At 37.0% G+C, this 72,089-nt stretch overlaps 4 protein-coding genes across 5 annotated transcripts; 1 reads left to right on the top strand and 3 right to left on the bottom strand.

Moving 5' to 3' along the window:
- Positions 1-36,527: 36,527 nt before the first annotated feature.
- On the top strand, positions 36,528-39,943 carry LOC120070794. Its single transcript, XM_039022680.1, has 3 exons — positions 36,528-37,780; positions 38,340-38,397; positions 39,802-39,943. The coding sequence occupies exon 1, from the start codon at positions 36,742-36,744 to the stop codon at positions 37,669-37,671; it is 930 nt and encodes a 309-aa protein (XP_038878608.1). The 5' UTR covers positions 36,528-36,741; the 3' UTR covers positions 37,672-37,780; positions 38,340-38,397; positions 39,802-39,943.
- A 4,246-nt stretch (positions 39,944-44,189) lies between these two features.
- LOC120072196 (1-deoxy-D-xylulose 5-phosphate reductoisomerase, chloroplastic) lies at positions 44,190-48,705 on the bottom strand. Its single transcript, XM_039024602.1, has 12 exons — positions 48,410-48,705; positions 47,629-47,804; positions 47,345-47,431; positions 46,905-47,030; positions 46,754-46,816; positions 46,336-46,485; positions 46,083-46,150; positions 45,611-45,722; positions 45,407-45,511; positions 45,188-45,309; positions 44,887-45,033; positions 44,190-44,774 (listed from the first exon to the last, which is right to left on the bottom strand). The coding sequence occupies exons 1-12, from the start codon at positions 48,495-48,497 to the stop codon at positions 44,606-44,608; spliced, it is 1,413 nt and encodes a 470-aa protein (XP_038880530.1). The 5' UTR covers positions 48,498-48,705; the 3' UTR covers positions 44,190-44,605.
- A 7,589-nt stretch (positions 48,706-56,294) lies between these two features.
- On the bottom strand, positions 56,295-56,762 carry LOC120071955. The gene has a single exon (XM_039024389.1). It carries the CDS (start codon positions 56,760-56,762, stop codon positions 56,295-56,297), a length of 468 nt encoding a protein of 155 aa, XP_038880317.1.
- A 9,837-nt stretch (positions 56,763-66,599) lies between these two features.
- On the bottom strand, positions 66,600-71,277 carry LOC120071328 (peroxisomal membrane protein PEX14). Of its 2 annotated transcripts, XM_039023535.1 has the most exons (12): positions 70,996-71,276; positions 70,572-70,822; positions 70,401-70,440; positions 70,053-70,243; positions 69,657-69,843; positions 69,478-69,567; positions 69,012-69,079; positions 68,845-68,887; positions 68,689-68,747; positions 68,232-68,276; positions 67,740-67,808; positions 66,600-67,285 (listed from the first exon to the last, which is right to left on the bottom strand). In XM_039023535.1, exons 1-12 carry the CDS (start codon positions 71,051-71,053, stop codon positions 66,818-66,820), a joined length of 1,569 nt encoding a protein of 522 aa, XP_038879463.1. In that variant the 5' UTR covers positions 71,054-71,276; the 3' UTR covers positions 66,600-66,817. The 2 variants fall into 2 exon arrangements, with proteins under 2 accessions (XP_038879463.1, XP_038879464.1); XM_039023536.1 differs by lacking the exon at positions 67,740-67,808 and having other exon boundaries at positions 70,996-71,277.
- Positions 71,278-72,089: the final 812 nt, after the last annotated feature.

Below are 72,089 nucleotides of genomic sequence, written 5' to 3'. Positions count from 1 at the left end.
GAGATCATTCTGTGCTCCCTCATGGTGCCTTGGGAGCGTCCCTCTTCAGATGGGTTTTGTGTAGTTGGTCAAGATCAAAGTGAACTCTAGAAGTGGATAGGGTCGCTTTAGATTTTTCCTCAATCAAATTTTTTCCTTCGGATTGGCTGCTTAGGGCGGATCTCTAGGGCCTAAAATGGCGGGTAACACTTACGGGAGATTGTTAAGTAAGTTAATGATCTCTTGACCAAATCAATGATGGCTAGTCATTATAAGAGCAAGAGTTGTTCTGGTATTAATGACTGGTTGAGAATTTCTCAATTCGGAGGAGGGATAATTAACCTCCCTTCAGTGGCTTTTGTCCTAAACCTTTGAAGCGTCATTGCAAAACTAGATATCACACAAGGTTCATGTTAGTTTTGTTAAACCTTATTGATGTTGTATGTTTTTCAACGGGTATTTGCTTAAAACCTAACGTAGGTCAATGTGTTTTTTGTTTTCAACAACACATTTGTATTTTCGTTTAATACCTTTACTTTGAATGATTACATATAGTGGAAAGAGTCTTGTAAAACGTATTTCGTGGTAAACGACCTCGAATTTGTCATGGTTGAGGAGTGTTCTCAAGTCCGGACCCTTGATGCATCGCGAAGTGTTCATAATGCATATGAAGTGTGGATGAAGGCTAATTCGTTGGCTCGACTTCACATTTTGGCTAGCATACCTAATGTTTTGGCCAAAAGGGTTGAAAACATGGTCACTGCATGCAAGATCATGAACTCAACAAGATTTGTTTGAATGTCAGTTCTTACTTTTCGGGCACTAAGGGATGGATAACAAAACCAGTAGTGTCAGTTCCCAAGTTAAACTTCAGGAAGAGGAAGCAAATGTTGCTGACTCTATTGAAGTTCATAGAAGATAAGTGTTCTCTGAAATTGAACTTGGAGCTTATTTAGGTTCTGATACAGATTCCACTACTCTCCAAAAGAGGAGGATGTCTAAAGACAGTAAATCTGATTTATTGGTTTTAGAGACGTGTTAGGTAGAGAGTGAAATGTTCAGTACAGCTATTACTATAGGCAGGCTCCCAAGTTAACCACGTTAGTTCCTCTTACCAAGGATTCAGTTCCCGGCAAACGTAGCCACAAGGAGAGATGACTCTTCGAGTCAATATTGGTGAGGTTGTTTCAGCTGTTACTATAGGCAGGCTGCATTTATTTTTGTACAAGAAACGTTATCTGTTACTGATAATATTTTAGTAGTTCCTCGTATTAAAAGGAACTTAATCTCAGTTTCTTGTCTCATTGAACTAGGTTATACCGTCTCTTTTTCTAAGAATAAAGTGTTTATTTTCAAGAATGGAATGGAGATTGGTTTTGGTTCAATGGAAAGTAACTTATATGTACTAAGGCCGTTAGTCATAAAAGCCTTGTTTAATACTGAAATGTTCAGTACAACGATAACAGTTAAAAGACCAAAGGTTTCTCCTAAGGAAAACGCCCATCTTTGGCATTTAAGGTTAGGCCACATCAACCTCAATAGGATTAAGCAGTTGGTGAAAAGTGGACTTTTAAAGAGTTTAGAAGAAAACTCTTTGTCAGTGTGTGAATCATGCCTCGAAAGCAAGATGACCAAACGACCTTTTATTGGAAAAGGTTACATAGCCAAGGAAGCCATGGAGCTATACATTCTGACCTCTGTGGTCTGATGAGTGTTAGGGCTCGAGGTGGGCATAAATATTTCATCTCTTTCATAGATGATTATTCAAGGTACGGGTATCTCTACCTAATGCAACGTAAGTCTAAAGCCCTTGAAAAGTTCAAGCAGTATAAGACTGAAGTTGAAAACTTGTTAGGTAAGAAGATAAAAACACTACGATCTGATTATGGTGGAGAGTATATGGACCTCCAATTCCATAACTATAATAGAACATGGGATTACATCCCAACTCTCGACCCCAGGTACATCTCAACAAAATGGTGTATCAGAAAGGAGAAACAGAACCTTGTTGGACATGGTTAGGTCGATGATGAGTTGTGCTCATCTTCCAGACTCGTTTTGGTTTTGCAGTGGAGACTGCATGCTATATTCTGAATAATGTTCCCTCGAAAAGTGTTTCTGAAACACCTTTTGAGCTGTGGAGAGGTCGTAAAAGTAGTTTACGCCACTACAGGATTTGAGGGTGTTTGACACATGTGCTTGTGACTAACTCGAAGAAGTTGGAACCGCGTTCGAAAGTTTGCCTCTTTGTAGGCTACCCCAGGGAAACAAGGGGTGGATACTTCTATGATCCGAGTGAGAACAAAGTGTTTGTTTCCACACATGCTATCTTCTTGGAAGAAGACCACATTAGAAATCATAAGCCACAAAGTAATCTTGTTTTACGTGAGATTTCTAGTGATACTGAGACTATTGAAGGTTCGACAAGAATTGTTGAACAGGTCGACAGATCAATAAGGATTGTGAGGTCAGTCAATCTAGTCAACCAGCTCAAGAGTAAGACTGCCTTGACGTAGTAGGAGGGTTATCAACCCATCGGATCGCTACATAGGTTTGAATGAAGCCCAAAACGTCATTCTAATGATGGGGTCGAGAATCCATTGTCTTTTAAGAAAGTAATGGAGGATGTTGACAAAGATGAATGGATTAAAGCCATGAACCAGGAAATGGAGTCTATGTACTTCAATAACGTCTGGGAGCTTGTGGATTCGCCTGATGGGATAAGATCTATAGGGTGTAAGTGGATCTATAAGCGAAAGAGAGGTGTAGATGGAAAGGTGCAAACCTTTAAGGCTCGACTCGTGGCAAAGGGTTATACTCAGGTTGAGGGAGTTGACTATGAGGAAACTTTCTCACCTGTTGTCATGCTCAAGTCTATCAGGATACTCCTGTCCATAGCCACATTTTATGATCATGAGATATGGCAAATGGACGTCAAAATTACCTTTCTTAATAGTAATCTTGAAGAGACCATCTATATGGCTCACCAGAGGGGTTCGTAGTTCCAGATCAAGAGCAAAAAGTTGGCAAGCTTAATAGGTCCACTTATGGGCTAAAACAAGCGTCTAGATCATGGAACATTAGGTTTGATAGTGCAGTCAAATCGTTTGGCTTTGAACAAAACGTTGATGAGCCTTGTGTTTACAAGAAGATCATCAACAACTCAGTAGCTTTCTTGATATTGTATGTGGATGATATCCTATTCATTGGGAATGATTTAGGGTATCTGACTGACATTAAGAAGTGGCTACTGCCAAGTTCCAAATGAAAGATTTGGGTGAGGCACAATACATTCTAGGGATCCAGATCACTCGGGATCGTAAGAACAAGAGGTTAGCTTGTCTTAGGCATCGTACATCAATCAAATGTTGATCAGGTACAGGATGCAGGATTCCAAGAAGGGTTTGTTACCCTGTAGGCATGGAATCGTTTTATCTAAGGATCAATGTCCTAAGTCACCTCAAGAGGTTAAAGAAATGACACGGGTTTCCTATGCTTCAGCTGCAGAAGCTTAATGTATGCAATGTTGTGTACCATACCCGACATTTGCAATGCAGTAGGGATTGTCAATCGTTATCAGTCCAATCATGGATTTGATCACTGGACAATGGTCAAGACGATCCTCTAGTATCTTCGGAGAACGAAGGACTACATGCTCGTGTATGAAGATAAGGATCTGATCCTTACAGAATACACGAACTCTGACTTTCAGACCGATAGAGATTCTCGTAAATCGATATCGGGGTCAGTGTTCACTCTGAATAGAGGGGCTGTAGTATGGCGAAGCATCAAGCAAGGATGCATCGCGGACTCCACTATGGAAGTTGAATACATAGCCGCTTGTGAAGCAGCTAAGGAGGCTGTTTGGCTGAGGAAATTCCTTACAGATTTGGATGTTGTTCCAAATATGGATTTTCCTATCACTCTTTATTGTGATAGTAGTGGGGCTGTGGTAAATTCAAAAGAACCTTAGAGTCATCGTCAGGGCAAGCATATAAAGCGACAATACCACTTGATTAGGGAGATTGTGCATCGTGATGATGTGATAGTCATGAAGCATTGTGATGATGTGATAGTCATGAAGATCATGTCGGAGCACAATGTTGCTGATTCCTTTACAAAGGCTCTCACGGCTAAAGTGTTCGAGGGTCACCTGAAGAGTCTCGGTCTGTGGGACATGCGGCATCTTGTCTAGGGTAAGTAGGAGATGATACTGAGGTATGCCCTAGTTTATTGTATATTGTACATGTATTTTTCTTGTATTATACATTAGTCTCGCAAGGCATTAGGACAAGTGGGAGATTGTTGGGATTGGTGTCCTAATTCTCCCTGTGTCTTGTAGTTTGTAATATATACACATTGTTATGAATAAAGTAAGAGTCATTTTATCTGGCATTTACTCATATCCAATAAACAAAGATCCATGGTTATCATATGTAAACTTAAGCATATATATGAGATATACAAGTGGATCTTGACCATTCATGTGGAAACATGCGAACGAGGGTGTCCTATAAAAAGAGTTTATATAAGACCGGACCACGAGATGACTAGACTATGTATATAACGTTGTTGATACTGGAGACTTACATCTCACCTAAACGACCATAGGTGACATGACCTCAATCTTGAGTGTTTAGGGAACTCCTGCCTTTGAGGGCAGTCCTTTGATTAGTATGGGTGAGAGTGGCCAGATTGCCAACTCAACATGCCTACCTTTTTGGGGACTTATCTGATTTGGGAGTTGGGAGCTGAGAATTGATCAGTTACACAAGATGGAATTCGCTTCTTCCTCGAAGCAGGGGTAAGTAGATAGATTGCTCCCTTAAGGGCTGATTTCAGGGCTTGAACATAGTGGCCACAACTTTTCTTTGGAAGAGAGAACTCAGTCATAGTAGGACTATGACTTATGTTCATTAGAGGGATCAGTGGTACTTAACGAGTTAGATGTAACTATAGGGGCATAATGGTTATTAGCCGAGTTGTACCTACTGATGCGTTATTTTATGATGTGGAATTATGGATGAATTGCAATGATGAAAATGTATTGAGCACTCAAATTTTCTCAGCGGAATCCAAGTGTAAACCCCACTGAGTTTCCTGGTAAGTCCAGGGACGAACTCAGGGACTTGGGGGGACTTGGGAAAATAGGTTGCGGTGGTAATTTTTATGAAAACTTTGCGGTATCCGGTAACTCAAATAAGTTGTGGTTTTGTTGATTGTGGTAATGAAAAATAAATAAATGTGGCGGAGTTCGAAAAGAGTTGATAAACGAAAGATACGATGAATATGTGGTGAATGGGTTGAGAAAAGTTTCGGCTAACACTTCCTAGGATACGTTCATGCTATGCGATCTAACAACATGCATACAACAGTAAACCACCTCTCGGTTCGAATGCCACGACTTCTAAGGCTAGAACGCATGCGATATATGTGAGAAGTCTATAGGACCTACACATAAGCCTCTATTCTTATTTATGCGATGAAAAAATGACACACACACAAATAAGGCGACCACATAATATCATACTTATCTCTAGGCTGCATGCGATGCAGGTTGGCAAATAGAGCTTATCTCTAAGTCCCTATCTCTTGTTTTTGCAGTTCTAATCTTGCTCTCTCGAGTCTAGATTCTAACCTAACTCTCTCGAGTTTTAGGTTCTTTCTTTAGATTCTCTCTCGAGTAGCTCTAAATGGATATTTAGCACAACATAAAACAAGACAATCGCAAGCAATGAAAATCCTAGGTCATGTTAGCTTAGTTCTTCTCAACCCATTCGACTAGTTTAGCTACTCATGCGTACTAAGAGAGTGAACAGATGTAGAATAAGAACTTCCATTGTATAAATATAAAGATGAAGTACAAAACAACAATGAAAGAATAGAAATAAGAGCTCGGTAGCAATTTCTTGCTCCCCAGGCTTTTACACCATCTTTCTACTCGTGTTCAAAAGATGATCTCGCTCTGGCGAGAGTCGGCCTGCTCTCTACTTTTACGCCTCAGGGTTCTCTCTCGAGTTTCCCTGAGCGATCTCTGGCGTCTCTATTCTTCTCTTGCTCCGCCTTAAAATAAAAAGGAAAAGCTATGGAGAAAGACGAGCTGAGCTCTTAAATTGGTGAATAGGTGAACCCCTTTTCTAAAAGATGCCTTTGGTATTTATAGAGCTTCCGAGGTGAAAGGCGGCTTCTCTCTTATGATTGCACAGATGGGATGGCTTTAATTCCCTGACTGATGCGCCGAATATTCGTCACCGAAAAACTGAATGTACTTGTTATCATTAGCGGCTATCAACTTAATTCGGATTCGACCGTCATCAGCTTTTTGTCCCATCGCGATTAATTATGTCTTTCACCCAGATGCGCCCACCGAGTTGCGGCAATCCTTCTTGAGCAAATGTTTGCGAACACAATCACTGCAAAGCCTTGCAGTAATGCTACGCTCGACCAATGATTTTCTATTATCGCAATTTCTGCCTTGCGTCAACGCATATTCTGCATAAAAATACAAAAATCAACTGTTCCTATGCGATGAACGCATGCGACTGCAATGTAACACATTTTATCAACGCAAGTCAACATTGTTTAAGAACTTAGCACTATGATAACATGCATTTCTGCCCGTTATCACCTACGAGCGATCTGTGAAGGGTTATCACACTGTTGATTGGTTAAGATGGACACACAATATATCTGTAGTAAGGAGAGTTCAGCTATCGGTCTTTAGTGGAGTACCTTTAGTTAACGGATGGTGGATCCCGTGACTAAAGAGTTTAGTCAGTTATTCACATACCGTTGAAGCTTCGAGCTACAGGTCCATAAGGTCCCCTTGGTAGCTTAATGGATTCAAGTTGAGGATTAGTTCTTAGTGTTGATTTGAAATGTTCAAATTAACAAAAGGTAATTCGATTATATATGATATGATCGGTGTGATGTATGAGATACATCTAGTGGAGGACTAATGTAAATGAGATTTACATTAAGTGTCATGAAATAGAAAAAGAGCTATGGATTATATGTTTCATGAGATGAAATATTAAAACTATAGGTTATTAATATAGTATTGTAAATTGGTTATCATATATATTTATAATAATATTAAGTATTGGATAATTATTTCTTTTTCTCTAATAACCAATTGAATGGGAGGTTATTGGTAGTTTCATTGTAACCGTAAGATAAAAGGAAAAACGTTTTCCTAAATTTAGAAGTTGATGATTGAGAGTTTCTATTCTCAGAAATTACTCACGGTGGCTTTCAAGTAAATGAGATTTACGAAACGACAGCTGAAGAGAGACTAGATGATCGTAGAGTGTTTCTATACAATAGTCACTCAACTGGCCGATTAGCTAAACGATCTTGGAGCTTTTGGTAAATAATCGTGGAGCTTCTTCTAAACGATTGTGTATCGTTTATACAATAGACACTGTCATCTCCTACTTGCTCAATCGTTTACACGATTGTTCCTCTGGTCTCTTCTCTAACCAAGTCCACTCAGAGCCCACACTTCTGGATTCTCATACCGGGAATACCAAGGTAGCCTTTGTGGTGGTGTCGTACTCAACTAACTATTGTCGAGGTTTTTGGAGGCCGTTTGTGATGTTCGTGTGGTGGTTGCTGATTGTTCGTGATCAAGGGTGTTGAAGATGAGTCTTCAAAGGTATGTGTATTTTGTCCCTTGATCTTAGTAAAGCATGTTGTAATTTTCTGTTGTGCATAGCCTTTAAGTTTCCGTTTATTGACTGTAATTGTTGTTGTTCAAATATGATTGAAATTTGGAACGATCCTTCCGCTGCTCATGGAAATCCTTGTGTCTAATTTCCTTCCATTTTTATTACTGAAAATAGCAAAATAGTGGTGGAAAGTGATAGACTCTAGAAGAAACAGGTCAGAGGTGATGACCTGGGATGAGTTCAAGAGAATTTTTTAAGAAAAAAAACTATCATGCTTCCTTTCATGAGGCAAAGAGAAACGAGTTCTTGAGACTTGTTCAAGAAAAGATGAAAGTTGCTGAATATGAATAGCAGTATATTGAGTTATCCAGATAGGCTTATACAATTATAGTTGAGGAAAAGGATAGATGTAAACGATTTAAGAATGGACTGAGGAAGGAGATTTGAACATTTGTGACTGCTATAGCCAACTGGACGGATTTCTCTCAGCTAGTTGAATTAGCAATGAGAGCTTAAAAAAGCTTGGCAGAGGATACGCAAGACAGGGAGGTCTTCAGAGGTGAGAAGCGAAGACACCCTCCAAGAGGCTCAGGAAAGAGAGATTTTAAGCCTTATTTCAGTGAGCAAATGACTTCCTAGGGTAGTACGACAGAAAGCTAGCAGAAGAGAAGCAGACAAAGATATAGTTAGACAATTGGAGGATCTAGATCAGGGCATATAGTAGAGTCTATCGCCAGTTCAGTCAAAAAACCTCAGTGTGGAAACGTGGTAAGCGCCATTCAGGATAGTGTAACGAGGGGTAGAATTTTTGCTACTAGTGCGGACAGCTCGGTCATTATCGAAGAGAGTGTCTCTAGTTAGTTTCGGGGCACAGGTTGAGCAGAGAGTAGTATCCCAGACTGTGAATGAGCCTAAGGTAGATGCAGCAAAAAAGCACATCAGTGGTGCAAAATAGAAGAGCGTAGCAGGACAACCACATCAGCAGGGTAAGGTCTATGTTATGACCCAACAGTAGGCTGAAGATGCACCATATATTGTTATTGGTACAATACTTATTCAAGATAGGCCTGCTCATATATTATTTGATAAAAGGGCGACCCATTCATTTATTTCAAGCATGTTTGCATTGAATATTAATAGGGTGTTAGAAACTATGCCTGAAGAGTTAGTTATTTCCACCCCTATTGGTAATGTACTAATAGTAAATGATTATTAGAAAAACTATGTGATTTTAATAGAGGGACAGAGCATGGTGATTGATTTGATTCCCTTAGAATTGTTAGAGATTGATGCTATTCTGAGGATGTTTCTTGTTTAAATACCATGCATCTATTGATTGTCATAAGAAGGAAGTGACATTCAAATTACTAGGAAAAGTGGAAATAGTGTTTGTAGGAGAAAGGAAAATTTTTTCTGCTTGTATAATTTTAGCGGTAAAGCCCGAGAAGCTGTTGACTAAAGGATGCACAACGTAGTTGCCTCATGTTACAGTTTCACAGGGAAAAAGTTAAGACCAGAAAGTGTTCCTATTGTGCAAGAATTTATTAATGTGTTCCTGAAGAATTAGTAGGATTACCACCTGATAGAGAGGTGGAGTTTACTATATATCTGATTCCAGGAACGATGCCTATTTCTCAGGCACCTTACAGAACAACACCTGCTGCGTTGAAGAAATTGAAAACTCAATTGCGGGAATTAGTTGATAAGGGTTATATCAGGCCCAGTGTATCACCTTGGGGACCATCGGTCTTATTTGTAAAGAAGAAAGATGGCACACTTAGGTTATGCATTGACTAAAGTCAGTTGAACAAGGTAACTATACAGAATAAGTATCTGTTGCCTCATATTGATGATCTTTTTTATCAGTTGAAAGAAGCATCGATGTTCTCCAAGATCGATTTGTGATCAGGTTATCATCAGTTAAAGGTCAGGAAGTCAGATATCCCTAAGACGACCTTTAGAACTAGGTATAGGCATTATGAGTTTCTGGTTATGCCATTTGGCTTAACTAATTCCTCAATAGTGTTTATAGATCTAATGAACAGGATATTTCATCTATACTTAGATTAGTTTGTAATTGTCTTCATAAATGATATCTTGGTTTATTCAGATAGTAGGGAAAAACATGCAGAGCATCTGAGGATAGTATTGCAAACACTACATGAAAAGCAGTTATAAGCCAAGTTCAGTAAATGTGAATTTTTGCTCTACTAGGTAGTATTCTTAGGGCACGTGGTGCCAGTAGTAGAAGTTAGTGCTGATCCTTGGAAGATAGAAGCCATAGTTAGATGGGAACGGCTCACCTCAGTAACATAGGTATGTAGTTTCCTTGGTTTGGCATGATACTAGGTTTTTCAAAGATAGCTCTCTCATTGATCAATTTAACTAGAAAAGATGCAAAGTTTGAATGGATGGATAGTTGTGAACAGAGTTTTCGGGAGCTGAAGCAAAGATTGGTGCCTGCACCAATCTTTACCCATCCAGTTCCAGATAAGGAGTTCAAGATTTACTATAATACATCTAGACAGGGATTAGGATGTGTGTTGATGTAGGATAGAAAAGTAGTAGCATATGCATTCAGACAACTGAAGAAGCATGAGGGTAATTACCCTACACATGATTTAGAGCTAGCAACTATAGTGTTAGCATTGAAGATTTGGAGATATTACTTGTATGGTGAGAGATGTCATATCTTTACAGATCATAAAAGTTTGAAGTACATATTCAAGCAGAAAGAGCTGAAATTAAGGCAAAGAAGATGGATAGAGTTAATTAAAAATTATGATTGCACCATCGGCTACCACTCAGATAAAGCAAACGTGGTAGTCGATGCATTGAGCAGGAAGTCGAGTTACCCCAGGAATGTGCTTAGTTCTCTAAAGGGAAGGTTATTGCAGGAATTCAGGAATGCTAATGCAGCATTGTCAATAGGTCGCCTAGGTGAACTTTTGGCACATTTTCAGGTAAGGCCTACCTTGGTAGATGATATTATCAAAGCTCAGACAGGAGACCCTAGTCTCAAGAAGTTAGCTGAAGAGGTAAGTAAACAATAGAGAACAGATTATGTGTTAAGACAGGATGGAATCTTACTGAAGGAGTACAGGTTATGTGTTTCTAATGACGAGGCATTGAAAAATGTAGTTTTTGAGGAGGCTCACAGTTCAACGTATGCTATGCATCCAGGTAGTACCAAGATGTATAGAACTTTGAAGAAATCTTATTGATAGCGCTTAAAGGAGATTTCGAGGACGAAATTTCTCTAAGTGAAAGGTAAATTGTAAACCTCTAAGCATATTTTACTAATTAATTGTGTTTAAATTTCTATGATTATGAGTTAATGGTGTTTATGTAGTTGAATGTTATGTAAAATGTGCTATGATTGTATATAATGTTTAAAAGAGGAAAATTTCCTAAGTGTTAGGAATATGTGCTCTCGAGTTATAAAGGGTAGTTGACACTTAGGCAAGAGCATAAAGAAATGAGAAGATAGGCGTGTGGCAAAGTTGAGAAGTTCAAAAAATTTTCAAAGTGTGGAAATGGAGGCTCTCTGGTAAAATAAGTGGAAGTGGTACTTAAGAGAAATAAAAAAGCTTGAGGATGATTTTTTCATGTCATGTGTTCAAGGTTTCAAAGAGAAAAATGACTAAATGTGAGGCTTGCGTTGAGGGCCATGAAGAGGTTAGAAGAGCCTACCGAGGGAATGGTTATCCATGATGTGTTGGCTTCACCAAAGGTTAGTAAAAGTCAGGGCATGCAATAAGTATACAATCAAACTTGCCTAGGAGAACGCATGTGGAGCACCAAGGCAAGAGTTAGGCGAGTCGCAAGGCTCAAGGTATGCGCTAATCGAGGTACAGAGAGGTTAGGTTGATGTAGATGTGTAAAGGCATAAACGCTGGTTTGAGGGGTGTTGAGGTGTGCCTTAAAGGTTAACTAAGGCTTTGACGAGCAGCAAGTCTCAACGCAAGTGCCTAAGGCAAGGTGTAAGAGACAATGGCTGATAGGGAAATGGATGAGAGAGAATGGGGATTTAAGCAATGAACATACCCTTTGTGATGGTGTCCAACCTATGCGTTGGGTGAGGCTGAAGTACTTAGGATAATGACCCGGTTAGGGGGCCATGTGACGTGTTAAAGCCTTAAGCTGGAGTTAGTGGCCTAGGTGTCACTTTATTAAGCCCTCTGATCATGCATACACTAGTATAAATGGAATTTAGAAAAAGAGAGCTCAGTTACTCGTGTTAAAGAAGAAAATTTGTTGCCAACTTGGAGCTTGAATAGTGAAGAAGTTACTCCAGGGTTGTCGGAGGGAAATTCTTATGGAATTGAGCTGGAAGTTGAAGAATTCCTCAAGGGCTTGAAATTCTTAGGTTACTCAAATATGTTGTAAAGATTGAAGAATTTCAAGCCCATGGAAAGGAATCAGAGGCTAGAATTTTAAGGTAAGTTATTTAAGATGTCAGGGAATAAGTCCTTAGAAGGAAGTCTCATAAGATAAAGTCTGGAACTTAAGTTATTCGAATTGGAAAATTAAATTTGGAACTTTTGGTTGGATGAAAAAACAGGTAGCTGCCACCCAAGCACAAACAAGCAGCTAACTGGATGAGGCTAAGTGTGGGTGAGTGCACACATAAGAGAGGGTATGTGATAGAGTAAGCAGGCGTTGGCCGAAGTGTTCCACAAGTTTTCGAGAGGCTGCGTGTAAAAGAAGAGGCATGCTGAGGGTTGTGGCCACAAATACCCATCGCATAGGCGAGGTAAGTGCATCCTAATGCCATTGAGCACCTATGTGTGGATTGATACCCACTTAACTAATTACAAGGTAAAGTCTGGTTAAAGATGGTAATACACTGAGTACCTATGTGTTAGGGATGCACCGAGTAAAAGGATTAAGATGACGCGTTGAACTAGATTTGGACTTAGTATATATTAAAGTTGAATAGTGAAGTTAAACCCAAGAGGGAGCTAAAGACATTAGCCAAGGTTCTTATTGTTTTTACGGGGTAAATGCATATAGGGGAGACCTATGACCCTTTGAGGAAGTAACTCATAAACTGTGAGTGACTAGCTTTCAAACATTTACAAAGTTTTTCACTAATGAGTTTGCAACGCATAGTTAGTTTTAACTTGATTTTCTTAACACATGACTTAAGTACTGGAAATTGATGTTGAACACATGAGTATAGTTTAATGACAGACTTTAAATATAACTTCCATGCGTTCCAACTAAGCTTTACGCCATGTTTTAGTATGAGATTAAGCTTTTTAAGGAATTCTGCCATGTTTTAGTATGAGATTAAGCTTTTTAAGGAATTCCAATAACATGTTGAGCATACTTTTTTATGATAAAGATTCATGTAAAGTAAAATGTTTTATGCTTTGTATGTAAAACCTACTCTTAGACATTGGTACCAAAAGTATGGTAGGGTACCCAGTTATATGAAGGTCTTCGCTACCGAAGGTATGGTAAGCTAGATAGAATCCTAATCAATTCTACGTGCACGTAAGATCTATGTTATCGACATTGATGAGATCGAGCAAAAGGGCTCTCTCTCAACTAAGGTTATTAGGGATTGAGCAAAAGGAATCTCCCACATGTTTAGTTAGAGGAGTAGGGATTCTTTGCAGGAAATGATGATGAGTTTCATTTCAGGGTTTTTATGTGCCATGTTTTCATTTTTTTCAGCTTTAATCTTAAAACCCTGTAGATGTTCTTTTAAATGTTTTGTGGAAAGCATTGGTTATGTTGTTCTTGTATGAAAGCATATTTCTTAAAATAGTCACTCACTGGGTATTTTAAGCTCATTCTTTAAAATGTTTTCACTCCCCAGGTGGCGGTCAACGTCCCGAAGCCTAGAAGATTTGCCAGCCAATCACTACTTAGGATCTTCCAAGCATTTTGAAGTTTAGGTGGTCCACTTTGTTATGTTTAGACCTTAATTTTATTTGTGCCTATCATGGGAAAATGGGTAGAACTTGTGTCGAACTGTTGTTGTACTAAACTTAAGTTTCCATAATTTGTTAATGTATGTTGGTCTAGTAACTGTATAGTAATATATATATATATATATATATATATATAAGTATAGTGAAATGTTGATGAGATTGTGGTAGGATGTTAAGATTATGAATTGCTAATCAGGTTTAACAAGTACTAAAGAGATAGGTTCACAGGAACAAGTTGGACCATAATTGTCATAAGAGAGTTGACGATTGTTGTCTTCACATCTCTTCTCAGATTTATAGGATAATCTGGGAGGGGGTGTGACAGCATGAGTCTTACCTTTCCCTTTTCCCTTCTTTTTCATTTGAATACTTTTATTCTTTAAAGTGGAAGGTCCAGACTTAGTTCCTGAGAATGATCCCTTTTGGAACTTCTTTGAGGTAACAACATTCGTTTACTCTTCTTGTCCCTTAATCTTCATAAGAGACTGGTATGTCTAAAGCTCATCCAAGAGAGTAGTCAGATTATACTCAATCTTGTTTATCATCGCATTTGTACAAAACTATAGGAAACTCTTCGAAAGAGACTCCATGATGAAACTACCCTGACTTTTCTCATCAATGACAACACTGTTTACCTCTGCTACATTGAAATGGACCATCATATCCAGAACATGTTCTCTAACAGAGGTTTCTTCCTTCATGCGAGAGTTGTCAACATATTTGAGAGCATCACGCTTGACAGATGAGGACGGTTGTCCAAATATTGCCTGCAACGAGTCCATGATCTCCTTAACGGTGGCCATACTCTCGTGTTTCTTAGTCAAAACATTAGATATGCTCGCTAAGATATAGACTTGGGCATTACCGTTGTCCTAATCCATATGTCATAGGATTTCTGAAAATTTCAATTCGTTGATGAGTCGGGATCTGAAGGGCATTCCTCTGTTAAAACGAACCTAAGATCATTGATTATTAGTATCATGTTTAAATTTGATTTCCAACTTGCGTAGTTGTCTCTGTTTAATTTTTCGGAAGCAGGTAGTTGAACTAATGAGCTAGACATGCTGAAAAATAAACAGGTTCTATTAATGAATTTCTATTAAATCCAATCAGGTTTTAGCAAAATTAATAATGTACCCATATAATTTACTAACTTTGTAACGATACTTCAGTGAGTTAGAATAACCGATTTGGGGGGCAGTCAATTACTTCTTCACTGAACCAAGACATTCTTGACTAAACACTAATACCATAATAACTCTTATCCCTATAGCATTTGGTTCACTTGTTTGGTCAAGAACTTACTAACACTAAATTGTTGGGGTTGATGCCCTAAAGTCTCGTGTCCTATAGTTTGTAAACAGTATATACGGACACCTGTGATTGTTAATATATGATATTTACTTCACCTCTTGTTGTTTTGCTCATTTACTTGTTTTATTTGCTTTACCACAAACCAATAAACATAAAATTCCTGATTATCTGTATGTGACTCAAGCATGTATGTGGTGACATACAAGTGGATCATGTCTTGAGTGATAACCAAAATGGTCTCTAGTATATGGATATGAGAGGGAAACCTTATCCTGGTAATGCTACAGATGCGGCCCGCTTTGTGGAATGGTCACAAGTGTTGTGACTTGCCAAAGATAATCTGATCCTGATCATTCTGTTGGGGACATGCGAGCGGGGGCGTCCTATACAAAGAGTTTGTATAAGACCTGACTACGAAGTGTTAATGTCTTGTTATATAACACTGTTCATGACAGAGACTTCACTTCATTAGGATGACCATACGTAATGACCTCAATCCTTAGTGAGTTGGGAACTCCTGCCATTGAGGGCGGTCCTTTGATTTGTATGGGTGCCAGTGGCCAAGTCACCGATTCAAACCTACTATTTTGGGGATACGTCTGGTTTGGGAGCTGGGAGCTCAACTACACAAGATGGATTTCACTCCTTCCCCTAGGCAGGGGTAAGTAGATAGATGGCTCCTTTAAGGACTGATTCTGGGACTTGAACAATGTGACGCTACACACCTTCTCTTGGCCTAAGAGGTGTTCATACATAGTTGGACTATGTTGTATTGTTCATTAGAGGAATCAGTGGTACTTAAGGAGTGAGATGTAACTACAGGGGCAAAACCATAAATTGGCCCAGTTGTACTTACAAGCATCTGTGAAGGGTTATCGTACTCATGATTGGTTATATCCAATGGACACAAAAATATATATGTGGTAAGAAGAGTTCAGCTGTTGGTCTTTAGTGGAATCACTAACAGTTAACGGATGGTGAATCTCGTGGCTAAAGAGTTTAGTCAGCTATTCACGTAGCGTTGAAGCTTCGAGCCACAAGTCCATTAGGACACCTGGGTAGCTTGGATAAAGTCGTGAACCAGTGTTTGGGTTAATTTGAAATGTTCAAATTGACAAAAGGAAGTTCAATTATATATGATATAATTGGGCTGGTTAATTATATATGATATAATTGGCTAAATGTATGAGATACATTATTTTGGAGGAAATTAGATATAAATATGATTTATATCAAGTAGAGGAAAAATACTATAGTAGATATATGATATCAAACTATAAAATATAAATATAATATGATTATATTCATTAATTAAATTAATTGATTAATTATTTAATAATTAACCAATTAATTCACGTTTGAACGTGGGAACATGGGAACATGGGGCCGCGAAGGTTAGGGTAACCGGCGAGTTAAAGTTTAAAAATCATTTTCATTTTGAAGAATTAATTCAGTCATGCTTTTGATATCCCACGCCCAAAAGAAACCGTGAAAGAGCGATCGCGAGAGCCTATACGATAGAATCTCATTCGTCTAAATGATCGTCTAGTTTGCCCGTTCTCTAAACAATCCTATACCACTTTCCTAAACGATCGTCCAGTTTTTCCTAAATGATCGTGTAGTTCTACTATACGATAAGCGTCTCCGCTATACGATAGTAGAGTTCTTCTCGCACGCGCTTATCGTCTACACAAAGTATTTTCCTCCGTCCTCTACCAAACTCACCAGAGCCCACTCTTTGCGTTTTTGACACTAAGGATACCCGGGTTTTCCTTGTGGTGGTGTTGTTCCTATGGCCTTGTTCATGTATGTTCGTATCGTGTAGTAACAGTTTACAGACTCGTCGGGTGCTGGTAGATCGATGCGAGTTTTCCGCTGTTGTGAGTTCACACATACGAAGATAGTCTTCCTCTGGTATGAACCCCTTTTCTCTATGTTTTATCGTATTCTGAGCATGTTGTTGATGAGTTTAATATGCATAAAAATTAGTATGGAATGTATATCGTTTATATTCCAGTCACTGTGAAATCGGAGCGATCTAAACCCGCTCATGGAACTCTCGGTATGAGATCCTTCATTAATAATTCTTGTAAGTGTAACCCTCCATTTTTGGATCTCAGGATCAGTCCCAACATTCTATCGAATGGAAAGAAAATGTTGAGAATGGACCTAAGAGACCTTATTCATTTATGAAGCTTACGTTGTTCTGGTCCCCATGTTACGACCCTCCGAATGGGTAGTCGCTCTAGAACAACACGTAGGCAGAACATGGGAATCTCATGGTGCAACCTAATGGAAGAGATCGTAGGATGCGTTGATACACTTCCTTCTCCCACTTACTATAGACAACTTTCCCTATTCACCTTGCTATTGACCCATGCAAACACTTTCCAAATGGAGGCCATGCCCGGGGTGACACAAAGCCGAGCATGGATCTCATGGTGCGAACTCTTAGAAATGTGAGAGCTAAAAAGTAAAAATCATTTTTCTCCTACTGAAGTGTTCTAGACGGTTTGGGTATGCTTTTACTTAGGCATATTTCGGCTAGTTAAATATATCTAAATCTAGGTGTTTATCTGAGTATAACTTTTATATTGGATTTAACCTACAATGTCTAAGTGATAAACTCTTTAAAACCTCACATCATTCACGCATGCTCATAAATTCATATTAACCTAACTCAAGTATCAACTCAATCCCCAGGTAACAGATGTTCCGTAAACCGTCAACTTAAGTACCTCTAGCATTAGACAGGATCTTTCCGAGTGAGTTATCTTGTAACCTTAATTTTACAAGTTATTTACTTATTTTAACTATTAAAAAAGGTTCTAGTTGTTAACCTTGTGTGAGCATGCAATTTTCTGTGTTATACATTTTAACAGTCTAATTCATTTTATAATAATTATAACTTAGACAAAATCTATGACATAAACCAAACATTTCATAAATTAATATAACAACTTTTATTAATTCTCATGAAAACTTATACATACATACTATATATTAGAACACTTTATAACATATTTTCAATACATGAAAAATGTTTATCCTATGATGGGATTTTAAATCTATATGGCATACTTTATGCACAAACAAATTTAATTTAATTAAAACATACATTCATAATGCACAATTAATTAAGCACACTAAAGTGGACCAGTTTTGGCATCCTAGGCTATTAAACAACTAAATTATTACAATAATAACTGAAAAACTGGCTTGAACCACTCCCGAACACTTCGAATCGGCCCGAACCAAGTGAAAATAGCTTGAACTGGACGCCAAAGGCTTCAAATAGGACGAAATCGACTGGAATTGGGCTGAATCGGACCGAACTGATCTTGTTGGACCGTTCTTCCTGACACGTGCGTTTCTGAAAAAAAAATGAAAAGCAGCGTCGTAATGCTGTTGAGGATCGTTGCGACGCTCTGCTCAGGTCCCAGCTCCCTGTTTCAGCTTTGCTTCAAATTTCTTCAAATTACAACCTAATTTCAACTCTAACGACTCTAGGAAAAATACAAACCCTTCCTCACACATTAAAGCCCATATAAAAGCGCATAATTACAATAATTTCAACATAATGAAGCTTAATTTGATATCAAAACCATAATATATCCAACTTTAGCAACCACAACATTCATCCCATGAAAATTCACCCACCAAGCTTAAATTAATGCAAATTGAGTACCTAAAATATGCTCTGATACCAGTTGTTGGAGTTACATGCAAACGGAAGCAATTAAGATCTAAAGCACTCTAATTACATTAATTTAAGGATTAAACATGCTTGTTTAAAACTATAAAACAAAGTTTGTAGAGCAAACCTTGATGTAGCTTAAAATTGAAGTGATCCTCTAGTTGTTTTTATCACAAACACTTCGTGGACCACCGCTAGAGTCTTTTCCGCTATTCTCTGACCTTAGAACGGATTGTGGGATCCAAAATTGTGGGAAAATGGAGTTAAAGTTAACTTGGAGCTATGGTTTTGAGAGAAAAAAAAACGGCTTCAAAAGCTAATTGTTTCAACCCCAATCTACGTAAATCCTTCTTCTATTTAAAGAAGAAATCATGCTCTTAAAATTCACTTCAAAGTGACAACAAATTGAAGTTTTAATTAAGTGGGATTTGAGGTGTTAAAGAGGTTAAAATGTGGAAAAATCCCACTGCTTCTAAAATTCAACAAATTTGGAATTTCTAAAATTCAAAATGAATTTTCTTAAAGTATTCAAATAATTAATTTTGAATAAAATTAATTTTAAAACTAATTTTAAAAAACTAATTCTAGATCAAATTAATTTTAAATAATTAATTAAACAATTTAATTAATAAAATTAATTTAATATCAAATATTAAATTAACTAATAACACCAATCCCAATCATGAATCTCTATTCATGTATGTAATATTTAAATCATATTTAAATATTTTCAGCTCACTATATTGTTTAGTTCATAATTAAACATTAAGTCGTTTAGTATATCAAATATAATTAATGCTTATTCCCTTAGCAGAATTTGAACAATTCAAATTCTCTCATCACATTGTTCTAACGTTTAGTCCAATATGAGTTAGTAGGGGGACCTAATGGACCTACAGATCATAAGCCCTAACGATCTGAGATTAACCGACTAAACTTTTTAACCTAGTTAACCAACATTCGTTAACTACCGGGACACTCCACCATAGCCCAATAGTTGCACTCTCCTCACTGTAGATATATTTCTGTCCAGATATATCATGATAAGTACGTCGATCCTTCACATGTTTTTCGTAATTACAACTGGTTAAATTTACTGTTTTACCCCTATAATTACATCTTGTTCTTTAAGTCTCATTGATATTTTAATGAACAATTGATTTGTGGTCCAACCACCAAGTCGAGTCCCACTCGGGCTAATGAGAGGGTGGGACCCTTTGTTCAAGACTTGGAGTCAGCACTTAAGAGAGAACAATCTATCCATTATTCTTATAATCGGATAGGAGCGAATTCCATCTTGCAGGACTATGTCCCCAGCTATCTACCCGATCTTATCCCTAAAATGGTAGGGTTATTGAGTTGGAAAACTCAGGCCACTCTCACCCATGTAGATTAAAGAATAATTCCAAATGAACAAGAGTTCATAGTTAGCTCAGGACTAAGATCGAGTTACCTTGATCATCGTATTGAAATAGTCAATCTTAATAGTAGATGCCGTTATAAAGTAAATGTGACTATTTTGTGGTTCGATCTTATAAAAACTCATTTCATAGTGGGTTGCATCTCCATATGAACGATAGGATCACATTGTTTGTATCAAATACAAAGTGGGTTACATCCATAGTGTCTCTAAGATAAGGTACCCATCCTTATCCCTATACAATAGACCATTTTGGCTATTACTCGAACTTGATCCACTTATATGTCTCCACATATAGTTCAAGTATTCATACAATAGCCAGTGGTTCTTAGTTTATTGGATTTGAGATTTTTAAGTGCAATTCACATATTCAATAACATTTTTACTGTATAAGCCTCAATAACAACTTTATTGTAAAATAGAATCCATTTATTGTTTACAAATCACGAATTTTAGGACATAAAACCCAACAATACTACAGTGACTAAAAACGTTTTAAAGAGGATATTGAATTCAACAGTTGAGAGAAGATAAAACAGGCACAGTGTTCATAAGATAATATGGATTCCAACTTAAGATAAGCAGTACCTTCTGGATCAATTGACAACCATACATCTGAAGACTCAGTGTAAGTACATAACCAAAAAGCTTATTGGCCAATTCTCTTCTCTATACTGCAAGTCCATGCTCAAAGAACTACATATGCACTCTGGTGATTAGCATATAGAACCAAAGAGAGGTACTAAAACCAGAAAATAACAACTATCATTCAGAAAGCACTACAAGAATTTTCGCCTTTAATGTCAGTTGAAAAAAGTGAAATCGGATGTATAATGTCGGTTTTGTTTTTTTTTTAAAAAAGCGGATCTTTAATGTCGGTTTTAAACCGACATTGTAGGGGTACCTTTACTTTTAATTTTAAACCGACATTAAAGACCCGCTTAATTTTTCCCTCGTCACTCTCCCCCTATTTTCTATTTTCCCCCCTTTTTTTTATTTTTCCCTCTTCACTCTCCCCTTATTTTATTTTTCCTCTCATTCTCACACTTTCCTCTTCAGACCCTCTTCTTTCTCACTTCTCTCTTCCAAACCCTTGTCAATGGGTAACGTAACTCGTGCCGACATGCAACCCGTGCAAGTCTATCATGGTGTAGATCTGGCTTCCGTGCAAGTCCGTTCGTCGTGCAACCCGCGCCACCGCACCCAGTCGCCCGAATCTGAAGTCGCCTGGATCCGTGTGTCGTCGTTCGTCATTCGATCTGAAGTCCAGATCTAAAGATCTGAAGTTCATCGTTCGTCGTTCGTCCAGATCAATATGTTCTTCTTCTCTTTCCTCTCTTAAACTCACAACAATTTTTGTTCTTATGTTACGCCTCTCAACTGTTTGTGTAATGTCTCAATGAAAGCCAGCTGCGGTTTCACTTCAATATGTCTCTTTGCTCCTAGATTTGGGTCTACTTTTTATGTGTCTATGGCCTTTGAAATTTGATTTGATTAATGGTTTTGTTGTATATGATACATTTGTTGAAGTATTGGCAAGAGGCGTTGCCAAGAGTTGCTTCTGCGTTGGGTATGCGTGAGCATGAGCAATGAAAGCGAAATGTTGAGTGCACGACGCTGGGTAGACGATCGTGTAGCAAATGAGTAGCGCTGACAACGATGAGGTAGGTGATCGTGTAGGCGGGCGCTGAACGATCGTTGTAGCAATGCGGGAGCTAAATGATGAGGTAGAACGATCATTTAGCAGATGCGAGGAGCTAAGCGATGCGCTAGACGATCGTCTAGATATTGTGTGAGCGGCTGGACGATGGTGTAGGCGGGTGCTGACAATCGTCGATCGTATAGGCGGGCGCTGGACGATCATATAGAAGATGCCGGGCAGCTAACGATGTATGCAGATGTGCGGGCGCTAAGCGATAGACTACATGATGCACTACGCGATGGGCATGAGCGCTAGACGATAACCGTGCTGTGCTAGATGATGAGCAGATGCACTACACGATAAAGGATAATTATCACGGTCATGCTTGTCCAGGGCCTGTTGCCCATCGGCCGCATGCCCGATCCAACCCCTTCTAGCATACTTTCATATCTTGTATTGTATTAACTTAGTTAGCTTGCTTTCTTTACATTTTCATGTAAGTGACCACTCGCCCTTTTGCATATGCAAGGGTGCCAGTTGGCTTTTTGTTCAGAATGCACTATATGGGGATAAGACTAATCATCACTTCCCATACCCGGAGTAAGTCTCTATAAAGATGTTGTTGTTGCTTATTGCTTTCTAGCCTACTACAATCTTTCTTTCTTTATTCACACTCACAAAAAACTTCTTACGAAAACCTTTTTCTCCAAACCTGTTTTCCCTAAAACGGGGTGGAGGTTGCGAGAGACACTTCGGTGTGGCCACCGGCAGTCCGTATTCGAGTTGCCTGACTTGTTCGTGAGCGGGAACAAGTGTCGCACAATCGCTAAGAGAAGCTTCCAAAAGAGCGATTTGTGACAGTTGTATCAGAGCCAAGTCGGCTCACAGAAGGAAGATCAGTGATCATGTCAGCGACGAAGAACCTCAACAAGTCCCATGTGGATTAGGTTGTAGAGATGGAAGAGCAAATGCTCTACCTGAGAGAGGTCCTGGATAATGTCCATTTCCTAGAGACTCGGCTACAAAGAAAGTTGCTGAGAAAGCCGATGAAATTTGATGCGGTAGTGGGCCGCTTAGACGGGATTACCCGTCAGAGGAAATTGATGATTGAGGGTAGAGACCTTCGAGACAAAACAGCACGGTCCGACAGCTTTGAACGTGGCGATAGCGTCATCGGCTCTGTTGCCCACAAAGGGAGCGTCGAAGAGCTGGACGGCTCCCAAAGAAATCTTCAGTTACCATGTCTGAATTAACTGTTTCGGTGCCAGTTGCGCGTTCGAGAAACTATCAATGTTGCGTTAGCCCATGAGCGGTGCCAAGCCTGAGCAAGATAAGCAGAGACTCGTGAAGCGGCCCTGGTGTGATCTTCCATTGGGCCCAAGAGCGTACGAACACAGGCTAAGAGGCGGTGCAAACTTACAATCCGATGCAATTGGCGTAAATGAAATTCAAAACTGCGATAAACTGAACCTCTAGTCGATTTAGAGAGGTGGCGCAGGAAGCTGATCAAAAGCGTCTTGGAATATTAAGCCAATTTCGACATGGCAGTACTTCAATTCCCTGAAACTGGGCCTCGGTACGTTCTACAGCGAAAACCTTGAAGGACTTGGTAGGCACGTAAAGCACTACACAACTTGTGCGAACATCGAAATCCCTTCGATTCTGGCATAAAGAATTGCAGTTAAAAGTGGTGGATGTTGTATCCGTATCTACAGACATAACAGGAGGACGATCATGGCTTGATTATACTTCATTAGATTAAAACCCAAGTGAAATTGCTCGCAGTTCTTCCCTGAAATGTCGAGATCTTGGCTCGACGAAAATGCCTGAAGAGCTGAAGCAATAGGTAACATCAGGACTACGTAAAAAGTTCTGCAGACTCATGTGACATAGCGAGATATGTCTGAAAAGACAGGTCTTGCTTTGTTGAAGGGCTGGAACACCGGGGGCGAAATCAAACTATATGACGAGAGTATAGGATCTCCCCTCGCCTATGCGACAGCTGAATGCTATACGACCTTAGCACTGACTCGCAAGTGTGAGGAAGCAGTCAACTTCCTCCAATGGGGGAAACAGAAACAGTTGTTCCAGTCTCTCCGACCTGGGGGAGGAGAAACAAGAACACAGGGGGACCGTAAATCATCCCAACCGAGATCAGGAAACAACTGGCGGGGGCCGCCGCAACAGCATAACAATTATAATCGCCCTCTCAGGGCGGGGCGAATGTCTAATTCGAACTGCGTTCAATGCTTTTCAAGGCCACATTAGCCTCTACCTCCGAAGAAAAGGTTGAAACTGGAGAAACGGTAATCGAGCCAGCTGCAGAGAAATTGAGAATCACAGGATGGGGCTATGAAATTCTTATCTGCACTCCAGAAGAAAATGGGAAAGGCGACGAGCCACTAGAGAAAGGACTCATGTAATGTGGACGCTGGGTCAACCAAAGATCGTCCAAAAGAACACTATGGTGACTCCGGAGGCCACCCATAACTTCATGCTTGAAACGGAAGCCCGCCGCCTAAAAACTTGACTTGGGAAAGAGATGCGAAAGATGAAAGCTGTGAATTCCTGCAGCCCTACCGATTACGGGATAGCGAAGAGAACTCCGGTGAAGTTAGGAGACTGGAAGGCCTCGTTGACTTCGTGATTGTCCAAAGATGGATGATTTTGACGTTGGTATTGGGGAATGAAGTTCCTACTTGAAACATAAAGTCATACCAATGGCCCTCGCCCAATGTTCTAGTCATTACCGGGATCTAACACCCACCGTAGTTCAAGCCAGTATCAAAGCAGCCAAAATGGGGTGAGAATGATCTCCAGCCCTCCAATTTGAAGAGAGGCCTATGGCCCACGATGAACCCAACGTTCATGGCCATCCCGATAGAATCAGTTGAATCCACTGGAAAAGGAGATTCCCCTAAGATGTTCTATTTGTCTTGGAAGAGTAATCGGATGTCATGCCTAAAAGCTTTGCCCGAAGTCCTTTCCCCCCGAAGGGAGATTGACATGAGATTGAGTTGTTACCGAGGGGCCAAAGCCGACCTGCCAAGAAATGCATTATCGGCATGCCCCGCCAGAATTGGGCCGACTCCGTAAAATTAGTTATACGAATTGTTAGATGTAGGATTTATCAGACCGGCGAAGGCCCCTACAGGGCCCCATGTACTGTTCAGAAGATGAAGGAATGGGAGCCTCCGATTGTTGCATCGACTATCGGGCCGTTGAATAAGCTTCACAGTCCACAACAAATTATCCCCTTCCTATTAATCCGACTTATTTGATCGGCTTCACCGGTGCTAAGTTTCTCAAAGACTAGGACCTACGGTCGGGATATTATCAGGTTCCAAATTTCTGAAGGAGACGAACCTAGACGACATGTTGTCACGAGATATGGAGCCTTGAAATTCCTGTGATGCACCTTTGGCCTCACCAATCTCCAGCAACTTTCTTGTGCTTAATTTGACAAGTGTTTCACGAATACCTCGACAAAATTTCCGTCGTAGTGTTATCTCGAAGACATTGTGGTCTATAGTGCCTCGCTGGAGGACCATCGACATCACCTCTAACTAGTCTTCGAAAAGTTGAGGAAAATCAGTTGTATGTAAAGGAGAGAGAAGTGCTCCTTTGCCCAAGAGCGCATAAATTTCCCTTGGCCACGTGATTGAGTGTGTCGGATTGGTATGGAAAAGGCAAGGTGCCGCGATCGAGACTGGAGGTACCATCATCCATGACCGAACTACGATCCTTCCTCGGACTAGCCAAACTACTTAAGCGGTTCGGTAGAAGGATTCTCGAGAAGAACAAGCCATTAACTTGAACTGTTGAAAAAGTATAGCCAATGGAGCTGGACTCACTGAATGTCAAGCCGCCTTTGAGGCTTGAAAGAAGTGTATGATTGAAGGGCCGATCCTCGGAATTGCGACTGTGACCAAGCCATTGAAGTAGAGACTGATGTCTTCTACTTCGCGTTGGGCGGTGTCCTCCTCTAAGACGGACAACCCCATCGCGTATGAGAGTAGGAAACTAAATGATGCCGAACGGAGGTATGTCGCCTCCGAGAAAGAGATGTTAGCAGTAGTTTACTGTTAAGGCCTGGAGACAGTATCTCTTGGGGGCCCAAGTTCGTGGTTAAGACCGACAACAACTCCATTTGCACTTCTTCAACCAACTGAAAGTTGTCCGTCGAACAGGCATGGTGGCAGAGTGTCTAGCAGAGTTCGACTTCCAATTCGAACATAGACCGGGGAAAAATAACCAAGCGGTGGATGCTCTTAGGCTGAAATAGCCGAACATGCGGCCCTGTTGGCATGTTCGCCCGCCTACAAGCTAAGTACAATTGCAGTGCAACAGTACAGAGAAACTGTCAAAACTTCACTTGACAAACGACACAGCGGCGCAGGCCATCAACAGTTAGTCAAAGAGGGGAAGAACACGCAGTTTGGGTGGAAGAGATTCTACTATACACCAAGGGAATCGCCTTACTCCCGATCCAGGGAGTTTACGAAGGTCGCTGATGAAGGAGTGTTACGACACAACCATGGGCCAGGACATAATGGTTGGCAGAGGATCTTATGCCGCTTCGAAACAAGGCTACTATTGAGGCCAAGCCCTTCGAGACGATAGCTATTGGCAATTTAACCGAAGACTTGCCTGTCTTTCCAATAAGACCAAGGTGAAAGGCGAAATTAGCAAGTCTGCTGGAACCTCTACCTGTTGCCCTCTAGACCATGAGAGAGCGTTCTCTCGATCTTCATCACCCATTTGCCCAAGGTGGGAGAGTTCGAATCGATCCTTGTTATCAATCGACCGGTTCTCAAAAATATGCCACTTTCATCCCGACGCTGAAAATTGTGCACAGCCGTGATGATGCCCAGCTGTTCTTCAAAACACATCGTGAAATTATGGGGCGTCCCCGGTGAAGCAGTGTTTAGCGATCGGGACGGAAGATTCACTGGGACATTCTGGACAGAATTGTTCAAAATATTGGGGTCAACATTGAATATCTCCTCTAGCTATCATCCCAAACCGGACGGCCCAAATGAAACGCTTCAATAGTATGCTTGAGGAATATACTGCATCACTTTATCGCGCTAGGCAGAAAGAACTGGGTCCAGTTATTAGATGTGCTCAGTTCAGCTTCAATAGCCAGCAGAGTTCCGCGACCGGAAAAAACGCCCCTTCGAAGTGGTGTGCGGGTAGACAGCCACTCATGCCACACTTGGTGGACCACCCTTATGTAGGCAAAAGTCCTCAGGCACATAACTTCACTAAAGAGTGGAGAAAAAACCTCTGAGATAGCTCGTGCCTACCTAGAAAGAGCATCAAGAAGAATGAATAAGTGGGCTGATAAGAAGTGAGGGCCCTCGAGTTTCAAGCGGGGACAAGGTCCTAATCAAGCTACGAGTGAACAGGTTTCGTTTCCGAGGCCAGAGAGACCAACGGCTAGTAAGGAAATATGAAGGTCCAGTGGAGGTAGTTGAGAAGGTCGGGAGAACCTCATATAAGGTTCAGTTACCCTCATGGATGAAGATTCATCCTGTTCATCCATGTGAGTATCCTGAAGCCCTATCATCGCCGATACCGAGGATGAACAACGAAACATGCTAAGGCGCCCACCGTCACGATGAAGAATTCCACTAAGAAAGAAGTTGCACAAATCCTGAATAAACGTACGCGCCGTATTGGAAGACCTAGACGAGAACTGACAGAGTTCTAGTGAAATGGAAGGATCTCCCCGACGAAGAATAGTTTTGGGAAGCGGGCGAAGATGAGAAGTGCAGCTCCAGCCATCGCAGATTTTTGAACAAGGTCAGTTGACGGGACGTCAACCAATTAAGTGGGGGAGAATGCACGGTCATGCTTGTCCAGGGCCTGTGCCATGGCCGCATGCCCGATCCAACCCCCTTCTAGCATACTTTCATATCTTGTATTGTATTAGCTTAGTTAGCTTGCTTTCTTTACATTTTCATTTGTAAGTGACCACTCGCCCTTTTGCATATGCAAGGGTGCCAGTTGGCTTTTTGTTCAGAAATGCACTATATGGGGATAAGACTAATCATCACTTTCCCATACCCGGAGTAGTACTCTATAAAGCTGTTGTTGTTGCTTATTGCTTTCTAGCCTACTACAATTCTTTCTTTCTTTATTCACACTCACAAAAACTTCTTATGAAAACCTTTTCTCCAAACCCGTTTTCCCTAAAACGGGGTGGAGGTTGGCGAGAGACACTCGGTGTGCACCGGCAGTCCGTATTCGAGTTGGCTGACTTGTTCGGTGAGCGGGGAACAAATGTCGCACAATCGCTAAGAGAAGCTTCCGAAGAGCGATTGTGACACTAAGCGATAGACTACATGATGGCACTACGCGATGGGCATGAGCGCTAGACGATAACCATGCTGCGCTAGATGATGAGCAGACGCGCTACACGATAGGCGGAATGCTAAGCGATAGGCGATGGCGTTAAGTGATAGGCGAATGCGTTAGACGATAAGGCATCAACGCTAAACGATGGGTGCGGTAGCTAACGATAGCCTATGCGCAAGATCGTTTACTAAAAAATTGAGCTACACGATGGGCTGTTGGAGCTAAGCGATAGATGCAGGAACTAAATGATTGATTGGCTTGAGAGAACATGTGCATTATGCTAAGTTTTAATAAGTTTTAGTTATGACTCATAGTTTTAAAAAAAGAGTTTCCTCATTTATTCAACTATTGAGCTTTCTTATTTTGCAGGTGCAACAAATGAGTAAAGATTTGGTATTACAACCTCTTTATGCTTTTTCTTAGGGAACTCTAGTAAAGAATTTTTCCTTGAATGTACCATTTATACACATTCCCAATAAAACACAGTTAGTTAATATGAATTCTGATCACATTTTTCACTTTCAATCCTTTGTCTTAAACCTTTTTTTGTTTGTGATCCTTTGAACAACAGTGGTTAGACAAAGATGCCTATAACCAGACACTGCTGAAGCTGGGGGTCTGTTCAAGAAAGATTATGAAAAGGATCCATACTAACCAATTGGAGAGGGACAGTAAACTCATAATGTTTGTAAAATCATAATGTTTGTATTACTTTGTAATTTGTGTTTTCAAGGGCTGAATTATTGTACGGCCTTTTAAATTATAATTTTAGCAGGAATTTTGTTGATTAAATGTAATAGATTTGCAATCCATACATAAATAATATGTCATAGCCACAACGTTCGAATGATGATGTGTCATGTTTTATACTTTTTTATCAAAAAAAATGGATTCGGCAACGGAATTTAAAAAAAGGACAGATTTGGGCTTCAATGTCGGTTAAGAATTAAAAAAAAAAAAAAAAGAACACAGGCTTTAAGTCGATTGCAACCGACATTAAAGACCTTTTAATGTCGGTTGGAAATTTCACTGAAGACCTTTTAATAACGGTTGCAACTGACATTGAAGGTTGTGTTATTGAAACCCTTTAATGTCCTTAAAGCCTGAATTTCTTCTAGTGAAGGAATCTTCCATATGTGATTATGGACACTTCCATATGGGATTCCATCAATTTAAGTAAGATAACAATGGTAATTATGGAAGATTCAGAAGCATAATTTCAAAGGATAATTCAACGTCATAAGCCTGAATGACATACAGTGTTACAAAGTTAACATCACCATAGCTGGATAAAACAACACAGTAAGCTTCATATCAGACATAACCTTCAAACATTACAATTTCTAATACTTACCGATGGAAGTTTGCACAAGAAACTTGCAGTAAGTCAAATAATGCCATAGCACCTCCATATTGTTTCCTCTCTCAATTGATAATTTCTTCAGTTTAGGAAATGAAACCTGCAATTTTATAATTCTCCAGCTAAAAAATTTTAATCATCTTAACAATCATGTTAATTAAAAAAAAAAAAAAAAAAAAAACACAAATCAACAATTTATAATAATGTTCCCATTCGATAATAACATTAAAATCCAAACATGTTTCATAACAAATTTCTTAGTTTAACTTTATTTTAAACCTCCGCCAATTTTTCATGAAATATGTACGTGTCTGTATGTGTATATATATAATTATAATTTTGTTAAAAATAGTATTTATGTTTTCAAGAATAAATTACCCAATAAAAACCTATAAAGATGAGATATGAGATATTGAGAAAACAATATCTTCAAATCATTAGAAAAGAATGAAGCAGGTCTTTGCAAATTCTGAAGGACTTGAAAACATGCTCAACAGATGCTAAAGATAAGACTCAACTTGGTAAATTGTTCACTAACATAAAAGAACAGTTCAGCAAGAAATATATTTATGGGATTTTACTTCAACTATAAACACAAAACGAAACAAGATCAATATACATGTGTGAGAATTACATGTGGGTCTCCTAATCTGATCGTTAGATGCCCAAGAATATTCCAGAAGACAAGAAGCAAATCCTTCGATTTGTCAAAAACCTCCATAGACAATGATGAACACTAACATAAACTACGCCTATCTCGCAGCATCTCGCAAGAGCTTGCACTAAAATTTAAACTTCTAAACTTGAAACGTCCAAATTTAAATCATTTTTATATGTATTTTAAGTGATATAAAGTGGATTTTTGGACATTTCTATACCTACAATGTCGGTTTAAAACCGACATTAAAGATCCGCTTTTTTAAAAAAAAAAAAAAAAAACAAAACCGACATTATACATCCGGTTTCACTTTTTCCAACCGATATTAAAGCCCAAAATTCTTGTAGTTATAGTTTTTTAGTTATTGTTTTTTATCTCTACAATATCTCGCCACAATTTTCCAACTTCCAAACTTGAAATGCTCAAATCTAAGTCATTTTTATGTGTTTTAGGTGATTTAGGGTGAGTCTAGACATAATTTAGATATTTTTTAACTACTATTTTATTATCTCGTAACATCTCGCAATTACATTCAATTGTCCAAACCCAAATCATATTTTTATGTGCTTTAGGTGATTTAGAGTGAGTTTGGGCATGTTTTAGACCTTTTTTTAGTTACTATTTTTTTTTATCTCGCAAGATCTTGAAACCCCTAACTCTAAATCATTTTTATTATATGTGTTTTAGGTGACTATGTGGCAATGAATGTCCTACCTCCGTGACAAGAGTTGGAAGATCCAAAAAAGAGAGAATCCCATCAGTTGGTGAAGCTCCCAAATTGCATAAATGTGGCTGATGTAATCCTATTGTATATATTGAGTAGTCAATTATACAAGATTAATGAAAAAATGTTGTCGAACACTTTTGTTATTTTCATTATTATTGGAGATATATGAAAGACACCTAATATTTGTCATATTGTTTGTTGTTGGAGATATATGAAACACACCTAATGACTTATTAGAATTTGTTTGTTGCGAGATACTTTTCCAAGGCATTTGTAATATAGAGACAAGATAAAAGATCATTTATAATAAGATATATCCATGATAATTGAATTCTTCAAATAATATATACATGAATTACAAGTCTCAATGCATCAAAGTATTAGTCTATAATTGAAAGGCCAACTATAAAACCTAAGCCAAAAAAATAAAAAATAAAAATAAAAATATTTGTGCATGATTAAAACATAATTGGAAGGTATACACATTATAATATTGAATTTTTTTCAAATAATATATATATGTATTATAAATCTCAATCGAATTCTACAAAGCATAATAAAACTCAATGTTGTTACTTCACATTATACATGGGAGCGTTTCTTGACATCATGGATATTTATAAAACCTAAATCAAAAGGAAAAAAAAGATATATACATACAACATATATATTATATATATATATATATTATAATTATATATATATATATATATATATATATATATATAAATTGAATTAGAAAATAAATAAACATAAAATGACAAATGTTTATCAAGAAAAATTTAACTAAAAAGCAGCTAAAACATGTGCGTAACAGCACTAAATCACATAAAATATATATAAAAATTAAATGATTTGGAGTTAGGCGTTTTGAGTACGGAAGTTGGAAAATTATTGCGAGATGTTGCGAGATAAAAATATTAGCTAAAAAAACTATCTAAAACATGTCCAAACCCACACTAAATCACCTAAAACACATACAAAAATGATTTGAAGTTGGAAATTTCAAGTTCAAAGTTGGAAAGTTATTGCTAGATATTGCGAGATATTGTGAGATTAAAAAAAAAACAGCTAAAAAACTATCTAAATCATGTCCAAACTCACCTTAAATCACCTAAGACATATATAAAAATGATTTGGAGTTTGGTGCCTCAAGTTTTTGGAAGTTGGAAATTCATTGCATGATGTTGGAAGATAAAATAAAATAACCTAATAAACTATTTAAAACATGTTTAAACTTACCCTAAATTACTTAAAACTCATATAAAAATGATTTAGACTTGGGTGTTTCAAGTTCAGAAGTTGGAAAGTTGTTGCGAGATATTGTGAGATGGTGCGAGATAAAAAGTAACTCCCTAAAACATGTGTAAAACCACCTTAAATCACCTAAAACAAGTATATAATTGATGTGGAAGTGGATTTTTGAAGTTTGAAAGATGTAATATGTTCGTGAGATGTTGGGAGATAAAAAAAAAAAAAGTAATTAAAAAAGCTTGCTAAAACATTTATAAAATCATCCTAAATCACTTAAAACAAGTATAAATTTAATTTGAGAATATACATTTCAAGTTTGGAAGTTTCATCAAGATGAGAAGAAAATTTGACCTAACTCACTCCAACATCAACATAAGAATAAGAGTAAAGAACCAAAAAATCTATAACAAAAAAAAATCATAAAAACTTTCCACAAATATGAGAGAATGTTCGAGAGTAGCTAAAAATCTTAGGGCATGACAAGGAAACTTGAGGGAAGAGAAGTTACTGAAAAATTCGAGAAAAAAGAGAGAAAATGTGGGGAAGAAGACAAAAGTAATGTTTTTCTTAGGGAAGGAGGATAAAATTATTTTTTTTTCCATTGAAGGGCAATTTCGACCTTTCACACTTAATTTGTCCCAAAACTCAATTTTATTTTTTAAAAGTGATCTCAAAAGTCTTTATCTCTCTAGAAATATGTTATTTTTAGCAATTTCCCATTTTGTAGGATGATGAAGATTAGTGAACAATCCAAAAAGATTGGAAAATTAGTGAAGAAATTTGGAGAAAGTTTCATAATTTCCCTTTTGTCATTTTGTATTATTTTACTATTTATTTATTATATTATTATAATATTATATTTTTTCGATATGGTGTGCTTAGAATTTGCATCTTCTTGTGCTTAGAATTTTCAGAGCAAGTGTCTTATTTGGGCTTACAGCCCACGTGGCAATCTTGAACAGCAAGTCTATTTTTCTACAAGAAAAAAAAAATAGTTTTATTAGATTTGACAAAATGGTAACAAGGAGGCCACCTTCATAGAAAAGTCTAGTCCAATACCATTGAAAGTGCGTTGGAAGGAAGTTCCCCTCAAATTTTAACCTATCATCTTTATAAAAATAAATAAATAAAATATTCATTTCTCTCCATTCTTACTCGTCGTCTTTGATTTTACTAACCCTATCTGTTTCACAATAATCTTCTTTAACAGTTATGAAAATGTTCAATTTCTTGCTTTTTTTTTTTTTTTTTTTTGGTTTTATGAAAATTATTGTATTATATATACACATGGAAATTTGTATATTTGAGATTGTGTTTTGTAATATTTAAATTGAAGATAAAATGTGTTGTAATATTGAAACTTAAACGAAATTATGATTGAACATCATTATTATATTTTGGCATATGGAATATGATTATTTTAATTAGAATATTCAATAATTTTTTCTTTAAATGAAAATTATGTTGAAAACTACTCATTGAAATATATAGTACTTGGAAAAAAATCATTCTATTTGGTTGATATCATTTCTTTAAAAAGGGAATACTTCTTGAGGTGACTCATGCCTTATCAATTTTTTATGACGAATCTCGACTACGTTTCCCACAAAAATAAATAAAAAAAATTACAGTGACAAAGATTTAAATGAGGCAGGGAGAAGCATAAAGATGTCATTCTCCGATCCAGACCTGTCCTATGAACATTTCTAATCTCACTAAATTATCCAATCATAGTTTGGCGTATGACAAATTCATCTTACTTATTTTTTTAGTGTGTGATTAGAGTAAAATGCATAAAGATGAGTGCATCATCGAGTCTTATGTCATTCTCCACCCAGACCTGCCCTATGAATATTTTAATCTCACTAAATTGTCCAATCATAATTTATCAGTGACAAATTCATCTTACTCTTTTTTTTTTAATGTGCGATTAAAGTAAGATGCATAAAGATAAGTACATCATCGAGTCTTATGCCATTCTCCACCAAGACCTTCCATATGAACATTTATAATATCATTAAATTTTCCAATCATAATTTGTCGGTGACAAATTCATTTCTTCTTTTTTTAGTGTGCGATTAGAGTAAGATGCATAAAGATGAGTGCATCATCAAGTCTTATGTCATTCTCCAGCCAGACCTACCCTATGAACATTTTTAGTCTCACTAAATTGTTCATTCATAATTTGTCTGTGACAAATTCATCTTACTTCTTTTTTTAGTGTATGATTAGAGTGAGATGCACAAAGATGAGTACATCATTCAAGTCTTTCTCATAAAAGAAAATTTTCTTATGGCTCCCTTTTCCATATTGATTCTCAAAATTTCTTGCTCGAAGATTGTTCTGTTCTATAAAGGTAAATTATGCTCATATATTGTCTAAAATCATTAACTTGCGTTTTGAAATAGTTTTCTTTTTCTCTCTTCCTTTAATTCAACAAAATATTAAGATGCAAAATTGATCATTTAATTTCAAGTAAAGTAATAAATAATGTCTTGTATGTGGAATTATATTAAATTGACACTTTTAAATTTAAACCTCATAAATTTTAGTTGCATTTCACTCCTTTTTCTTTTTTGGACTTTATCAACCCTACAGTGAATACATGTAAGAATAAGTTATTATATAGCATGTCAGTCAGAAATAGATTCTTAGATTTCATAAAATAAATAGTAATTAAAACCACTTCAAAAATTAAGAAATACAATTTTAGAATATCCTAAATTAAACATGAGAATAGTTTAACATTTTCTTTTCAGTATAGAAGTGGTACGAGAAATAAGAGATAAAGATTTAATGAAAGAAAAAAATTGTTAATGAAGAGTTCCTTTACTACCGACGAATATTATATTATCTTTTAAGTTAGGTTAATGTTTGAATGGAGATGAAATATTATAATGTCTAACTAGTACCTATTAAATTCACCTACCTACATTATATATTGTACCTAGGGAATTAATATCCAATATCAAAATCTCTAGTGGGTTAGTAGTTATAGCCCAATAGACTATGAACGCGATTTATTTGTTAGGTTACAAGTGGGTAATATATGGGGTAAAATATCAGAAAGTTATTATTGTAACCATCTATTATTGCTTATTTTTTAAATAATCATAACTACCCAAGTAGCTAGAAATCTTCCTAACATTAATTGAAAGTATAAAATCATTTTTTTATTATTTTTGTTACATAAGATATTACGGTAGCCAACTTATGCTTTATAATACTTTTAGATATCATTAGAAAAAAAAAATGGAGTCTAAGTTATACTCGTTGAAAACACATGTTTTTGAATAAAATATTGGTTTGTCAATATTGATTTATAGTATTAAAATCAGATATGGTGGAATATTTTTTCCTATGGGGTTGATATCAATGAATTAGACCATATCCACTTGGCAACAAACAGCTAATGATCATCAAAAGTAGGGTGATTACCATAAACCATCATTACAAACTTTTTTTTTACCTAAACTCTTTGTTTATCCAAAAATAAAAAATCCATCAATTGAAGTCGTAACTTCTGGAAGAAAATAAATAAATAAATTGAGACGAGTCTTTATTTTGGATTCCAATTTAGGTTTATTCTTTTAAAATTAAATCACAAATTTGAAAGGATAAGTTTTCAGATTTGTGTTTATTTAATTTTTAATTTCCGAAGGTTTAATAAGTTTTTAAGCTTTTAATTAGGTATAATATAGGTTGTTAAAATTCCATTTTAATTTTATACTTAATAAATTTTTTTAACTTTTATTGTATATTGTATTTAATAGGTTTACAATGAATTATTTAAAAAAAAAAAAAAAAGTTAACTACTCTATTTAGATTAAATTTGAATTTGATGCTCTTTAACAAAATTATATTGAATAAAATTTTAAACTTTTAATTTTCTGTCTAATAGGCTTAGAAATTTTGAAGTGTTCAAAAGTTCAATGACTAAATTATAATTTTAAAAGTTTAGTAAACCAAATAGATAAATCTTCCAAATTCATAATTAAATGCGTAAGTTCAAATTATAAAATTAGTATCTATAGAATAGGAAAGTTAAAATTTAGTGTTTACAATTGAATTTAGTCTATATGGTTTGATAAAATTCTTATAAATAATCTTGTCAAACCATAGAGATCATTTATGAGGTTTTATCGATCTATAAGAACTAAATTTTAATATTTAAAATTATAAAGTATAAATTAACTTTTTTTCCCCGTATCAAATTTGTAATTTCACATTATTCTAATAAAAAAAAAAAAAGAAAAAGGAGAAAAAGGAAAAGGAAAAGGGGAAAAAATAAAGTGGGCCCAGCCCAGTGGGCCATTATGCTAACGTCACGGTCCACTTCACAGCCCGCAATTTTGTTCAAATTTCAAAGGTAGTACCAGACGCTGCGCATTGACTCCATCTCCTTCGCACGTGTGAACCATCTCTCGGTCTTAATTTGCATTCTTGACACGTGTTACCTCAGAAAAAAAAAAAGAGAGAGAGAGAGAAACCCTTCAATCTCTGTGCCAATTAATTAAAGCGTGTCAGAGGCCGTTCGTTTCATTGTTTTAAATCAACCGCCGTGGCGCCTTCTCCCGTCTCCAGTTACAACTATAAAGCTTAATCCGAAGCTCCCATTTCCCCCTAACTTTCTGCCATTTTCGCAGACCTTAGTTTCTCTCTTCCTCTCTCTCTCTGAAGCTGTGGGAATCGCAACTGTGAATTTTCATACGATGGAGGCCGAGGAAGGTCCGGCGCACCTCTCGCTGTCGCCGACTTTTAGCAGCTATTCTTCAGGTAGTTGTAGCCTTGCTGAAATTGCGGCCAGAGTTGTTCGGGAAGTTGGAGAAGAACCATTTGCAGATGCTGATAATTATGGCTGGGAGGCTGAAGGTTCGGTTTACCGATTCCGAGAAAATTTGTCCAGCGGCCGTGCGAGGGAATCAGCGGAAGGAGTTAGAAGTAATGACGGTGGTAAAAATGGCGATGAAGATGAATTCGAGTTTGCTGTCCTCAGAGAACCAGACGTGTCTACGAGCTCTGCTCATGAAATTTTTTACAATGGCCAGATCAAGCCGGTTTATCCGCTATTCAACATGGACTTACTGCTAGACAACGGTTCTCGAGTAGACAGCGGATTAGAGAATGTGAAGAAGAAGCCGGCTGTGCGTCGTTTGCCGTTGAGGAAATTGATGAACGAGGAGCGTAAAACGACGCCGTTCTCCTCATCTGGAGCGGACGATCTAGGAGGCGTTCCATCGGAAACATATTGCATTTGGTCTCCAAGCACTGAGAAAACATCGCCTGGAAGGAGTAATAAAAGAAATTCTACAGGATCGTCAAACAGGTGGAAATTTAGGGATCTTCTGTACAACAGTCGAAGTAGAAGTGAAGGAGAGGATGAACTCATGAAGAGGAAGACTATTAAGAAGGACGATAAACTTGGAAATGTATCGAAAGGAAAGGAAGATTGTAGATCTGGCTTAGGCGTAAGCGTAACATCGTCTACTAATTCCAATTCTGGTTTCTTCACATCCTTCACTGCACAGAACGCTCCGTATGGGAGGAACAGAACGGTGAAAGAAGCGGAAAAAAGAAGAACCTACTTGCCATACAGACAACATCTGGTGGGATGTGTGGCTGATGCGAAAGCAACGATCTAGAATTTGCATCCAATTTCTGAATATTTCTTTGTGGTTGAATTGCTGGAGCGCATAACTTTGATTAAAAAAAAACTGGAAATAGTATAGTTTCCAATCAGGTTTAAATTAGGTTTGTTCTCGTGTCTATAATTCTGTATATTTCATCAATTCTTTTTTCTTATTGAAAATGTTGTTTCCTTTTGTTGTGCTGTATTACTCAAACTAGAAGTTGATTGATCGTATCTAATGTTCTTTCGAATGAAGATGTTACAGAATGCTTCTCATCTTTCTCTAGTTTCTGATGATGAATTGTTCCTGTTGTTAATGGTTGATCCATTTTTCTTATCATCCTTTTCTTTTTATCTGTTGGAAGTCGACAAGTTAATGCGTTCAAACAAATATTTCAATGGGATATGATGTTTATTCAACTTTATAATTATGTAAAGAACCACAGGTCGTATATTGAAGTATAGCCCACCACATTAGAATGGTTCATTTTTAGGAATATCGCATTAGAATAATTATTAACATATTTAATTTGGTCAACTAATAATAAGTAAACATGGTTAAGATAAATAAAGCATCTGTTTTTCCATTGAATTTACATAATAATCATGTCTCATTGGATATGTTATCTGGATTGGTTGATATTTAAATTATACCTAACTTTCCTACCAAATGTGATGCAGTTGGTATTTAATCTAAATGCTCATTATCCGGGGTGAATAAAGCTCTTCCATCTTCCAAGTAAGTTTCTTTCTGACTTTTGCTTTTAAATTTAATTTCACTTTCACTAGTCAAGAAGTCATTGTCAGTTCTTGTATTTTTATATACTCATCGATTATGAGTTACAACTGTTACATGTGGGCCAACTTGTACATAGTTCAATTAATTAAGTATATATCCTCAATCAAGAAGTCAGAAATTTAGGTAGTTAAACTAAAAGAAAATCATTGGTCAACTTGAGCATATAGTTCAATTAGTTGGGTATATCCTCGACCAAGAGGTTAGAAATTTGAATTTCTCTAGTTCTAAGGTTCTTGAATTAAAAAAGAATCGTTGCCTTCACGTTTACCTCGAAAAAACCCACATCCCACAAGGAGTCTGTGAACCTCTATTTGGTGGTACAGATTTACTCCTTTTCCATTTTTTAAAGAGGCATAAAAGTTCCATACATTCTCTTGTGAATGTGATAAATAAGTTATCAATTACCATTCAGATTTTTTAATTAAAGATCCAAATTTACATGAATATATAAAGTCTTAGCAAAGAACATAAAATTTAGGATAAATTACAAAAGACTCACTCTCCTATGAACTAGACAATTTAGACAGTTATAGTATACTCTTAAAACATTTTTAATTGGATCATGTATCTTCTTAAATATTGTAACCCCATGAAAAATTATTCTCTGAACGTTCAATAATTTTAGGATGTCCCCGAACAGCCCATACTTTTCTTTCCGAGAGAAATCTTGTCCATACAAAATAAGGACGTGAAAGTGTTCTATCAAACTACACTTTAGGTATAATAAAGCTATAAAGCTACAATTTAGATGTAGCAATCTTGTAGATTTTGCTTTTACTATACTGAAAGAATCTGTGTATTCAAATGGAAAGAAAAGAGAGTAAAGAATGGTTAGTAAATAGTCTCTTTATTTATGAAGATGAAGGGAATCAGGATGTACTTCAGTAGGGACATGTCTCCATACAAAGAATAGAAAAAACTTGTCAATATTCAGTTTGTAAACTATAATATGCTCAGGTACAAAATATTCTTTCACTTCTTGTCCTCCATGTTTGTTCATATTAGACCATGCAAAAGCAATTACTTTGTTCTTAGTTTCCAACAAAATCTCCCTGTCCCAGTTTATCTGTACACTATAGTCCTGATTTGGAGTCTTCCAGAACTCTTTGATTAGTTATGGAAGTTCAATCTATATGAATAGGTCAGATTATTTTTAGGATCTAGATGGGACAAATTTACCCTAGGCCCCCTCAACTTCAATGTGTTTTTATAATAAAGTCATTTTTGAAGGGATTGAAATTTCCCGTAATGGAAGAAATCATGTCCCAATTTCAATTTTATAGAACAATAATTAGAGGACGGAAACACAAGATAAACAAAACTAATTAAACATGTTTTTTGCAGTTCAGGAAGAAGAATAAGGGTTAGGATATCACATACTCATTGAAGACCAATTCTTCGCGTTCCTCTCCAATTCGCGTCGTCTTCTCCCAATCCCATGAACACCGCAATTGGACACCACCACGCGGTCTTCCCCGTTATTCTCAGGCACGGAACCTGTATAGAGTTGTGGGCTTGCACATAAGTTTGGCAGAAGGGAAGGAGGAGAGAATTGAGAGATTATTACTTCTCTGTAAACTTATCTGCAAAATCCAGAGAGCTAGAGAAGCCAGAGAGAGAACGGTTCTCTACCTTTTTTTTTTTTTTTTAGTTTGTTGGGAGTTTGAATTTTAATGAAATGAGGTTGATAGTATAATCACTATGCCAGTTGAACTACGCTCATATTGGCATTTAACATATAATTTCTATATTAATTAATATTTAAATCATATTTAAATATTTATCTCTCATCATATTCACATTAAATTTTAATATATAGTTTTTATATGAATCATATTCATATAATTAATATTTGAATCATATTTAAATATTTATTTCTCTATAAAAATGTATCAACATACATTATATTACATAATGTATCAATATATATTCTTTAACTGTATCTTATACAATTAATTTCATTTAATTAATTTGAACAATTCAAATTATTTCAAAATTAATTTAATTTTCATTAGTCCTCCTCAAATTAATCAACATTCATTAACTGATGGTCACTCTACTAAAGACCGACAGTTGAACTTTTCGTACTATAGATATATTTCTATGTCCTTTAGATATAACCAATCAATAGTGCATTGATCCTTCACAAATTGTTTGTAAGTGCAACTGGGTCAAATTATCGTTTTACCCCTATAGGTACATCTAACTCCTTAATTATGTTGATTCCTCTAATGAACAATTAATCATAGTCCAATTATGATCGAACCACTCTCGAGCCAGGAGTGGGTGAGGCGCTTCATTGTTTAAGTCCCAGAATCAACAACAATTTATCTTTTTACCCTAACTATAGGGAAGAAGTGAATTTCTTGTATAACTGTGTTCCCAGCTTTCCAATTAGACAAATCCCCAATATGGTAAGCTTATTGAGTTGGCGAATCTAGTCACTCTCACTCACTTACCCTTATAGGTAGGAGTTCACAACTCATTCAGGATTAAAGTCAAGTCACATATGGTCATCCTAGTGAAATGTAAGTATTTTCTAGCAACGACGTTATAAAGAGAGACTTAACATTTCGTGGTTCTGTCTTTATACAAACTCTTTTGTATAAAATACCTTCACTCATATGTCTCCACAAGAATGATCAGATCAGATCATTTGTAGTACTTTACCACAATTGTAACAACTACAAAACAGGTCGTATCAGTAGTGTTACTAAGATAAGACATTCAACCCTATCCATATACTACAGACTATTTAAGTTATCAATTAAACATGATCCATTTGTATGTCTCTACATACATGTTTAAGTTACATCAGATAACCTTGGATGTTAGGTTAATGGATTATTGCATGAGTAATATAAAATTAATCAACCATTGATTCAACTAACATAAAACTACGAGGCTTTAAACATATACCCCAGCAATTTTAGTTGTTCGATCCTACTATTAAAAGTTTAGAGGTCCTGGACATTTTTAAAGTCCAATGATCTATAAAACACAAAATTGAAAATTTATGATTTTTTTTTTTATTGGACTCATTTTGATGTTTTTGCAAAATTTTAAACTAAACTACTTAGTGGGGCAAAGAACTTTACCATCCTGTCTCTTATCATCATTTGAGGGGACAATGATGTCCTCTGTTTCGGATTCATTGAATTATTGTATGAAATGATGAAAAGTATGAAGGAAGCATGTGAATAGGTACATACGTAATCTAGATTTATGATCCAGGTCTTCGGTCTTAGTCCTTTAATTTTGTCATTTTTCAAGTTCCTATTGCTGAGAAGTGAGAAGCTCTCTCATTCAGTCGTCCACCGGAGCCTCAAAGTATTTCACAGCTTTTTTAGGAAGTTCACTTTAGACATGAGACTGCTTTTAGTCCTCCATCATCTCAGTTTCGATATTTCATTTTTTATTTTTGGTTTTTAATTTTTAAAAATTAAACTAATAAATACTACTTCCTCTCCTAAGTTTATAGGTTTTGTTGTCTACTTTTTACTAATGTTTTCAAAAAAACTAAGCATAGTTTTGAAAACTAAAAAAATCATTTTCAAAAATTTGTTTTTGTTTTGTTTTTAAGATTTTGACTAGAAATTCAAGTGTTTTTTTAACAAATGTGAAAACTATAATTGAAAAACTAAGAAAAAAACAAGATGATAGATTTTAAAAATAGAAAACAAAAAATAAATTGTTATCAAATGGTGAATAGAGTAGTGAACTCCACTCATTGTTTGATCCAAGAAGTTCGTGGATTCTAGTGCAACTAAAAAATTATCAGTATTGTGTCTTATTAGCTCTTTATACTACAGGTCTTAGGAATTCACAACTTTACACTTCCCTCCATGAATTCCATACGGAAAAGAGATTTTAGTAAACATAGAAGTGTAAGTGGATTAGTAGCGAACTTTGGCCCACACATTAGACCCATCTATATAATATCGGAGACATAGCACATGAACAAGGCAGACCATTCAATTTTCTTTTAGAAAAGCAGCTGTCCTTGAGAAAGAATAACTTTGAATATTAATTAACTGGGAATTGTGGAATGTTTTCCAAGTCTCATAACAGTCAAAGAACTTATAGCAGTGGAACAAAAGACTCTGAAAGTAACTTTATTAAAGAGACATGACAGGAACTAGAAATTGAGGGAGAAATTATTGAAAATATGCTTCTAAAGTTTCAAGCACTTGGAGAGGTTGGTACTTTTTTTCCCTAACATATCCAAATTTTGCCTAACTCATTCACATCTTCTGTCTAACAACTTTTTAACCAAGGATTAATTTTCTCTCAATAATATAATCTTATTAAGATATTTTGAGAATGTTAATTGCTTAATATCATAGTAGAATAAAATTATAACTATAAGAAGAAGTTGTTTGGTGTCGTGGAAAATTCCATTTCAAGTTGATGTGAAAACCTTCTTTTTTCCTGGCTAGATTTCCAATCATCTATCCAAAAGCTTCGAAGTTCGACTTTTGCACTTTTGGACAATATTCCCTTCATAATATATTTTGCAAAAGAAAATTAAAAGAAATTCAGGAAATGATTGGGTGGCATGCTTTAGAATATTTCACAAAAAGAAAGAAAAATAAGCAAATGAGATTTTTTATTTATTTTATTTTTGGAGGGAAGAATTTTGATTTAGGATCCTCGTTGCAATTCTTACCTTTTTTTTTTGGTGGGTAGTGTTAGATATCATAAATATCAGCTAACCAACCATAATTCCATGAAAATAAAACTAGTCATAGCTTCCAGATTCCACAGAATGTTTTCTTTTCTTTGAATCTCTCTGTCTTTTAAATATTTCTATATTTTGATATTCTTTTTACTGTTCAACCATAATCCATTCGATGGTTTTCAAGGTTCTTTTTCCTTTTCTTTTCCAACTAGGATACAACTGGAAGTGGAATTGTATCGTATGGTTTATATTTTTTATGATCTTTTGGATTTTTTTATTATAAAAAAGAATTATAAACACTTCTCTACGTATGGGTTTTTATCATTTATATTTACAAATGTTCTCAAAATCCTAAAATAAGTACTTTTTTTTATTTATAGGGTTGGACTAAGAATTCAAATGGTTCCTAAAATAAATTAAAAACAAGACCAATTGTGGGAACCTTTTTGAAAGTTATAAAGGAAATTGCTATTTCAAATCTGTATGGTGCCATTTAGTGTCTAGAAGAGATTTTCCAAAGCACAACCTTGAGAGACGTACTCATTATATAAATAATAGAAATGGGTGATTAAAACTCAAAGAAAAAGAAAATATTAATCACTTTATCAAGTCATACAAACTTTAGCACTTTTTTTAAAATTCTAGACAATAGAGATGGATGATTAAACCAAAGTGATTCCAACTCAACGTGGATCTCACATTAGAATTTGTTATTAGGAAGGATTATTCACTGCGTTGCCTCTACACTAGGTTTTACCATTTAATATTTTGAGGATTTGTAAACTTGCAGTGGATACTAAGTTGGTCATTTGTCATACACGCATTATGGATTTATAAAATAGGAAAATTATTTTAAGTGTCAAAACTGCTGAAAATATTGTCTATCATGACACTGATAGATACAAATAGTAGGTTTATTGCAAATAAACAATGAAATTTTGCTATATTTGTAAACATTTTAATTCATTTTTTTTTATTTAAAAAGGACCCTTTAAAATATGTAAAATAAACAAAATGGAACTTAATTTTCATCTCAATTTAACTTTAAATATTATGTCAAAACACAACAAATCGTGTAGTTTACTTTTTGACTGAATTTCACAATGAATTCATCTTCCATTTCCAATTCACCCTTATAAACTCCGTTGCTTTCAATTGTTCCTCAAACAATCTGTATCCTCTGTATTCTGTACAACAGACTTTTAACCTTAAAAATGAGAAATAAATGGCCTTGACAAATCCCATAAATTTATTTCACTACCATTTCCCCCATAAACTTCAACATCTCACTTGATTTCATAGTTTTGTGATGTGGTTTCTCCTTTTTTTTCATTATTATTACTGCTAAATTCCTAGCTGATCCCTTAAGCTACCTTCCTGCCAGGCCATTTTATCAGACAGCAAAACTTCCAGGCTTTCATCAAAACGTCAGTACAAGGTTACCTTGTTGTGCGCCAATACGGACGGCTATGCAGCTACAGGACTAAAAGTAGAGGATGACTGCAAACTTGCAGCGTAATCCCTAGCCCATAGGTCGTAATGTACGATCTCCTCAAGGGAAGGTGCCGTGATCAATTCATCTCGATGTTTGTCACATGTTAGCTCCACGACCTTGAAAATATCCAAGTAGCTGATCCTGAAAACATGCGAAACTAAGTATTATTCTGAAAATTCTAAGTAAGAAGTCCTCATATTCTAGACCTAAGGTTGGGTAGTAATGTCAATAAAGCATGGAGTTAAACACATACTTTTCTTCAATAAACATTTCCACCGCCTTCTCATTAGCTGCACTCAAGACTCCGGTCATGGTTCCACCCGCTCGTCCAGCAGCATATGCCAGATCCATGGATGGGTATTTTACATTGTCTGGAGTTTTGAATGTGAGTGAACCTAGCCTGCATCATGTCATTTGAAACAGAGTGAAAAAGATATCAAATGGGGCATAGATAACCATCAAGGATAAGCTCAAGTAACACGACCCAATCCATTAAAAACGAGAGCTTTACGATGACAACAGTCGATAACTTATGGAGTAATTGAAAAACATACTTGCAAAAATCAAGGCGAGGCCAAGTTACTTCAGAGCAGTATAATCTCTCTGGCCATGTTATGGTGTATAGGATGGGCAATCGCATATCAGGCCAGCCCAATTGTGCTAAAACAGATGAATCCTGGAGACAGGGAGAAGATGCTCAAGTTTTTAGCTCCCTCTACGTGTTAACATTTGTTTCGTATTGAAATTAATTATTACTGCAGAATGGTACAGACCTGTGTTTCTACCATTGAATGTATGATAGATTGCGGGTGGATTACAATTTCAATGTTATCATATTCAGCTCCAAATAAATAGTGTGCTTCAATGACTTCTAGACCCTGTCGAAAAGTGAAACCTATCTTGTTACAGGCAACCTAACAACAGATATATGAGTGTTTTTTATTTGAAACTTGAATTGCAAACGAGATGAACGAAACCTTGTTGAAAAGAGTGGCAGAGTCGACAGTGATCTTCTTTCCCATGCTCCAGTTAGGATGCTTTAAAGCATCTGCAACTTTGACGTCCTTCAACTTTTCAACTGGTAAGTCCCTGTCATTAATAGCCTCAATAAATGCTCTATTTGTAGCATCAATTTAGAGAATGCATACACATATATATACACAAATATGTGTGAACAACTGTAAAAAGAACTTTTCGAACTAATTTCAACTGATCTCTCCAAAGCTTGTAATTTATAAACAAAAATAATGAATTCATACTGTAACATATTCGAGGGAAAACAAAATGCATGTCTGAAATTGTGTATAAGAAATAATCATTCAAAAAATAACACAAGAAATTAACAGGAAAAAAAAAACATTTTTGATCAACGATCTGCAGGAGTATGATATAAGATATTCAATTATTCAACTCAGTAACTTATACCAAAGTTTTTATATAAATGAATACCTGAAAGCCCCACCAGATGCAGTCAGAATAATACGGCGAAGTGCACCCTCGGGCAATCCCTGAAGACACTGGAGATAGACATATCCGTAAGATCCTCCCGGAGAATTGTAGGGCAGAATACATATAGGGCAACAGATTAATCAATTGACATAGGATATCCAGCCTCTAACTATGTAAGCAACATCAGTTGATACTTGATAGAAGCAAAAATACTTTGTCAACACAAGTTCCCATCAACGAATTCATTACATACCTGGAATATTGCTGAATGTTCTGAATCAGCGGGAAGGATCTTGACATTGTGCTTGTGGGCAAGGGGAAGAACAAAGGGACCACCAGCAATCAAAGTCTCTTTATTCGCCAAGGCTATGTCTTTCCCAGCTTCAATTGCAGCAACAGTAGGCTAAAGAAAGACACTAAGTTCAGCTTCTAGGCACTGTTGTTCATCTATAAGTTTTCAGCTAACAAAATGAGGTGCTGACAACCAGGCAGCATTCTCATTGTGCTAAACATACAATTATGATATCAGGTATCTAATCTCCTGAAGTGATGATCCCAAAAGAACAACTGTTATTCCTACTGAGATTTAGGAATTTCAGGTGGAATGTTCTTGTGAGAAACACGTGTGTAGGTATAACTATATTCCTTAGACAATTAAAAAGTCGGAGTACCTTTAGTCCAGCACAACCTACTATTCCTGTAACAACAGTGACTGCGTCTGGGTGCCTTGCGACCTGAATGTTTTTTTAAAAACGTGGTTTAAAGGATGTAAATGGCTTTCATCAGTTAGTCTTTTAACAAAGACTAGACAGGGTAGAATACCTCAATTACTCCCTGCTCGCCAGGGATAATCTCAGGCTTCTCGTCAAGATCAGCCAAAGCCTCTTTGAGCTCATCAACTAAGGACTCATTTCTTACAGCAACTAACTGGGGTTTAAATGTTTTCACCTGAGCCATAGAAGATCATATTAGTTAGCAAAGAACTTCAGCCTTCAAGTATGAGGCTAAATAAATTAAGTTCTTGGCTTGGATGGTCCTTTTCATCCTTTCCCATCAGAGATAAAGAACCAAATCATCCATATAATAAGTGATCTACTTTAAACTACGCCGTATTGCTATGGTTGGGTATATAGATATTTTGTTTAGATTCTATTAACAAAATCATCACTGTATAGTAGTTAGATGGTGGTTTCATATTCAAGACATGTATTCACCAAGCTGAAACAAATAATTCCACACAATATCACACCACATACGAATACCTGATCCGCAAGGAGAGTTACATTAGAGCCAGCTGCAAGTGCCACAACTCTAAATTTCTCAGGGTTCTCTGCCACAATATCCAGTGTCTGTAGAACCACAAATTGTAAGTAAGAAACTGTTGAGGGACTAACAAGTAATTTGGAAAAAAAAAAAAAAATTGTTGATTCTTTCAATCTTTTTCCTGAAAGAGACATGTCTTCTCTTCTCTTGAGACAAAAAATATTAATTGTGGACAGAAGAAAAGAGTTTTGTCTTGCTCTAGCAGATGTCAAATCTCACATACTTGAGTTCCAATGGAACCAGTGGATCCTACTATGGAGATAGGCTTCTGGCCTTCCCATTTCTTATATCCCGGCTCCGTAACTGCTCGTCCAGGCCAAGCTGGAGGAGGAGGAGGCTGTGAAGAACAGTGAATTCTTTTATGAACTATGGTTCTGCAGTCCTTAATGGATGATGCACCTGAGAATAAAAAAGCGTCACATTCAAACGCTGTTTAAAGTGAATAAAACAATAGTCCATCAGCATATTTAAAGGTGTTGGAATCAAACTAGAGATCTACGGCCCTAAGAGCCCCTTCTCCAGGTTCAGATTTATTTAACCACTCCTGAATCTTTTCACAAGACAATAAAAGAACTAAAATAATAAACGATTGCGTCATACTCCGAACATATTCTAATCCTAAAGAATGAGCCAAACTCAAGCACAATTTCTTATTCACAAATTTCAAGAGTATTCTGATGAATCAGTCAAATTTTAGGGGAAAAGACTCAGATAATCAAAATTCTAAAGTACATAAAAAAAATCCAAATAGTTAAACCAAAAGCGAAAACGTTCCCGGTTGTTAGGCAGCGAAGAGTTAAAAATCAAGAATAAACTACTGGCGATGTGTTGGTAGGTGGCAATGCCGCAGCTAACCAGTCCAGGACTCCAGTAAAAGAAACTGATTCTCAAAAGGAAGAAAAAAGCAATCATCTATCTGTTTCCTCAATTTGTTCTGCTCAGCAACAGCAAACCAGAAAATCATGAAGCAAGAAAAAGAGAAGAAAGACGGAGAGTGAACAAACCTTGAAGCTTGGTGAGGTGTCTTGACCTGGAGGAGTCCAGGAAGGAAAGTGCCTTGATTTCAGGCGGAGCAAGAACATTCAACGCCATTAGAACTGAAAATTGAAGAGGAAATGGAAGGAAGATCTGGCGAAGAGCTGTTGTTTACAGAAGAAGAAGAAGAAGAAGAAGAAGAATTGTGCCAATTGAAGAAAGTGACAAAGTTTCTGTTGAAGCTTTGAGGATCGTGCCGGATTATGTGTGGTGGAGGAGACGGCAAAAGCTTGTTTTGTTTTTGGTTTTTATTTTCTAATTTATTTTATTTTGTTAATTAAAATTTAGAAGAGAAGAAATTAGAATATGACCAAAATGGAATCAACGCTCAGCACTTGCAATTTTTTCGTTGTATTATTCCCTCCTTTCCTCCATAAATTCAACTCCCTTTTACTTTCTCCCACTTCATTAATTAATGAAAAATTACTTTTTCGTCCTCATTTTTTTATTTAGTTTTGATTGAGCATTTATTTTGTTTTACTATTTTTCATCATTATTAAAATTAATTTCATTGGAATGATAATATTTTTACTGACATCAATTTATATGGTCAACTTTAAGCCTTAAAGTTTGATCTTCCCCTCTACATATTATAAAAAATATTTTTTTATTTAATAATATTTTAAATTAATTAATAAATATTAAAGTCGGATTGAAGTAAATGTTTAATTAAAAAAACTGAAGTTAAAAGTATAAAATATTGAAACAAATTGACCAAATTAAAACAAAACTCAAATTTCAAAGGTAAAATAGTAACATTCTGAAATTTATAGATTAAATTGAAATTAAACTCAAAACTTAAATACGGAAGATATACCATTTTGAAATGTATCGACCATATGAAAATTAGACGAGACCAAAAAGATAATTTCTCATTAATTAAAAAATATTTAATTATTATCATGATTCGACAAATATTTAAAATGGTAATTAATGTCTTATTTATTTAACTATGTTGTAAGTATATTCAATTTTATATAATATTTATGTCACCATCTTTGGTCTGGCTGTTTTTCTCTTGCTTTTTCTAGTGATCCTTTTTGGGGGAAAAATTGTATATATGTAACTCTCCATATTTGGATTGAAGATTTGTGTTGAGCTTTTTATGATTAAAAAAAAGTTAATTAACTTACTTAATTAGGCTTGCTATCTTTTTTTATACTACAATATAATAAATAGAGTCGAGATTCAAATCTTTTATTTCTAATGTAATATAATAACTATATGTTCATGAATAATAATAGATCTGTGTTTCGAATTTTCGTTTTTAATGAAAATTTGTGAGCTCCCACCCCGAACAAATTGAAACTTTTTTTTAATTATTATTTCTCAAGGATAAGATTTAAAACATTAATAAAAGCTACTATTCTTGTTTGGTTAGAAACACGAGGGAGATGGAAAATGATGTTTTTCATTCTCATGTGAGAGTGTGCCTCTTACTTTTCTAAGTTTCTTTCTGTATTGTTCTTGTATCCTATCCGTGGGTCCCTCTAGTTTCATTTAATTTGTTTTGAGTTAGGTTTACTTTGATTATTAATATATATTTTTCTATATTAAATTAGAATTAAATTATAATTTTAGTCCGTATTGTGGTAGATCTCTAACATATTCAACATTTTAAAATCAACAAATTTATTATCCATAAAATTAAATTATGTACTTAGATCATTAATTTTGCGTACAATAGGTCTGTGAATTTTATAGACTATTGAATATCTCAGCTGTAAGACCTACCTCACCCTTCCCTTTACGTACGTGAATTAGACCCTTGCTCGGGATCAGGCAACTTTGAATCAATCAATGAATGAAAAGAAAGTGCTTACCATGAAATAGAAAGGGAGGACATATTGATTCGAGGACCCATTGGTCAAAGGAAAGGGGAGATCTTGATATCGAGACGGAGTCGTAAGGGACCTTTGAGACATAAAATTGAAAGTATTAGAACTTATTTATTTGATATCTTTTAAACTTTCATGAATTTCTTGAATTAAAAGTTCATGGACCTAATAGAAACTTTGTAAAGTTCGATAACCTATTTGATACCTTCACTCATAAACTAATGCAATAACTTCATTAGATAACCAATATGAGCAAGCTCTACAATAAGCAATGATTAATATATGATATCATAATTTCAATTTTACGAATATATCGATAAAATATCGATATTGATGAGTATTATTGTAAAAAAATATCGATATTGATGAGTATTATTGTAAATAAAGAAATTTATAAAAATAAATTAGTTAAATTATAATTAATTTATTTTTACTTTCAGACAAAGTTATTGATCATAATATTAGTATTCACATTCAAATTGAGATTAATATAGGATAATCTTGTTTTATTTGTAATTATAAAAGATATTGAAGATGTTAGTTAATTCTTAATAGTCAAAAACTATAATTTATGGATATATAAATGTATCAATAAATATTTATAATCCTTGACGGTAATTGACATGTATTCACTAGTCTACGTGATTTATTAGACAAATAACAATTGTATTGATCAAATTTAAACTTATAACAAATGTTATGGATGGATTTTGGAATCAAGGGTATGCAGTCAAAGGAGAGCATGAAAAGAATGAAAGTGTGGGTCGAAGAAAAGCTGGGTCTGGTCGGCCTCGGTCGTTGCCAAGGCTAAGCCTTGTATGTGAGCCCAAAGGCCAAAGACCCAGCATAAGCTACGCCTAAAAGGGATGAAACACTAGAGCCTGGCAAGGATGTTGGGCTAGTGGGCCTCAGCCCAAGAGAGTCCATAAGCAACCTGCCTAATCATAAACCCTGATCAGATAAGGAATAGGAGAAGGATTGAAGCCTGTAAATACATCATTATAACTTCATATGAGATAACTTAAAATTCTTACTTATTCTTTATTTTATAACTCTATTATTGACTAAGGCATCATAGCTTTTTTTTTTTTTTTTTTTTTTTTGCAAGTCCTCTCTTCCATAAATTATAAATTTACCGTTGTTGTCACGTGGAGGTCAGATACGTTTTTCTTTCGTTTGTAGAGACGAGAGTGATCTACTAATAAAAAATTAAGAAATTTTGTAACTTTAAAAGAAATAAAGGTTATGATGGCTTACTTCCCATAAATCATGATAAAAAAGAAATTTTGAAGATGAAAGTCATGGGTGAAGCAGATCCTCATGACCAAAATCAAAAGAAACCAACATGTTGAAGAGCCAAGGTCGAATTTAAAACAACTTAGATTGGACCAAGGCTGAGACTACTAAGGCACAAATTAAGACAACCAATGTCGAGACTGAAGCAACCAATAATGAGACCAAATAGCCAAAGCCAAGGTTGTGGCCGAGGCCAAGGTTAATAGTGTCGAGACAAAGGATATCAAACTAATGCCAAGGAGACCAAGTTGAAAGGAATATAGGTTGAGGCGACCAATGCCGAGGCCGATGAGACCAAATTGAGGCAAAGAATCAAGTATGAGGTTGAGGCTCAAAATTATTAATGAAGCGTGAAGTTATGATCAAAATTTCACAGGGGGATGACCGAGGCCAACCCTAAGCACATCAAGGAACAATATCTTCACCATCCAAACACACCGCGCACTATAAAAGATGACAGAGATTGAGACCGAGGCCGACCTCAAGCACATAAGGCTAGAGATCACCAAATCCTAACTTCTAGGAGGTTGTAAGAACCCTAAGTATCCAAGGTTGAGGTTGAGGTCGATACCGAGGCTAACTTGTTGAGATCGAGGCCAAATTAATCAACATGATCACGAAGCAGCACAAGAAACAATATACCCAAGTGGGGTCTATAATGTTAATTGATAAATACAAAATAGCCAAACCTCGAGATCCAAAGATTGTTATAAGTGATTTTGGGCCAAATGATGTAATTAACATCTAGCACAAATAGAAAGGACAAAGTCAAAAAGAAGCATGACACGAGCTGAAAGTAGCAACTAAGAACAAAAGTGGACTTAGGAAAAGAAGGTTGGCTTAAGCCCAGCCCAAGCCAGCATGCTCGACCTCAGTTGAGACTGAGACCAACCCTTACCAAATGCCTAACAAGTGCAAGTTTTACACAAATCTCGGTCCAAGAGATCATCTTAGGCTCGGAGTATTGCCAAAAAAAGACACTCGGTCGAGGTCGACCCTTGCCAAATGCCTAATGGGGCAAGTTTTATGCATACCCTAACCTAAGGGATCATTTTAGCATTGGGATATAGTAAAAGGAAGACGTTCAACTGAGGGCAAGGTCGACCCTTACCAAATGCTTAATGGTTTAAGTTTTACGCATACCCCGACCCAAGAGATCATCTTAGGTTTAGAGTATTCTCAAAAGAAGACATTCAGCCTCGGCCAAAACTGGGGTTGACCCTTACCAAGCATAAAATTAGACGCTCATCTTGACCTATTAGGTTATCTAACTAACATGAAGTGACTCCAAATAATGGCATACATTTACACATGGCAGTGACTCCAAACAACAATGGCGATGACAAGTACAAAAAAAGACATGAGCAAGATACAATTTCATGTGGTGGAGTTAGTTATGAGAACTCAATGGGAGTGATTATGAGTGAGATATAATGAGAGTGCTAAATATGTGTCAAACTAATTGGGATACAACGGTGCACTTGCTGATCCACACCATAAGAAAAAAAAAAGGGAAATAGTTCATCTTCCCCTTTGTTCTTTTTGCTATATTGATAAATGTTTGGGAGTGGGATATGATGAAGGTGCTATGAGTATGTCAACCTAGTTGAGATACATTGGTGCACCTACTGAACCACACCCTAGGAAAAAAAGCAAAAGAGGCAAAAGGTTCCAGAATGATGGAATTCTCTAGCTTTTTAAACCAGGAAATTTTTACTCCATATGGTTTAATATGAGAACAATGTGGATTGAAGATTATCTTGATAAAATAAAGATGTCAACAACATTTAGCATTTTTTATGGACATTTTTGAAGAAATCTATGTTTCACTAATGATAGGAATATATTCGAATAAAGTTGATGCCTAACAAATATGCAACCGTATCATCTTAAAATTCTATCAATTGATGAAGTTTTGACTTAGAGCTGTGCAAAATAGAAGGCCAAGGGTGATTCTGTGAATAGGGAAGCCGAGGTCGACCCAAGTCAATGGGAGGTCGAGGCCGACCGTATGAATAGAGAAGTTGAGACCGATCCAAACAAAAAGGAGGTTGAGGTTGACCTAAGTTAAAAGGAAGCCGAGACCGACCAAACAAAAGGTAAGTTAAGGTCGACCCAATCAAGCAATGAAATAAAGATCCATTCATTCATTGATAAAGGCATACAACAAGTACAAAGAATGAGAAACTAAACATCCAAAGAAATAACAAATACGAAACAAAGATAAAACCAGCAAATAGAACAACATAACAGTTAAGAAGAGCCCCAAGCATTAGCATCAACATTATTATTAAGGGAGTGAAAAGAATAAAGGATCTTTGTGCAGGGTCTTAAAATCCTGAGTCAGAATCCTGATTTTGGTACAGGTTTCAGTTTTCATAAATTTTTGTTCAAGATACGCAGTGTTAGAAAGAAGAGATTCAACTCTCTTAAGTTTAGTCTAAAGAGTTGATATGTTGGCTTTGGAAGATTGAAGGTCTTCCTGAGAGTCATAGAAAAGATGGTTGAGGCGAGTAATTTAGATTAAGCCTGGGCTAATTCTTCACGAAGTATGCGAATTCCATCAAATAGATGATACATTTAGCCATGCTCATGGTTGAAGTAGAAATACTGAAGAAGGACTAAGGAAAGAAAGACAAAGGAGACCTTTCAAATTTAACAAACTAAAATGACCGACCCTACCTTAGCAAAAATTGAGGACAACCGAAAAACAAAGGGGCACCAAGGGAAGAACTTAAAAAATAGAAGATGATCAAACCGTAAGGGGAAGCAAGTCCAAGAGAAACTAGTATGTGTTATTGAACTAAAGTAAGACCAAGATGATGAGATTCATCAAGGCGACAAACAAAGTCCAAGAAAGAAGCTGTAACGACCCTAGTTTCCTACAACATTCTAGGACGCTACTTCATGCATGCATAGACTCAATTGTACAATGTCTTTTAAATCATCAAATTAAAGAGCCAAGATTTTATTTAATAATGCTCAAACGAGCAACGATGGGAAAACATAATTAAATAATAATGAATAAAGCTAAAGAAAAATAAATAAAATAATTTACTAGGCGGGGTACCCCTAACTTCTACTAAAACAATTGTTTGAAATTAAATAGTCAAATAATAAGATTGATATATTTTGTATAAAAGTGAAAGATGCCTAACTCCTAAACCAGAATTCAAAACATAATACTATATGCGGAAGCAGTGAAACGTCCTAATGGCCAGGTCACAGATCTCTCTTGTCATGCGCAAGTCTGTCATTACTTTTACCTAAAAAATAGGGAGAGAAAAGGGTGAGTATAAAAATATACTCAGTAAGTGGCCCACTACTGGGCCCACTCAGTGACTTATTAGTTTATCCATTGGACCAAAAATACACAAAGGAATCATCATAAACATAGGCATAGGCGTAGGCATAAGTGGCAAACCCGAAGGCACGCTTTCATAAGTAGTAACTCAAAGGTCACAGCATAATTACAAGTGGTGATCCCAAAAAGGACACCATACATAAACATAGGGTGTGGCCCGAAGGCTCACACATACGATGTGCATGGCCCAATGGTACACTAACAGTCACTAAAATCTCATCTGGACATAAGCTTATAAACATCCAGTACATAATTAAACATAAGCATGCAATCAAGGCCATGACTCAACATTAAACTTTAACACCATTCCCCATACTTCAATCAACTGCTTCACAGTCTACTCATAACTCATACATCAATACTTACCCATAACTCATACTCATAACTCATACATCAGTACTCAACATCAGGTCTTAACACATTATATAACCCATATATCACTACTCAACATTAGGCCTTAACACATTATATAACTCATACATCAGTACTCAACATTAGGCATTAACACATTATATCTGTGCTTCAACCTTATCACAGTATCCTTTAATCCTTATGTCCAAATTCATCACAGCAAGAATACTCCAAATTCAACACATCGAATTCAACACAAAACCCATAGCAGATTTCATCACAGTTCTACATATGAAATAAAAATATTTCACAGCAAGCCTAACAACATCCTAGGGCAACCAGCAGTAACCTCAGGATAATGCACTGTCCCAAAACAAGACCTTACTCCGCTCGAGAACTCCCTTCGCCGACACATGTTCCTGAAACCAATAACAAATTAGGCCCAAGAACCCCAAAAGACAGTGAGCTGCCAAAAGGGGACCGAAACTTACCCTGAGCAGTAGGATCAAGCGAAACCAACCGCGAATTGGCAACAACCGACACTGTTCTGGTGTGCAAAATGAATGAGGGGAGCTCTGACGCGCATTGGGCTTCGACTATCGACGTGCGGCGGACGAACAGCAGCGCGGAAGAGAAGCTCGACGTGGCTGGGACTCGCGTGGACGAGTAGCTCGACGCGGCTGGGCCTACCTACTGCTTACATCTGAAGCATATCCTTGTGTCAATCAGACAGCGTCCCCCATGACGCTTTCCACACGACTTGTATATCGGCCTTTCCCTCCAAACTCCTCCTGAAGTCGTAACCTGACATTGAGCATGCCCTACTGGCCTGCTTGTACTCTGGACCTTCTGCGGAGGTCCCGAAGCTTTCTGCTCAACCTTCCTCTTGAAGACCGATTCCTCCATCAAGGACTTCATAAACTCTATCCCTGAAGGACAATCCACGCGTTCTACCGCTCGGAAGGCTGCGACGTAGGTGGGAGGCTCCAGGACTTGCATGATGCCTCACACCCCATCTCGGAGTCCTTGTACAAACCTCTCAACCCTCTTTGCTTCGGTAGACACCAAGTCAGGGGCAAAACAAGACAATTTATCAAACTCCTCTTCATACTCTTTCACTGTCATGGTTCCCTGCTTCAACTTCATGAACTCAGCCTGCTTGTTGTACCTCACATGAGCAAAGAAGTACTTCTCATAAAACCGCTCATTAAACTGATCCCACGTGGCTTGGCCTCCACCGTCTTCTATCATTCTCTCAGTCGAGCGCCACCAACGCTTGGCATTGTCGATGAGGACGAAAGCGACACACTGCAGCTTCTGCTCCTCTGGACACCTCATGTACTGGAAGATCCCCTCAACAATGAACAACCACAATTCTGCATTTGTGGGGTCTTTTAAGGATTCGTTAAACGTAGGAGAATCGTATTTCTTGAAATCTCGCAGGTATCCAGCTTCCAACGAAGGGCCTGCCATGGTCCAACTTGTGGCTCTATCCTGATTCTGAACTGGTGGTAACGGGGCCGACGAGGATGGCGCCTGCTGTGATTGTACGTGTTGGGCGATCTATTCGGCCACCATGCCCCTTAGCTGTCCCACCACGGCCTGCGTGACGACGTTCCCAATAGTCGCAGCCATAGTCATATATTCTACTGGGATTTATGAGGACGACAATCCTGGTAGGGGTACAGTCAAAGCTCGAGGCCCGCTTCTTGGTTTAATTGTAACGACCCAACCCCCTAGGACCTAGGTAAGGCCATTACTAAAATAAATGTATGCAAAGAATTTAAAACGACGCTCAGTCATTTGAAATAAATGCTAATTAAAAACAAGAGAAGTTCAAAAGACACTTATTAAATGCAATTGTTAAAAACAATAATAGGGTACCCATAAATCATAAAGGTTAATAAATACATATGAAAAACAATTCTTAATAATAAGTTTCAAACATCAAAACTAAACATTAAGGGAAATATGAAAAAAAACTCTAAATCTCATGATGCGGAAGCGTAAAAAGAACTAGTTCCAGTGGCTCGATCATGAATTTCGCTGCGCCATCGCCGATGCATCTCTACCCTTACCTGAAACATCAACATAAGAAAGAATGAGTATAAAATACTCAGTAAGTAACCCCACCCGTGGGGTCAGGCTAGGCATCTATGTCCTCTAGATACCCACATATGGCACATAAATACATGTAACATATTAGAGACTGAGTCTTATCCTATTGTAGTTAAGTATGCCCACAAAACTAGTGGATTCCCGAAGGAAACACAAAACTGGTGGATTCCCGAAGGAAACACAAAATGGTGGATCCCGAAGGAAACACAAACTGGTGGATCCCGAAGGAAACACAAACTGATGAATCCCAAAGGAAACACAAACTGGTGAGCATCTAACTAATCAATGAGGATATTCACACAGTCTTAACGTGCTAAGATTCAACATTGTACGGTTCTAAAGCATACATAAAAATCCTTAATACCATGGCTGCATCACCATACCTATAATTCTTAACAACATTATTATACATCATCCATGTATAACTTATTCATAAATCCCACAACAATACAAGTATGACTCAACGCCAACAGATCAGACATCGAAATATGAAAACACATACTATCACATACTAACGATCCAGCACTTAGGTGTGTATGTAAAAAAATCAGAATTTGTGCTAGAACATACTTGGATTCAAGTTATACTGTCAATCAACATGCTAACATTTACCATAACATACACTTATCATGCTAGCATACAACTAGAGCCTGGCCATGGGCAGTTCTAGTGATAGGATTACTTACCTCGAAGTCAAGTTCAGATATTAATCCAAGCTAATGCTTCTTCAACAAAATAGACCTTGAATTAAGTCCCTCAAACGAACTTGCAAAATTTCGACTCCAAAATTTTCCTTTAGCAGATTTTAGAACTCATATTAAAACGTCAATCTGAACATGATTTTAGTCCCAAATTGTAACATAATTTTCTTATAGGTACCCTTAACCCAAAAGACAAACAGCCCAACTACTCACCCAAACTTAACAATTTCCTGACGAAAAATCAGTCTCCTCCTCGATGAGCAACGTCCTCAAAATCCTCTGATATCGCTTCTGCAAGACCAAAATTAATGGATTTTTAACCCAAAATTTTCCAAAACAAACCACACCCAAACTTCCAAGAAAACACCTAAAAACTAAGAATCTTACCCAAAGAGATGTTGACACAACCGCGACGACAGTAGGAGCTGGGCGGCGTTTGGACAAGAAGCGACGCCGGATGACAAGACAGATCAGCAACGACATTGAACCCACGATCTTCGATCTGGCCCCCACGGACGGTTGAAAGTCACAATGACCATCACAGCGTAAGCATAGCATGCGAAACCCAGTGCAAAGGGCCGGCGGCGAGGTGAGGCACAGACACGTGACTGAGAAGGGAGAGGTCGCGCGGTTTGGGTCGCCGATGCTCGCGGACGGCACCATTAGGCAAGGGTTGCTGAGTGAGAAAAAGATGTGAGCGGCTAGGATTCGTGGCTGGCGGTGGACGTTCAGTGTCCGATCTGGGCGCATTCGAGCGAGGCGGCGGGCGGCGTTCGGGTAAGATGGGCTGTGAGGGAGAGGTGGGTGCCTTTTTTTATTTTTTTTTTAAAAAAACTAATATAATAATAATAATAATAATAATAAAAGGAAAATAGTATATCTCTAATTAAATCCTTTCCTTACCCACTTTATACTATCTAATCCCTTTCCTTTTTTCCAAAATAATTAATTCATGTCATAAACTTTTCAAATTGAATAATTTTTTTAATAATTTTCCACGACAACACTTAAATCCTCGCATTTATACTTTAAATCAGAATTCCAACATGCCCTTCAACTAAGGGACAATTACAAAAGGGAAAAGTTTTACATTATTAATAAATAATAAAAAGGTTGGGTGTTACACTAACCCTCTCTGCCAGGTTGACCCAGAGGGGTCACGAGGTGGCAGGTCTCGCACTTCTTGGCTCTACACCTTGGGTTCTTGCAGGTCGGGGTCCCGCTCCCCAACTACCTTCCTGCCTCCACCGCCCCTTCTTCTAGTTCGTGGTGCCATATCTGGTGATCACACGCAGCACTTTAATACACACTAGCAGAGTAAACCATCAAATGACAACACACAAGTAGGATTCCATGTATATATAATTCCCTAAAGGTTTTTAAAACAACATACCTGGCGATGACAAAAGATCCATTTGTGGCCATAAGGAACAGATTAGACTCACGATGTAAGTCAGTCTACAGAACCTAAAACTTAGGCTCTGATACCAACTGTAATGCCCTAGGCCTAGAATTCGGAGCAGGATTCGGAATCCGGATTCGGCCCCTAATGGCCAGGTCACGGATCTCTCTTGTCATGCGTCAGTCTGTCATTACTCTTACCTGAAAAATAGGGAGAGAAAAGGGTGAGTATAAAAATATACTCAGTAAGTGGCCTACTACTGGGCCCACTCAGTGACCTATTAGTTTATCCATTGGACCAAAAATGCACAAAGGAATCATCATAAACATAGGCATAGGCGTAGGCATAAGTGGCAAACCCAAAGGCACGCTTTCATAAGTAGTAATTCAAAGGTCACAGCATAATTACAAGTGGTGATCCCAAAAAGGACACCGTACATAAACATAGGGTGTGGCCCAAAGGCTCACACATACGATGTGCATGGCCCAATGGTACACTAACAGTCACTAAAATCTCATATGAACATAAGCTTATAAACATCCAGTACATAATTAAACATAAGCATGCAATCAAGTCCATGACCCAACATTAAACTTTAATACCATTCCCCATACTTCAATCAACTGTTTCACAGTCTACTCATAACTCATACATCAATACTTACCCATAACTCATACTCATAACTCATACATCAGTACTCAACATCAGGCCTTAACACATTATATAACCCATACATCAGTACTCAACATTAGGCCTTAACACATTATATAATCCATACATTAGTACTCAACATTAGGCCTTAACACATTATATCCATGTTTCAACCTTATCACAGTATTCTTTAATCCTTACGTCCAAATTCATCACAGCAAGAATACTTCAAATTCAACACATCGAATTCAACACAAAACCCATAGCAGATTTCAGCACGGTTCCACATATGAAATAAAAATATTTCACAGCAAGCCTAACAACATCTTAGGGCAACCAGCAGTAACCTCAGGATGACGCACTGTCCCAAAAAAAGACCTTACTCCGCTCGTGAACTCCCTTCACTGACACACGTTCCTGAAACCAATAACAAATTAGGCCTAAGAACCTCACAAGACAGTGAGCTGCCAAAAGGGGATCGGAACTTACCCGAACAGTAGAATCAGGTGAAACCAACCGCGAATTGGCAACAACCGACATTGTTCTAGTGTGCAAAACGAACGAGGGGAGCTCTGACGCGCGTTGGGCTTCAACTATCGACGTGCGGCGGACGAACAACGGCGCAGAAGAGAAGCTCGACGCGACTAGGACTCACGCGGACGAGTAGCTCGGCGCGGCTGGGCCTCGCACGGAACGGAAGAAGACGGCGCGAAAGAGGCTCGCGCGGCTGAGACGGATAGCCTGCGTCGGGTCGAGCGGCGAGCGAATCAGAAGAGGAGGCGAGTGGCTTCGACTATGCACCTTGTCGACGCACGGAGAAACGACCGACGAAGGGCTGCCGCAGTCGACGACGACGAAGGTGACTGTAGTAGGGGGGGCAGCTGGAGGAAGAAGAAGAAGAAGAAGAAAGAAAGAAAGAAAGAAAGAAAGAAAGAAAGAAAGAAAGAAAGAAAGAAAATGGAAAAAAGAAAACCCTTTCTTTTTTTTTTAAACAAAATAACTTTGGGACATTATAGGGGACGTTACAGAAGCTACGCTAGAAGATCCTGTATAGGTACGAGGTACTGCACATAAAAAATAGTAGGATTAGAAACTAGGGGGACAAACAAAGTCCCCCTTAGAAACTAGGATTAGAAAATTGAGGACAACCGAAAAACAAAGGGGGCACCAAAGGAAGAACTTAAAAAATAGAAGATGACCAAACCGTGAGGGGAAGCGAGTCCAAGTGAAACTAGTATGTGTTATTGAACTAAAGTAGGACCAAGACGATGAGATTCATCAAGGCTACAAACAAAGTCCAAGAAATAAGCTATGCTGGAAGATCCTGTATAGGTACGAGGTACTGCACATAAAAAATAGTAGGATTAGAAAAATGAGGAATCGAGCAAGGCAACTCCAATAAGGGAAAAAAAATGAAAACAACTTATTGTATTCTCTAAACCCTGTTGAAACTGCATAATGGGAGCCTTCTGAGACAAAAGAGAGTTAGTTCTCGCTAACCCAAAACTAGTTATTTTTGCAATTATTTACTGAGGAGAGACCATTTAAGATAATTCCACTTGTTAGGAACAATTTGAGCTAGGGTTAGTTGAACCAATGCCAGGAAACTTTGGAGGAAAAGTCCAATTGATTTCCATTAGAATAATCATCAAAATCATCAAAGGTGCCTAAGCAATAGTTATCATCACTAGTCAGGTGAAAGCAATTTCAAATAGCAAGATACAGAAAAGAATAAAGTGCAAAGGAAAGAAGACCCAGCTTAAGAATATTGGATTCAAGAGAAATGAAGAGATAAGAAATGTGCAAATGGGGGATTATGGTGGTAATATAAAGAGTTGAAAAGTGAGGGGGAGTGATGAGGGTGAAGAGACCTTTGTTTCAAGAAAGGAAAAAAAAAAAAAAAAACATAACATATGGAAAAAGTTTGTCTTGAATAAACAAAAAAAACCTAAGAAAATAGTGGCTCATGGTCGTCCTTGGCACCAGAGAAGGCCCAAAATTAACATCATAAGGGGCTTCACACAAGGGGATTCAAAATGGCTGGATCAAACAATAAAAATGGGATGACGAAAGAGCTATATAATGGATTGAGACGAGAAGCGACAACAAGTCGGGAAAAGCGACAGGAAAGAGATGACAGTTAGCAAGCCACAATAGAAAAAATGAATGCCAGGAAGCCAGAATTTATCTGGGTAATATTCCAGGTAAACTCTTGGTCCAGGGACCACTCAATATTAGTTGAGCAAATAACCTATTGTCGGGGCCTATCCTGAAGATGGGTCTAACACGATTTGACACATAGCTTCGTCGTGAGATGGAGAAGCGCCTTGAAAAATCGACTGGACCTCAATAGGGTTTGGCTTGATAGGCCCAACAGCTCCTAGCAAATCAGAATTAAGTTTTGTGATGGGGTAGCGTGGAGTTTGAAGGGAAGATTGTACTCCCAAGATAGGTTCTGAGAATTAAAATCTGTAACAAAAAACCTAAAAAATCACAAACTCTAGCTTGGGAGTGGAGTCTAATATTATGGGTGGATTCTAGAATCAAGGGTAAACAATCAAAGAAGAGCAAGAGAAGAATGAAAGAGTTGACTGAAGAAAAAGTTGGGTCTGATCGACCTCGGCCCTTGTCGAGACTGAGCCATGTATGTGAGCCCAAAGGCTAAAGGCCCGGAATAAGCTAGGCCAAAAAGGGATGAAACTCTAGCGCACTTGGCAATGATGTTGGGCCTATCGGTCGCAACTCAGAAGAGATCCACATACAACCTATCCAATCAGAAACCCTGATCAAATAAGGAATAGGAGAATGATCGAAGCTTATAAATAGATCATTATAACTTCATATGAGGTAACTTAAAATTCTGACATTTTCTATCTTATAATTATCTTATTAACTTAGGTATCGGAGACATTTTTCTTTGTTTTGTAGATCATCTCTTCTATAAATTACAAATTTACTGTTATTATCATGTGGAAGTTAGGTAAGTTTTTCTTTATCAAAATTTAGCATCAACACCAACCACTAGGGGAAATAGACTCACTCTGAGTCTTAATTTATTGTTGGATTGTAGTGGGGAAGTTGGTTATGTTTGAAAAGGGGAAAAGAAAATGGCTTTCTAGTTTCTCCGAAAAGGACACTAGTATAGTCATATGAATATATTATAAATGCAATATGAAGTCAAAACAATTTTCAAAAGGCATATATCACGTTCTTTTCGTTTTTATGTTACCAATTTAAATTCCATGGATTTATTCAACAACTATCGGTATATTTAATATGTTAAAATATCATTCTCGGCTATATATTTTGAAGTTTTGATCCATTTTCATTTTTATACTTTTAATTATCTAATTTTAATTATGTATTATACATGAATCTTGCATTTAGTGCTTAATGTTAATTTATTGTTTCTTTTTTTATTTATTAATATTTTTACCAAAAGCATATTCACATATTATATTTTTCCTGTAAGGAAAATTATTATTATTATTTAACTAATTTCAGTAAAAATATTATTTAACTAATTTCAGTAAAAATTAACTTTAATAGATTAATTTAAGATTATTATTATTATTTAACTAATTTCAGTAAAAATTAACTTTAATAGATTAATTTAAGATTTATTGTAAGTATAGAGACTAAAATTCGATAATTAAAAATATAAGGACTAAAATTCAACCAATTTCAGAGTATAAACATCAAACAGTAGTTTTTAACCTATTTATTATATTAAAAAAACAATTATGGGTAGAGGGGACAAACTCTAGCAACGTGAAATTCGTGGTTCCAAATTGTGGGCCTAGTCATTTAAAAGCCAGCAACATTTTTTTTTTTTTGTTACATTGTTATTATTTTCCAAAATAAATAAAAAGAAAAATACCATTGAACCAAAGGGAGGGACATTGGACAGTCACAACAAGGAGAACAGAAACTATGTCTGATGTCTCATAAGAGAGACTTTTCTTCATTGAATATGAATTTAAACCGAGCCTGTGAGATTAGTAGAAGATTAGGGGCTCTTTAGTAATTTGATATGCACAACAAGTTTTGACAATTGTGTACATAAATAGTCTCAACTAACTTAAAACTGTTAGAAGTCTAAGTCTGCGAAGATTGAAGAATGAGACTGACAACCCAAATTTCTAGTCTAAGTTTGAATTACTCGAAAAGGAAAAAGAGAGTTATGAGAACCTAAAAAAAAGTTACGAAAACGGATTCTTGAAAACGATTAAACAAATATGGGTTTTGGTTGTCTGTGACAGTTTTCATGCAGAAAATCCTCAAATCAAACGATCCTTAGAAACAAGACTAGTGTGCACTGCTGACATTAATTTCAGAGAAGAAATCCTTTCGAGTGACAATATCATGCAAGGAACTGGAGAGAGATTCTTCCCCAAAGTACTTCTTTCGTTGTCTTCATTTTCCCTCCCTCACAAACAAGTCAAATGTGCAAAAATGGATCAATTCAAGGGAGATTTTGGATCAGGAATTGTGTTTCTTCAGCCAATTTCTTTGTTCTATTTAATTGAAAACCTAGGGAAGACGAAGAACAAGATGAATAAAGTGCTTAGGCAAGCAAACCTTCTGCCCCTTTTTTCTTTCCTCTTCCCCTTTGTGGTGGTTGTGTGAGTGCGTAGTATACTGATTCCAAGAACGTATACAGTACATCTTACTCGCAGTTTGTTGATGAGGCTATCGTCTTTAAGGTGAATAGGGAGAAATATTCGTTAGTCGGTATTGATGGTGAACTGTTCTCTCCTTGTTTAGAAATATGGTTTTGCTTTGCTCCAAGCTTGAGAGGGTTATGCAGTCTTTTTTTGGAGGATATCGAAAGGAGCAGTGGGTCTCATCTAGCGAGGTAGTCTATGTGATGAAGGTGAGCTAAGTATCAAGAACCTGGCAAAAAGTAACATCGGCCTTCTAGATAAGTCGCTTTAGAGTTTTGGTACTTTATACCATAATGTCATCACAAGTAGGTGATGATTTAAGTGTTACTCTTCCAAGTGGGATACTTATTATTATTATTATTATTTATATTAGTGAACATCCATGCCAACTTACATGCACCTTGACTAATCTCACAAGATAACCCACCTAACCCTACAACCTTTGAGTATCAAGAAAACTCGTAAAATATTAAATTCTAGATATGTGATCATCATGGATTGAAACCATGACCTCTTAGTTCTTTATTAAAAACTTTGGGATACTTATGTTATGTTGGCCTTTTGAAGAGTCCATGCAAAGTCATTTAACGAGGTTTCCCTGTTTTTTGTGAATGGCCTTGCATTTTCTTAGCAAAGGATCCCTAGATTGACAATTACCTCAACTCGTAATCTTTCTCGGAAGGAAGATGTTTTAATTAATTGTATTTCGTCTTAGAACAGTAACTTTCCAGGATCACCAGATTGGCAATGATCTCAACTCGTACAATCTTTCTCGGAAGGAAGATGATTTCATTAATTGTATTTCGTCTTAGAACATTAACTTTCCCTCTACTTCTCATTAATTTCATCCTAGGAGGTCTCTTTCTGATCCTGGGTATATGAACATATCTTTGCTCGTTGTAACATGGTGTCTATCCAAATTTTAGCGACTTTTGTATTTGGACCCTACATTCTTCAAATACTGTCTCTTGCAAATCATTTTTCTTCTCAATTGCCCAACCCTCTCATCCGACGCCTGCTCCCCTCTCTTTACACCATTCTAAGATGAAATCTACTGGCTGGTATCCTGGGGGAGATCTTTACCTCTAGTTTTAAGCGCCTTAGAAGATGTGTTGATTAGGCAGGCATTGAAAGATCTTTATCATGTTTTTTGGAGTTGTCATCTTGCTTGGAGTGTTTTGGAGAAGCTTTTGAAGATTTGGTTTAACTTAACTCCAAACGTCAAATCATGCTGGAGGATGTGCTTCTTCACCCTCCTTTTCCTGAAGAAAGTCACCTTTTGGCTCAACAGTATTCACTTCTATCTTCTAGTTTATTGGGCTCGAAAAGATAGATGAATCCTTGAGGACGTCAAAAGTTTTTAGGAAAAGTCTTCGACTATAATTCACTTTAACGTCTCTTTGGATGTTTGGTCTGACATCTAATTTTCTAATTATCAGAATCTTTGATGGTAAACAATTAGAGCATCTTATTATAAGTTTTGTTTTGTTTTGTTATTGTTGTTAGCTGAGCAAAAAAGTAAAAGCTACATTTGCCAGAAAGGATGAAAAAAAATTCAAGCCAAGTTGTATTAGATGAATGGAACATCAAAATATCTAGCGTATGGATCTCGAGAACCAGAGGAGTCAGTATTTTCAGGTTCTTAGAGTTCTGCAGTTGGGAAAGTCATAGATACAGAATGAAGAAAGAATGGCACATAGAAATACAGGTTTGACCGCTGAAAGCAGATTCAACACCGGTAACTATCCATCCAGATATGGGACATGGTATGAACAAAAAAATCAATGTGTACTATCAAATACGTTGTGTAATAATTTATTCTATAAAGGGAAAATAAGACGGGATTATTGTTTGGCACAGTCAACAAAGTACACAAACATTTTCAGGAAACGTGATAGCATCCTTTCATCGATTTCTATGAATTTAGTAGGAAGTTCATGAGACTATAACTCCAGATCATACGTGATTTTTATAATACTCTAACCCATTTCATTGTCCTCCAGAGCCACTATCTTCCACTTGTATCTCACTTGAGCTCACTCCCAAGTTCTCATAATCGAATGCTCCCCCAGATTCAGAAATTTTTGTGGCCTTCTGCAACTCATCGGTTACATTTGGTTGTGTTGCTAACGGCTCGTCAGTAAACTGTTCTTTCTGGAAAGTTGGTTTTGGCCTTCGGATGGCTTCAGCTGCTTCTGGCAATGCAACAGGTGGTGGCTGAGGAGGAACCCATGCACGTTGAACAGGTTTCTCAGCATAGAGACCATTGGAAGAGCCTACCTTCAACTCATTATTCTCGACCTCTGTAATATTAACATTTCTCTTCTGCCACCAAGGTACTGAAGCATTATCGTTTTCGTAAGTCACACCATTGTTTTGTACCAAGGAATTCAAACCAGCATCTTCTTGAGACTGAGGGAAAAAGCCAGGATTGTTTTGCGTACCAACCTCCCAAGGCTATTATTACATGCACACACAAAAGAAAAATTAGTAAATATTTCTACTGTTTTAGTTCACAAGAAATCAGTTAAAACAAATATGTGTCCGAAGTCTCTAGTTATGGTTAATCTAGATCCTTTTTTGGGTGAAGCATAGCCAGTTTTCACATATGACAGAATTAAGACATGTTTTTTCAAAAAGAAAAAGATGAAGAAGAAGAAACAAACAAGAAGATTTATGACATTTACAAAGAGGAAAAGGGAACCATTCCCCGCCACTAAGAGAAACGAATCAATATAGATGATTTCCGATGTTGAATTGAGCACCCAAATTAGGAACCATTTTCCCAATCGTCAGTTTAGTGAGGAATGACTCTCAGTACCATTCTCCCTTCTTTGCAATGCAATAGGCTAGAAACCAAAATGACATCAGAGACAAGAAAAAGCTAAAGAAAAACTTTCACTAAAAAGACCTTGGCTCTAGGAGCTAGGCGAGGATTTGATGGCTGTTGATTTGGGTTGGGAGGTAAATCATCTATGTCCTGCAATGAAGCCAGTATTAAAAGACTTAGAACAAAGCTCACAAGGAGTTCAAGAGTTTGAGCAAAAAATTAAAAAAAAAAAACCATGCACAATTACAATTTTAGTCCCCCAAGTAAGATGTCAATTTCATTTCTCTGATTCCTTTAAAAGAAGAGTGAAAAAAAGGGGGAAAACTCTGTTTTCGGCATTAATTTTATCCACGGACACAACCATTCAATTGTAATGTCATTCCTAAAAAGTTCCAATATGACCAACTATATATCAACCCTGCCTTGTTGGAGGAATTACAAATATTGAAACCCAAAGGAAAAGTCAGATTTGATACTAATGATGTGCGTGTGTGAGGGGGTAAGGAACCAATTTGAAAGCCAAAGCTCTATTCTACCAAAAAAAATAAAATAAAAAATCAATTAATAACTTACTCTAATATTAGATGGCTTCTCTCCTCTCTGGACCATGGCCATGATCTACACATAAATAAGAACAACAAGAAGGTCTGAATCAATGCACAACAAACTTAGCCAAGATACTATAGAACACATCAGCAACCAGCAGCAATAATTAATTATCAATAAGTAATTAACTGCACCATAAAGGTAATTGCGGCTTGTTAATGTAGGTCAAAACATAGTGTAGCAAACTGCAGATTGTTCAATCAAATTCTCACATCTGAGGTAAATTTTCGTTGAATTGCCAATTTATTTTGTAAACAAGTGTTCATAATCAATGAAAATCAGTCAATAGTAGTGAGTTTTCTCTTGAAGTATTAGATTATGTAAGTTTATATATCTACCTGGCAGATAGCATGCTTTGACATGGAAACATAATCTTGGACAAAATAAAGTTATTGTCCAGAAGAGACACGGGAGATTACATTACCTCCATGTAAGACTTGGGATGTGGTGCAACTGAGGGTTCAACAGGTTTGGCAGGTGTAGCTGCACATAAAAAATTTAGACATTTCAAATTGATTCTTGTGTTTCAAAACAAAAAACACCACACATTTAGAACAGCACTTAAACTGCTAATAGCAACCTGACTGCAAGCTAGGGTCCACCTTGCCATTGGAATATGGTTGCTGAAAAGTATTAAAATGAATTGGAGGTCAAATTCAGCAAGTAATGGAGACCAGATACCATAAAACAAAAATATCATCACATGCCAGACAAATGTTGCTCATTCAATGACCACTATTAGCTCACCTTTGAACTCATGGGAGTAATTCGATAATCTTCTTGTTCAACGGTAGTAGTTCTTCCGTACGTGGTTGCTACCAATTATTGTAAAAGAATTAAGAGTATTCATTAGTTATTCAATATATTTCTGATAACTGAACTATCATTTGCAGATATATTTCATGGTGCTAATTTGATTATCTCCTTTACCAATAAAGAAGCCCTTCCATTTGTGCTCTTTGCTGATAACTTTAAAGGAATTAGGAACACTTATCAGGAAAACTCAATATTTTTGGAAACTGAAATGTCATTTGCAAATATGTTCTAACCAATTTACTGTACAAAACAAACATGTTGAACATTGCATGAACTTAAAAGCTAAATATCAATGTCAATGCCATCCAAGTAAAAGATTATGAAACTTGCATATTGGTACAAAAGTTCCATTTTTCTTTATTAGAGACTCTTCTCTCAGATAACTAGGCTGTAGTACCTTCCAATTTCTCAATGGCCTTCAGCATCAACTTCATCTGCCCAAGCTGAGCAACCAACAAGTCAAAACAGTCCTCAAACTTCTTTTTCTCTGCAAGTTATTGAAAAACCTCATGTTACCAACTTGTCAGTCCAAATTAGACATGGAATTAGGAGGCAGAAGAATATAGCTAAGACCACCTTCATTTTTAGAAAACAGCATCTCTTGACTCGCCTTTGCCACATCAGATGCTGCTGCTGCTGCAGCTTTGGCAGCGGCAGCTGCTTCCTCGGCTGCACTTGGTTTTGAATTTATTTTCTTCTCAACGTCATCGTCTTCCAATACAACTTTACGTACCCAAGATTTCAACCTAGGAATAATAGAATTCTGATACAGAGAATATTTTGTTAGAATTAACAGAAAACTTCCCGATATAGAGTTTATCCTTTGCCTGACAAAATAGAGTCATATTTAACAGGGCACTCAGCCCTATCAGTCAAGACATTCAAATACCAGAAATCTTTAAAGTACAGAAACAACAAGCATAGTCATGAAATGTTTGGCCCTTCAAAAAATAGGAGTAATATAAAAGTTACCTTGATTACTACAACTGTTCCAGCACCTGAAACAGCCAATACTCCTATTGCGAGAATGGCATGTGACCAATGGAATCTAGACCGTGCGACGGTCCCCACACGAGATTCACCACCAGCAGGAGGAGTGACAGCAGCAACTGGTTGAAGAGATTGCGTAGAGGGCTGTGGCTGAACTGTGTTCACCTGTCCATCTGTTCACGAATAACCACATAAAACCTAATGAATTTGGGCAACTCAAGAATTCTGAAGACATAACAATAAGAGGAATAAAATGAAAGAAAGCGGGGAAGGGAAAGAGGACTGAATAAATTATGAGAGTTCTACTTTATTCCTCGAAGTAATTATCACCTTGACTCACAGTAGCAGTATGAGAATTAGATGGCGGGTCCTGTTTTGACATCCCCAACACACAAAAATAATGAGCGAACAGAAGTTAGGGGCAGCATACAAAATAATCAAAGGAATCGATAATAAACCAACAATCTATAAGACAAATCAATGGTAAAAGAATTGGCTTACGGGCACACGCCTGAATGCCTCATCAATCTCTTCCTTTGTAAGACCCTTTCTTTCTAAAAATGATCGTCTATAAACAACAGGAGAGCCTCTTACTCTAGGATGTTGAAGAAATTTCACAGCATTTTGCACTTGATCCTCTCTCATTGGTTCAGAGTTCACAAACACCGATGGCGGTGAGGTTTGCTTATCAACCTCCGCCTTCGCATCTCCATGATCCTCAATCGTAGCTCGTGCAGGAACTGGAGCAGGAGCTGATACAAACACCAACCTCAGTCAATACTTACATGAGGAGAATACTGGAAACCGATACCGAAACTCGAGGTTTCAACTTAGTCATATCACAGTAACATTGACCAGACCAACCACACAAAATACAGTGAAACTAAATTGAAAAAAGAAACCAAGAAGGGAATCAAATTCAGACCTGAATTCTGAGGGTTATCATCATCCGAAGGAGGAGGAGCAGATTGAGTTGCCGCCATGGAAGCCCCTTCTTCAAGTTTTGCACATCAAAAACGCTTTCAGCCCAGAAAGGCAACTACGAGAGAGAGGAGGACTGAAGGAATGGAGAAATTGGATGGAAGAAATTGAGGGATAAAGAGGAAGAAGAGGAAGATAATTCGAAGGATAATAAAAGGAAGGAGAAGAAATATCAGAAGAAAGCTGGGGGTATAGGCAGAGACTGGATTTTGCGAATTTCGAAGAGTGAATTATTATTATCATCATTATTATTTATTTATTTTGCAAATTTTGGGTGGAAAATCGGAAGAAAAAGTAATGGGATAAATAGCAAATCTATAAATTTAAATTCTAAACTAATAATTGTATCGATTTGAATCTCGAACATTGAAAATTATATTAAATCTCAAATTAATAATTGTATCAATTTAACATCTGAATTTTTATAAATGTGTTGATGGTAGGAGGAAAAGTTTTATTTGTTTGTGAGTTAATAGATATGCGTTGATGGTCATGCGCTGATCATGCATTGGTCTGAAGTTTTATTGCTCTCTCTCCAAGTATAACGAGATCACAAGTTTCTCAGGATAATCTGAGGTCGAACATGGGGATTTGCAACTAAGAGATAATCTTGTAAAGTAATGTGTTTGAGGCGGAGAATAGAAATAAAAAGAAAGAAGCTGATTACTATGTGCTACTCCTACTCTAGCTAAACAAACTGAACAATTGAAGTTTGACTATGAGAATCGGTAGAGATGCGGCAACTGTTAACGTGTAATAAGATGCATGGAAAAGTAGGGTTGTGGAGGAGATATCACCAAGTCCTTAAGTTTGGTCACAAGAGTAATCCTAGCTCACCACACTAATGCATCGCACACCTCTTGGTGGTCAGCCACGTGCTTTATATCTCTATAATGCATGCTTGCGTTGAACATAAGGTTATTCTTATCTCTAGGAAAACTGTTTACTTTGTTTAGTAGGTTTCACTACTTATCCTCTAGAGCAGTTGGTTATAACTATTCCGCTCACAGACAAGCATTGTGATAGCCTCGCACTAAG

Source organism: Benincasa hispida, chromosome 2, assembly GCF_009727055.1.
Source record: "Benincasa hispida cultivar B227 chromosome 2, ASM972705v1, whole genome shotgun sequence".
Taxonomy (NCBI): Eukaryota; Viridiplantae; Streptophyta; class Magnoliopsida; order Cucurbitales; family Cucurbitaceae; genus Benincasa; species Benincasa hispida.
The sequence above is the reverse complement of the archived record's forward strand: the minus strand, read 5'-3'. Positions and strand labels throughout refer to the sequence as shown.

Bases quoted from the DNA above. Each gene is read 5' to 3' on its own strand.
- LOC120072196 (XM_039024602.1), bottom strand. From the start codon at position 48,497: ATGGCGTTGAATGTTCTTGCTCCGCCTGAAATCAAGGCACTTTCCTTC. The intron at 46,817-46,904 runs GTATTCTACCCT...AAAAACATTCAG, and splicing joins GCGAGCAGGGAGTAATTGAG to GTCGCAAGGCACCCAGACGC. The intron at 45,723-46,082 runs GTATTCATTTAT...TATTAATGACAG, and splicing joins GCATCTGGTGGGGCTTTCAG to GGACTTACCAGTTGAAAAGT.
- LOC120071955 (XM_039024389.1), bottom strand. From the start codon at position 56,762: ATGGCAGGCCCTTCGTTGGAAGCTGGATACCTGCGAGATTTCAAGAAA.
- LOC120071328 (XM_039023535.1), bottom strand. From the start codon at position 71,053: ATGGCGGCAACTCAATCTGCTCCTCCTCCTTCGGATGATGATAACCCT. The intron at 69,568-69,656 runs GTGGTCTTAGCT...AATAACTTGCAG, and splicing joins GCTGTTTTCTAAAAATGAAG to AGAAAAAGAAGTTTGAGGAC. The intron at 68,888-69,011 runs GTGAGCTAATAG...AATACTTTTCAG, and splicing joins TTACTCCCATGAGTTCAAAG to CAACCATATTCCAATGGCAA.
- LOC120070794 (XM_039022680.1), top strand. From the start codon at position 36,742: ATGGAGGCCGAGGAAGGTCCGGCGCACCTCTCGCTGTCGCCGACTTTT.